Below are 71,895 nucleotides of genomic sequence, written 5' to 3'. Positions count from 1 at the left end.
GAAAAAGTGGGTAACCGTGGGGAACACTTCAGAACACTGCAGAACCAAAGGGAGCAGGGGGAACAGCACGGAAAAGTGGGGAACCTTGGGGAACACTGCAGAATAAAGGAGAACCAAACGGAGCAGGGGGAACAGATTGGAAAAAGTGGGGAATCGTGGGGAGTTCTGCAGAACAGTGGGGAACCAAAAGGAGCAGGGGGAATGGATTGGAAAAAAGTGGGGAACCGTGGAGAACATTGCAGGACAGAGGGAAAACAAAGGGAGCAGGGCGATCTGATTGGTAAATGTGGGGAAACGTGGGGAACACTGCAGGACAGAGGGGAAACAAAGGGAGCAGGGTGAACAGATTCGAAAAAGTGTGCACCTTGGGGAACACGGCAGAATAGAGGGGAACTAAACGGAGCATGGGGAACAGATTGGAAAAAGTGAAGAACCATGGCGAACACTGCAAAACAGTGGGGAACCAAAGGGAGCAGCGGGAACGGATTGGAAAAAGTGGGGAACCGTGGGAAACACTGCAGAACAGAGGGGAACGAAATGGAGCACGGCGAGCATATCAGAAAGAAGTTGAGAAGTGGGGAACACTGCAGGACAGAGGGGAACCAAAGGGAGCAGAGGGGAACGGATTGGATAAAGTGGGGAACTGTGAAGAACACTGCAGACAGAGAGGAACCAAAGCGATCACGGCGAACAAATTCGAAAATAGTGGAAAAGTGGGGAATACTGCAGAACAGTGGGGAACCAAAGGGATCGGGGGAAACAGATTGGAAAAAGTGGGGAACAGTGTGCAAAAATGCAGAAGAGTGAGGAAACAAAGGGAGCAGGGGGATCAGATTGGAAAAAGTGGCGAACAGTGTGGAAAAATGCAGAAGAGTGAGGAAACAAAGGGAGCAGGGGGAACAGATTGGAAAAAGTGGGGAATTGTGTGGAAAAATGCAGAACAGTGGGGAACCAAAGGGAGCAGGAGAACAGATTGGAAAAAGTCGGGAACCGTGGAGAACACTGCAGAACAGAGGGGAACCAAAGGGAGCAGGGGTAACGGATTGGAAAATGTGGGGAACTGTATAGAATACTGCAGAATAGAGGGGAGAGCAAAGGGAGCAGGGGGAACAGATTGGAAAAAGTGGAAACTGTGGGGTAAACTGCAGAACAGAGGGGAGCCCAAGGAGAAGGGCGAACAGATTGGAAAAAGTGGGGAACGGTGTGGAAAAATGCAGAAGAGTGGAGAAACAATGGGAGCAGGGTGATCGGATTGGAAAAATTGGGGAACAGTGTGGAACACTGCAGAACAGAAGGGAATCAAAGGAAGCAGGGGGAACGGATTGGAAAAAGTGGGGAACCGTTCGGAAGACTGCACAACAGAGGGGAACCAAAGGAGCACGGGGAAGAGATTGGAAAAATTGGGAAACCATGTAGGACAGTGCAGGACGGAGGGGAACCACAGGGAGCAGGGGGAACAGCTCGGAAAAGTGGGGAACCTTGGGTAACACTGCAGAATAAAGGAGAACCAAACGGAGCAGGGGGAACAGATTGGAAAAAGTGGTGAATCGTGGGGAGTTCTGCAGAACAGTGGGGAACCAAAAGGAGCAGGGAGAACGGATTGGAAAAAGTGGGGAACCGTTCGAAACACTGCACAACAGAGGGGAACCAAAGGAGCACGGGGAAGAGATTGGAAAAATTGGGAAACCATGGAGGACAGTGCAGGACGGAGGGGAACCAAAGGGAGCTGGGGGAAAAGATTGGATAAAGTGGGGAACTGTGGGGAACATTGTAGAACTGAGGGGAACCAAAGAGAGCACGGCGAACAGATTGGAAAAAGTGTGGAACCGTGGGGAACACTGCAGGACAGAGGGGAACCAAAGGGAACAGGAGGTACAGGTTGTAAAAAGTGGGGAACCGTTAGCGAACACTGCAGAACAGTGGGGAACCAAAGGGAGCAGTGGGAACAGATTGCAAAAGGTGGGGAACAGTGGGGAATATTGCAGAAAAGAGGGGAACCAAATGGAGCATGGGAACAGAGTGGAAAAATTGGGGAACCGTGTGGAAAAATGTAGAACAGTGGGAAAACAAAGGGAGCAGGGAGAACGGATTGGAAAATGCGGGGAACCGTGGAGAGCACTGCAGTACAGAGGGGAACTAAAGGGAGCAGGGGGATCAGAATGGAAAAGTGTGGGGGAAAATGCAGGACAGAGGGGAACCAAAGGGAGCAGGGGGAATGGATTGGAATAAGTGGGTAACCGTGGGGAACACTGCAGGACAGAGGGGAACCAAAGGGAGCAGGGGGAACGGTTTGGAAAAAGTGGGTAACCGTGGGGAACACTGCAGGACAGAGGGGAACCAAAGGGAGCAGGGGGAACGGTTTGGAAAAAGTGGGTAACCGTGGGGAACACTGCAGAACACTGCAGAACCAAAGGGAGTAAGGGGAACAGCTCGGAAAAGTGGGGAACCTTGGGTAACACTGCAGAATAAAGGAGAACCAAACGGAGCAGGGGGAACAGATTGGAAAAAGTGGGGAATCGTGGGGAGTTCTGCAGAACAGTGGGGAACCAAAAGGAGCAGGGGGAATGGATTGGAAAAAGTGGGGAACCGTGGAAAACATTGCAGGACAGAGGGGAAACAAAGGGAGCAGGGGTAACGGATTGGAAAATGTGGGGAACTGTATAGAAAACTGCAGAATAGAGGGGAACCAACGGGAGCAGGGGGAACAGATTGGAAAAAGTGGGGAACGGTGTGGAAAATGCAGAAGAGTGGAGAAACAACGGGAGCAGGGTGAACGGATTGGAAAAAGTGGGGAACAGTGTGGAACACTGCAGAACAGAGGGGAATCAAAGGAAGCAGGGGGAACGGATTGGAAAAAGTGGGGAACCGTTCAGAACACTGAACAACAGAGGGGAACCAAAGGAGCACGGGGAAGAGATTGGAAAAATTGGGAAACCATGGAGGACAGTGCAGGACGGAGGGGAACCAAAGGGAGCAGGGGGAACAGATTGGAAAAAGTGGGGAACTGTGGGGAACACTGTAGAACAGAGAGGAACCAAAGAGAGCACGGCGAATAGATTGGAAAAAGTGTGGAACAGTGGGGAATATTGCAGAAAAGAGGGGAAACAAATGGAGCATGGGAACAGATTGGAAAAATTGGGGAACCGTGTGGAAAAATGCAGAACAGTGGGAAACCAAAGAATGCAGGGAGAACGGATAGGAAAATGTGGGGAACCGTTCGGAACATTGAACAACAGAGGGGAACCAAAGGAGCACGGGGAAGAGATTGGAAAAATTGGGAAACCATGGAGGACACTGCAGGACAGAGGGGAACCAAAGGGAACAGGAGGTACAGGTTGTAAAAAGTGGGGAACCGTTAGCAAACACTGCAGAACAGTGGGGAACCAAAGGGAGCAGGGGGAACAGATTGCAAAAGGTGGGGAACAGTGGGGAATATTGCAGAAAAGAGGGGAACCAAATGGAGCATGGGAACAGATTGGAAAAATTGTGGAACCGTGTGGAAAAATGCAGAACAGTGGGAAACCAAAGGGAGCAGGGAGAACGGATTGGAAAAAGTGGGGAACCGTTCGGAACAGTGCACAACAGAGGGGAACCAAAGGAGCACGGGGAAGAGATTGGAAAAATTGGGAAACCATGGAGGACAGTGCAGGACGGAGGGGAACCAAAGGGAGCAGGGGGAAAAGATTGGATAAAGTGGGGAACTGTGGGGAACATTGTAGAACTGAGGGGAACCAAAGAGAGCACGGCGAACAGATTGGAAAAAGTGTGTAACAGTGGGGAACACTGCAGGACAGAGGGGAACCAAAGGGAACAGGAGGTACAGGTTGTAAAAAGTGGGGAACCGTTAGCGAACACTGCAGAACAGTGGGGAACCAAAGGGAGCAGTGGGAACAGATTGCAAACTGTGGGGAACAGTGGGGAACAGTGGGGAATATTGCAGAAAAGAGGGGAACCAAATGGAGCATGGGAACAGATTGGAAAAATTGGGGAACCGTGTGGAAAAATGCAGAACAGTGGGAAACCAAAGGGAGCAGGGAGAACGGATTGGAAAATGCGGGGAACCGTGTAGAGCACTGCAGTACAGAAGGGAACTAAAGGGAGCAGGGGGAACGGATTGGAAAAGTGGGGAACTGTGGGGGAAAATGCAGGACAGAGGGGAACCAAAGGGAGCAGGGGGAATGGATTGGAATAAGTGGGTAACCGTGGGGAACACTGCAGGACAGAGGGTAACCAAAGGGAGCAGGGGGAACGGTTTGGAAAAAGTGGGTAACCGTGGGGAACACTGCAGAACACTGCAAAACCAAAGGGAGCAGGGGGAACAGCTCGGAAAAGTGGGGAACCTTGGGTAACACTGCAGAATAAAGGAGAACCAAACGGAGCAGGGGGAACAGATTGGAAAAAGTGGTGAATCTTGGGGAGTTCTGCAGAACAGTGGGGAACCAAAAGGAGCAGGGGGAATGGATTGGAAAAAGTGGGGAAGCGTGGAGAACATTGCAGGACAGAGGGGAAACAAAGGGAGCAGGGCGAACTGATTGGAAAAAGTGGGGAAACGTGGGGAACACTGCAGGACAGAGGGGAAACAAAGGGAGCAGGGTGAACAGATTCGAAAAAGTGTGCAACCTTGGGGAACACTGCAGAATAGAGGGGAACTAAACGGAGCAAAGGGAAAAGATTGGAAAAATTGCAGAACCATGGCGAACACTGCAAAAGAGTGGGGAACCAAAGGGAGCAGTGGGAACGGATTGGAAAAAGTGGGGAACCGTGGGAAACACTGCAGAACAGAGGGGAACTAAATGGAGCACGGCTAGCATATCGGAAAGAAGTTGAGAAGTGGGGAACACTGCAGGACAGAGGGGAACCAAAGGGAGCAGGGGGAGCAGATTGGAAAAAGTGGGGAACGGTGTGGAAAAATGCAGAAGAGTGGAGCAACAACGGGTGCAGGGTTAACGTATTGGAAAAAGTGGGGAACTGTTTGGAACACTGCAGAACAGAGGGGAACCAAAGGAGCACGGGGAAGAGATTGGAAAAATTGGGAAACAATGGAGGACAGTGCAGGTCGGAGGCGAACCAAAAGGAGCATGGGAACAGATTGGAAAAAATGTGGAGAACCATGGGGAACACTGCAGAACAGAGAGGACCCAAAGGGAGCAGAGGGAAGAACTCGGAAAAGTGGGGAACAGTGGGGAACCAAAGGGAGCGGGGGAAACAGATTGGAAAAAGTGGGGAACAGTGTGGAAAACGCAGAAGGGTGAGGAAACAAAGGGAGCAGGGGGAACAGATTGGAAAAAGTGGGGAACTGTGTGGAACACTGCAGAACATAGGGGAACTAAAGGGAACATGGAGAATAGATTGGAAAAAAGTGAGGAACCGTGGCGAACACTGCAAAACAGAGGGAAAGAAAGGGAGCAGTGGGAATGGATTGGAAAAAGTTGGGAACCGTGGGAAACACTGCAGAACAGAGGGGAACGAAAGGGAGCAGGACGAACATATCGGAAAAAAAGTTGAGAAGTGGGGAACACTGCAGAACAGTGGGGAATCAAAGGGAGCAGGGGGAACAGATTGGAAAAAGTGGGGAACTGTGTGGAAAAATGCAGAACAGTGGGGAACCAAAGGGAGCAGGAGGAACAGATTGGAAAAAGTCGGGAACCGTTCGGAACACTGCACAACAGAGGGGAAACAAAGGAGCATGGGGAAGAGATTGGAAAAATTGGGAAACAGTGTGGAAAAATGCAGAAGAGTAAGGAAACAAAGGGAGCAGGGGGTATACATTGGAAAAATTGCGGAACCGTGGGGAACACTGCAGAACAGAGGGGAACCAAGGGAGCAGGTGGAACGAATTGGAAAAAGTGAGGAATCGTGAAGGACAATGCAGGACAGAGGGGAAAAAAAGGGCACAGGGGGAACGGATTGGAAAAAGTGGGGAACTGTGGGGAACACTGCAGAACAGAGGGGAACCAATAGGAGCAGGGCGAACAGATTGGAAAAAGTGGGGAACTGTGTGGAAAAATGCAGAAGAGTGGAGAAACAACGGGAGCAGGGTGAACGGATTGGAAAAAGTGGGGAACCGTTAGGCACACTGCACAACAGAGGGGAAACAAAGGAGCACGGGGAAAAGATTGGAAAAATTGGGAAACAATGGAGGACAGTGCAGGACGGAGGGGAACCAAAGGGAGCAGGGGGAACAGATTGGAAAAAGTGCGGAACCGTGGCGAATACTGCAAAACAGTGGAGAACCAAACGGAGCAGCGGGAACGGATTGGAAAAAGTGGGGAACCGTGGGAAACACTGCAGAACAGAGGGGAACGAAAGGGAGCAGGAGGAACAGATTGGAAAATGTGGGGAACTGTATAGAATACTGCAGAATAGAGGGGAAACCAAAGGGAGCAGGGTGAACAGATTGGAAAAAGTGGAAACTGTGGGGTAAACTGCAGAACAGAGGGGAGCCCAAGGAGAAGGGCGAACAGATTGGAAAAAGTGGGGAACGGTGTGGAAAAATTGAGAAGAGTGGAGAAACAAAGGGAGCAGGGTGAACGGATTGGAAAATTTGGGGAACAGTGTGGAACACTGCAGAACAGAAGGGAATCAAAGGAAGCAGGGGGAACGGATTGGAAAAAGTGGGGAACCGTTCGGAACACTGCACTACAGAGGGGAACCAAAGGAGCACGGGGAAGAGATTGGAAAAATTGGGAAACCATGGAGGACAGTGCAGGACGGAGGGGAACCAAAGGGAGCAGGGGGAACAGATTGGATAAAGTTGGGAACTGTGGGGAACATTGTAGAACTGAGGGGAACCAAAGAGAGCACGGCGAACAGATTGCAAAAAGTGTGGAACCGTGGGGAACACTGCAGGACAGAGGGGAACCAAAGAGAACAGGAGGTACAGGTTGTAAAAAATGGGGAACCGTTAGCGAAAACTGCAGAACAGTGGGGAACCAAAGGGAGCAGGGGGAACAGATTGCAAAAGGTGTGGAACAGTGGGGAATATTGCAGAAAAGAGGGGAACCAAATGGAGCATGGGAACAGATTGGAAAAATTGGGGAACCGTGTGGAAAAATGCAGAACAGTGGGAAACCAAAGGGAGCAGGGAGAACAGATTGGAAAATGTGGGGAACCGTGGAGAGCACTGCAGTATTGTGGGGAACTAAAGGGAGCAGGGGGAACGGATTGGAAAAGTGGGGAACTGTGGGGGAAAATGCAGGACAGAGGGGAACCAAAGGGAGCAGGGGGATTGGATTGGAATAAGTGGGTAACCGTGGGGAACACTGCAGGACAGAGGGGAACCAAAGGGAGCAGGGGGAACGGTTTGGAAAAAGTGGGTAACCGTGGGGAACACTGCAGAACACTGCAGAACCAAAGGGAGCCGGGGGAACAGCACGGAAAAGTGGGGAACCTTGGGGAACACTGCAGAATAAAGGAGAACCAAACGGAGCAGGGGGAACAGATTGGAAAAAGTGGGGAATCGTGGGGAGTTCTGCAGAACAGTGGGGAACCAAAAGGAGCAGGGGGAATGGATTGGAAAAAAGTGGGGAACCGTGGAGAACATTGCAGGACAGACGGAAAACAAAGGGAGCAGGGCGATCTGATTGGTAAATGTGGGGAAACGTGGGGAACACTGCAGGACAGAGGGGAAACAAAGGGAGCAGGGTGAACAGATTCAAAAAAGTGTGCACCTTGGGGAACACGGCAGAATAGAGGGGAACTAAACGGAGCATGGGGAACAGATTGGAAAAAGTGCAGAACCATGGCGAACACTGCAAAACAGTGGGGAACCAAAGGGAGCAGCGGGAACGGATTGGAAAAAGTGGGGAACCGTGGGAAACACTGCAGAACAGAGGGGAACGAAATGGAGCACGGCGAGCATATCGGAAAGAAGTTGAGAAGTGGGGAACACTGCAGGACAGAGGGGAACCAAAGGGAGCAGGGGGGAACGGATTGGATAAAGTGGGGAACTGTGAAGAACACTGCAGACAGAGAGGAACCAAAGCGATCACGGCGAACAAATTCGAAAATAGTGGAAAAGTGGGGAATACTGCAGAACAGTGGGGAACCAAAGGGATCGGGGGAAACAGATTGGAAAAAGTGGGGAACAGTGTGCAAAAATGCAGAAGAGTGAGGAAACAAAGGGAGCAGGGGGATCAGATTGGAAAAAGTGGCGAACAGTGTGGAAAAATGCAGAAGAGTGAGGAAACAAAGGGAGCAGGGGGAACAGATTGGAAAAAGTGGGGAATTGTGTGGAAAAATGCAGAACAGTGGGGAACCAAAGGGAGCAGGAGAACAGATTGGAAAAAGTCGGGAACCGTGGAGAACACTGCAGCACAGAGGGGAACCAAAGGGAGCAGGGGTAACGGATTGGAAAATGTGGGGAACTGTATAGAATACTGCAGAATAGAGGGGAGAGCAAAGGGAGCAGGGGGAACAGATTGGAAAAAGTGGAAACTGTGGGGTAAACTGCAGAACAGAGGGGAGCCCAAGGAGAAGGGCGAACAGATTGGAAAAAGTGGGGAACGGTGTGGAAAAATGCAGAAGAGTGGAGAAACAATGGGAGCAGGGTGATCGGATTGGAAAAATTGGGGAACAGTGTGGAACACTGCAGAACAGAAGGGAATCAAAGGAAGCAGGGGGAACGGATTGGAAAAAGTGGGGAACCGTTCGGAAGACTGCACAACAGAGGGGAACCAAAGGAGCACGGGGAAGAGATTGGAAAAATTGGGAAACCATGTAGGACAGTGCAGGACGGAGGGGAACCAAAGGGAGCAGGGGGAACAGCACGGAAAAGTGGGGAACCTTGGGTAACAACGCAGAATAAAGGAGAACCAAACGGAGCAGGGGGAACAGTTTGGAAAAAGTGGTGAATCGTGGGGAGTTCTGCAGAACAGTGGGGAACCAAAAGGAGCAGGGGGAATGGATTGGAAAAAGTGGGGAAGCGTGGAGAACATTGCAGGACGGAGGGGAACCTAAGGGAGCAGGGGGAACAGATTGGAAAAAGTGCGGAACCGTGGCGAATACTGCAAAACAGTGGAGAACCAAACGGAGCAGCGGGAACGGATTGGAAAAAGTGGGGAACCGTGGGAAACACTGCAGAACAGAGGGGAACGAAAGGGAGCAGGAGGAACAGATTGGAAAATGTGGGGAACTGTATAGAATACTGCAGAATAGAGGGGAAACCAAAGGGAGCAGGGTGAACAGATTGGAAAAAGTGGAGACTGTGGGGTAAACTGCAGAACAGAGGGGAGCCCAAGGAGAAGGGCGAACAGATTGGAAAAAGTGGGGAACGGTGTGGAAAAATTGAGAAGAGTGGAGAAACAAAGGGAGCAGGGTGAACGGATTGGAAAATTTGGGGAACAGTGTGGAACACTGCAGAACAGAAGGGAATCAAAGGAAGCAGGGGGAACGGATTGGAAAAAGTGGGGAACCGTTCGGAACACTGCACTACAGAGGGGAACCAAAGGAGCACGGGGAAGAGATTGGAAAAATTGGGAAACCATGGAGGACAGTGCAGGACGGAGGGGAACCAAAGGGAGCAGTGGGAACAGATTGGATAAAGTTGGGAACTGTGGGGAACATTGTAGAACTGAGGGGAACCAAAGAGAGCACGGCGAACAGATTGCAAAAAGTGTGGAACCGTGGGGAACACTGCAGGACAGTGGGGAACCAAAGGGAGCAGCGGGAACGGATTGGAAAAAGTGGGGAACCGTGGGAAACACTGCAGAACAGAGGGGAACGAAATGGAGCACGGCGAGCATATCGGAAAGAAGTTGAGAAGTGGGGAACACTGCAGGACAGAGGGGAACCAAAGGGAGCAGGGGGGAACGGATTGGATAAAGTGGGGAACTGTGAAGAACACTGCAGACAGAGAGGAACCAAAGCGATCACGGCGAACAAATTCGAAAATAGTGGAAAAGTGGGGAATACTGCAGAACAGTGGGGAACCAAAGGGATCGGGGGAAACAGATTGGAAAAAGTGGGGAAATGTGGGGAACATTGTAGAACTGAGGGGAACCAAAGCGATCACGGCGAACAAATTCGAAAATAGTGGAAAAGTGGGGAATACTGCAGAACAGTGGGGAACCAAAGGGAGCAGGGGGAACAGATTGCAAAAGGTGGGGAACAGTGGGGAATATTGCAGAAAAGAGGGGAACCAAATGGAGCATGGGAACAGATTGGAAAAATTGGGGAACCGTGTGGAAAAATGCAGAACAGTGGGAAACCAAAGGGAGCAGGGAGAACGGATTGGAAAATGTGGGGAACTGTGGGAGAAAATGCAGGACAGAGGGGAACCAAATGGAGCAGGGGGAATGGATTGGAATAAGAGGGTGACCGTGGGGAACACTGCAGGACAGAGGGGAACCAAAGGGAGCAGGGGCAATGGTTTGGAAAAAGTGGGTAACCGTGGGGAACACTGCAGAACACTGCAGAACCAAAGGGAGCAGGGGGAACAGCTCGGAAAAGTGGGGATCCTTGGGGAACACTGCAGAATAAAGGAGAACCAAACGGAGCAGGGGGAACAGATTGGAAAAAGTGGGGTATCCTGGGGAGTTCTGCAGAACAGTGGGGAACCAAAAGGAGCAGGGGGAATGGATTGGAAAAAGTGGGGAACCGTGGAGAACATTGCAGGACAGAGGGGAAACAAAGAGAGCAGGGCGAACTGATTGGAAAAAGAGGGGAAACGTGGGGAACACTGCAGGACAGAGGGGAAACAAAGGGAGCAGGGTGAACAGATTCGAAAAAGTGTGCAACCTTGGGGAACACTGCAGAACAGTGGGGAACCAAAGGGAGCAGGGGGAACAGATTGCAAAAGGTGGGGAACAGTGGGGAATATTGCAGAAAAGAGGGGAACCAAATGGATCATGGGAACAGATTGGAAAAATTGGGGAACCGTGTGGAAAAATGCAGAACAGTGGGAAACCAAAGGGATCAGGGAGAACGGATTGGAAAAAGTGGGGAACCGTTCGAAACACTGCACAACAGAGGGGAACCAAAGGAGCACGGGGAAGAGATTGGAAAAATTGGGAAACCATGGAGGACAGTGCAGGACGGAGGGGAACCAAAGGGAGCTGGGGGAAAAGATTGGATAAAGTGGGGAACTGTGGGGAACATTGTAGAACTGAGGGGAACCAAAGAGAGCACGGCGAACAGATTGGAAAAAGTGTGGAACCGTGGGGAACACTGCAGGACAGAGGGGAACCAAAGGGAACAGGAGGTACAGGTTGTAAAAAGTGGGGAACCGTTAGCGAACACTGCAGAACAGTGGGGAACCAAAGGGAGCAGTGGGAACAGATTGCAAAAGGTGGGGAACAGTGGGGAATATTGCAGAAAAGAGGGGAACCAAATGGAGCATGGGAACAGAGTGGAAAAATTGGGGAACCGTGTGGAAAAATGTAGAACAGTGGGAAAACAAAGGGAGCAGGGAGAACGGATTGGAAAATGCGGGGAACCGTGGAGAGCACTGCAGTACAGAGGGGAACTAAAGGGAGCAGGGGGATCAGAATGGAAAAGTGGGGAACTGTGGGGGAAAATGCAGGACAGAGGGGAACCAAAGGGAGCAGGGGGAATGGATTGGAATAAGTGGGTAACCGTGGGGAACACTGCAGGACAGAGGGGAACCAAAGGGAGCAGGGGGAACGGTTTGGAAAAAGTGGGTAACCGTGGGGAACACTGCAGGACAGAGGGGAACCAAAGGGAGCAGGGGGAACGGTTTGGAAAAAGTGGGTAACCGTGGGGAACACTGCAGAACACTGCAGAACCAAAGGGAGTAAGGGGAACAGCTCGGAAAAGTGGGGAACCTTGGGTAACACTGCAGAATAAAGGAGAACCAAACGGAGCAGGGGGAACAGATTGGAAAAAGTGGGGAATCGTGGGGAGTTCTGCAGAACAGTGGGGAACCAAAAGGAGCAGGGGGAATGGATTGGAAAAAGTGGGGAACCGTGGAAAACATTGCAGGACAGAGGGGAAACAAAGGGAGCAGGGGTAACGGATTGGAAAATGTGGGGAACTGTATAGAAAACTGCAGAATAGAGGGGAACCAACGGGAGCAGGGGGAACAGATTGGAAAAAGTGGGGAACGGTGTGGAAAATGCAGAAGAGTGGAGAAACAACGGGAGCAGGGTGAACGGATTGGAAAAAGTGGGGAACAGTGTGGAACACTGCAGAACAGAGGGGAATCAAAGGAAGCAGGGGGAACGCATTGGAAAAAGTGGGGAACCGTTCAGAACACTGAACAACAGAGGGGAACCAAAGGAGCACGGGGAAGAGATTGGAAAAATTGGGAAACCATGGAGGACAGTGCAGGACGGAGGGGAACCAAAGGGAGCAGGGGGAACAGATTGGAAAAAGTGGGGAACTGTGGGGAACACTGTAGAACAGAGAGGAACCAAAGAGAGCACGGCGAATAGATTAGAAAAAGTGTGGAACAGTGGGGAATATTGCAGAAAAGAGGGGAAACAAATGGAGCATGGGAACAGATTGGAAAAATTGGGGAACCGTGTGGAAAAATGCAGAACAGTGGGAAACCAAAGAATGCAGGGAGAACGGATAGGAAAATGTGGGGAACCGTTCGGAACATTGAACAACAGAGGGGAACCAAAGGAGCACGGGGAAGAGATTGGAAAAATTGGGAAACCATGGAGGACACTGCAGGACAGAGGGGAACCAAAGGGAACAGGAGGTACAGGTTGTAAAAAGTGGGGAACCGTTAGCAAACACTGCAGAACAGTGGGGAACCAAAGGGAGCAGGGGGAACAGATTGCAAAAGGTGGGGAACAGTGGGGAATATTGCAGAAAAGAGGGGAACCAAATGGAGCATGGGAACAGATTGGAAAAATTGTGGAACCGTGTGGAAAAATGCAGAACAGTGGGAAACCAAAGGGAGCAGGGAGAACGGATTGGAAAAAGTGGGGAACCGTTCGGAACAGTGCACAACAGAGGGGAACCAAAGGAGCACGGGGAAGAGATTGGAAAAATTGGGAAACCATGGAGGACAGTGCAGGACGGAGGGGAACCAAAGGGAGCAGGGGGAAAAGATTGGATAAAGTGGGGAACTGTGGGGAACATTGTAGAACTGAGGGGAACCAAAGAGAGCACGGCGAACAGATTGGAAAAAGTGTGTAACAGTGGGGAACACTGCAGGACAGAGGGGAACCAAAGGGAACAGGAGGTACAGGTTGTAAAAAGTGGGGAACCGTTAGCGAACACTGCAGAACAGTGGGGAACCAAAGGGAGCAGTGGGAACAGATTGCAAACTGTGGGGAACAGTGGGGAACAGTGGGGAATATTGCAGAAAAGAGGGGAACCAAATGGAGCATGGGAACAGATTGGAAAAATTGGGGAACCGTGTGGAAAAATGCAGAACAGTGGGAAACCAAAGGGAGCAGGGAGAACGGATTGGAAAATGCGGGGAACCGTGTAGAGCACTGCAGTACAGAGGGGAACTAAAGGGAGCAGGGGGAACGAATTGGAAAAGTGGGGAACTGTGGGGGAAAATGCAGGACAGAGGGGAACCAAAGGGAGCAGGGGGAATGGATTGGAATAAGTGGGTAACCGTGGGGAACACTGCAGGACAGAGGGTAACCAAAGGGAGCAGGGGGAACGGTTTGGAAAAAGTGGGTAACCGTGGGGAACACTGCAGAACACTGCAAAACCAAAGGGAGCAGGGGGAACAGCTCGGAAAAGTGGGGAACCTTGGGTAACACTGCAGAATAAAGGAGAACCAAACGGAGCAGGGGGAACAGATTGGAAAAAGTGGTGAATCGTGGGGAGTTCTGCAGAACAGTGGGGAACCAAAAGGAGCAGGGGGAATGGATTGGAAAAAGTGGGGAAGCGTGGAGAACATTGCAGGACAGAGGGGAAACAAAGGGAGCAGGGCGAACTGATTGGAAAAAGTGGGGAAACGTGGGGAACACTGCAGGACAGAGGGGAAACAAAGGGAGCAGGGTGAACAGATTCGAAAAAGTGTGCAACCTTGGGGAACACTGCAGAATAGAGGGGAACTAAACGGAGCAAAGGGAAAAGATTGGAAAAATTGCAGAACCATGGCGAACACTGCAAAAGAGTGGGGAACCAAAGGGAGCAGTGGGAACGGATTGGAAAAAGTGGGGAACCGTGGGAAACACTGCAGAACAGAGGGGAACTAAATGGAGCACGGCTAGCATATCGGAAAGAAGTTGAGAAGTGGGGAACACTGCAGGACAGAGGGGAACCAAAGGGAGCAGGGGGAGCAGATTGGAAAAAGTGGGGAACGGTGTGGAAAAATGCAGAAGAGTGGAGCAACAACGGGTGCAGGGTTAACGTATTGGAAAAAGTGGGGAACTGTTTGGAACACTGCAGAACAGAGGGGAACCAAAGGAGCACGGGGAAGAGATTGGAAAAATTGGGAAACAATGGAGGACAGTGCAGGTCGGAGGGGAACCAAAAGGAGCATGGGAACAGATTGGAAAAAATGTGGAGAACCATGGGGAACACTGCAGAACAGAGAGGACCCAAAGGGAGCAGAGGGAAGAACTCGGAAAAGTGGGGAACAGTGGGGAACCAAAGGGAGCGGGGGAAACAGATTGGAAAAAGTGGGGAACAGTGTGGAAAACGCAGAAGGGTGAGGATACAAAGGGAGCAGGGGGAACAGATTGGAAAAAGTGGGGAACTGTGTGGAACACTGCAGAACATAGGGGAACTAAAGGGAACATGGAGAATAGATTGGAAAAAAGTGAGGAACCGTGGCGAACACTGCAAAACAGAGGGAAAGAAAGGGAGCAGTGGGAATGGATTGGAAAAAGTTGGGAACCGTGGGAAACACTGCAGAACAGAGGGGAACGAAAGGGAGCAGGACGAACATATCGGAAAAAAAGTTGAGAAGTGGGGAACACTGCAGAACAGTGGGGAATCAAAGGGAGCAGGGGGAACAGATTGGAAAAAGTGGGGAACTGTGTGGAAAAATGCAGAACAGTGGGGAACCAAAGGGAGCAGGAGGAACAGATTGGAAAAAGTCGGGAACCGTTCGGAACACTGCACAACAGAGGGGAAACAAAGGAGCATGGGGAAGAGATTGGAAAAATTGGGAAACAGTGTGGAAAAATGCAGAAGAGTAAGGAAACAAAGGGAGCAGGGGGTATACATTGGAAAAATTGCGGAACCGTGGGGAACACTGCAGAACAGAGGGGAACCAAGGGAGCAGGTGGAACGAATTGGAAAAAGTGAGGAATCATGAAGGACAATGCAGGACAGAGGGGAAAAAAAGGGCACAGGGGGAACGGATTGGAAAAAGTGGGGAACTGTGGGGAACACTGCAGAACAGAGGGGAACCAATAGGAGCAGGGCGAACAGATTGGAAAAAGTGGGGAACTGTGTGGAAAAATGCAGAAGAGTGGAGAAACAACGGGAGCAGGGTGAACGGATTGGAAAAAGTGGGGAACCGTTAGGCACACTGCACAACAGAGGGGAAACAAAGGAGCACGGGGAAAAGATTGGAAAAATTGGGAAACAATGGAGGACAGTGCAGGACGGAGGGGAACCAAAGGGAGCAGGGGGAACAGATTGGAAAAAGTGCAGAACCGTGGCGAATACTGCAAAACAGTGGAGAACCAAACGGAGCAGCGGGAACGGATTGGAAAAAGTGGGGAACCGTGGGAAACACTGCAGAACAGAGGGGAACGAAAGGGAGCAGGAGGAACAGATTGGAAAATGTGGGGAACTGTATAGAATACTGCAGAATAGAGGGGAAACCAAAGGGAGCAGGGTGAACAGATTGGAAAAAGTGGAAACTGTGGGGTAAACTGCAGAACAGAGGGGAGCCCAAGGAGAAGGGCGAACAGATTGGAAAAAGTGGGGAACGGTGTGGAAAAATTGAGAAGAGTGGAGAAACAAAGGGAGCAGGGTGAACGGATTGGAAAATTTGGGGAACAGTGTGGAACACTGCAGAACAGAAGGGAATCAAAGGAAGCAGGGGGAACGGATTGGAAAAAGTGGGGAACCGTTCGGAACACTGCACTACAGAGGGGAACCAAAGGAGCACGGGGAAGAGATTGGAAAAATTGGGAAACCATGGAGGACAGTGCAGGACGGAGGGGAACCAAAGGGAGCAGGGGGAACAGATTGGATAAAGTTGGGAACTGTGGGGAACATTGTAGAACTGAGGGGAACCAAAGAGAGCACGGCGAACAGATTGCAAAAAGTGTGGAACCGTGGGGAACACTGCAGGACAGAGGGGAACCAAAGGGAACAGGAGGTACAGGTTGTAAAAAATGGGGAACCGTTAGCGAAAACTGCAGAACAGTGGGGAACCAAAGGGAGCAGGGTGAACAGATTGGAAAAAGTGGAAACTGTGGGGTAAACTGCAGAACAGAGGGGAGCCCAAGGAGAAGGGCGAACAGATTGGAAAAAGTGGGGAACGGTGTGGAAAAATTGAGAAGAGTGGAGAAACAAAGGGAGCAGGGTGAACGGATTGGAAAATTTGGGGAACAGTGTGGAACACTGCAGGACAGAGGGGAAACAAAGGGAGCAGGGTGAACAGATTCGAAAAAGTGTGCAACCTTGGGGAACACTGCAGAACAGTGGGGAACCAAAGGGAGCAGGGGGAACAGATTGCAAAAGGTGGGGAACAGTGGGGAATATTGCAGAAAAGAGGGGAACCAAATGGATCATGGGAACAGATTGGAAAAATTGGGGAACCGTGTGGAAAAATGCAGAACAGTGGGAAACCAAAGGGATCAGGGAGAACGGATTGGAAAAAGTGGGGAACCGTTCGAAACACTGCACAACAGAGGGGAACCAAAGGAGCACGGGGAAGAGATTGGAAAAATTGGGAAACCATGGAGGACAGTGCAGGACGGAGGGGAACCAAAGGGAGCAGGGGGAAAAGATTGGATAAAGTGGGGAACTGTGGGGAACATTGTAGAACTGAGGGGAACCAAAGAGAGCACGGCGGACAGATTGGAAAAAGTGTGGAACCGTGGGGAACACTGCAGGACAGAGGGGAACCAAAGGGAACAGGAGGTACAGGTTGGAAAAAGTGGGGAACCGTTAGCGAACACTGCAGAACAGTGGGGAACCAAAGGGAGCAGTGGGAACAGATTGCAAAAGGTGGGGAACAGTGGGGAATATTGCAGAAAAGAGGGGAACCAAATGGAGCATGGGAAAGATTGGAAAAATTGGGGAACCGTGTGGAAAAATGTAGAACAGTGGGAAACCAAAGGGAGCAGGGAGAACGGATTGGAAAATGCGGGAAACCGTGGAGAGCACTGCAGTACAGAGGGGAAATAAAGGGAGCAGGGGGATCGGATTGGAAAAGTGGGGAACTGTGGGGGAAAATGCAGGACAGAGGGGAACCAAAGGGAGCAGGGGGAATGGATTGGAATAAGTGGGTAACCGTGGGGAACATGCAGGACAGAGGGGAACCAAAGGGAGCAGGGGGAACGGTTTGGAAAAAGTGGGTAACCGTGGGGAACACTGCAGAACACTGCAGAACCAAAGGGAGCAGGGGGAACAGATCGGAAAATGTGGGGAACCGTGGAGAGCACTGCAGTATTGTGGGGAACTAAAGGGAGCAGGGGGAACGGATTGGAAAAGTGGGGAACTGTGGGGGAAAATGCAGGACAGAGGGGAACCAAAGGGAGCAGGGGGAATGGATTGGAATAAGTGGGTAACCGTGGGGAACACTGCAGGACAGAGGGGAACCAAAGGGAGCAGGGGGAACGGATTGGAAAAAGTGGGGAACCGTTCGGAACACTGCACTACAGAGGGGATCCAAAGGAGCACGGGGAAGAGATTGGAAAAATTGGGAAACCATGGAGGACAGTGCAGGACGGAGGGGAACCAAAGGGAGCAGGGGGAACAGATTGGATAAAGTGGGGAACTGTGGGGAACATTGTAGAACTGAGGGGAACCAAAGAGAGCACGGCGAACAGATTGGAAAATGTGGGGAACCGTGGAGAGCACTGTAGTATTGTGGGGAACTAAAGGGAGCAGGGGGAACGGTTTGGAAAAAGTGGGTAACCGTGGGGAACACTGCAGGACAGAGGGGAACCAAAGGGAGAAGGGGGAACGGTTTCGAAAAAGTGGGTAACCGTGGGGAACACTGCAGAACACTGCAGAACCAAAGGGAGCAGGGGGAACAGCTCGGAAAAGTGGGGAACCTTGGGGAACACTGCAGAATAAAGGAGAACCAAACGGAGCAGGGGGAACATATTGGAAAAAGTGGGGAATCGTGGGGAGTTCTGCAGAACAGTGGGGAACCAAAAGGAGCAGGGGGAATGGATTGGAAAAAAGTGGGGAACCGTGGAGAACATTGCAGGACAGAGGGAAAACAAAGGGAGCAGGGCGATCTGATTGGTAAATGTGGGGAAACGTGGGGAACACTGCAGGACAGAGGGGAAACAAAGGGAGCAGGGTGAACAGATTCGAAAAAGTGTGCACCTTGGGGAACACGGCAGAATAGAGGGGAACTAAACGGAGCATGGGGAACAGATTGGAAAAAGTGCAGAACCATGGCGAACACTGCAAAACAGTGGGGAACCAAAGGGAGCAGCGGGAACGGATTGGAAAAAGTGGGGAACCGTGGGAAACACTGCAGAACAGAGGGGAACGAAATGGAGCACGGCGAGCAAATCGGAAAGAAGTTGAGAAGTGGGGAACACTGCAGGACAGAGGGGAACCAAAAGGAGCAGGGGGGAACGGATTGGATAAAGTGGGGAACTGTGAAGAACACTGCAGACAGAGAGGAACCAAAGCGATCACGGCGAACAAATTCGAAAATAGTGGAAAAGTGGGGAATACTGCAGAACAGTGGGGAACCAAAGGGATCGGGGGAAACAGATTGGAAAAAGTGGGGAACAGTGTGCAAAAATGCAGAAGAGTGAGGAAACAAAGGGAGCAGGGGGATCAGATTGGAAAAAGTGGCGAACAGTGTGGAAAAATGCAGAAGAGTGAGGAAACAAAGGGAGCAGGGGGAACAGATTGGAAAAAGTGGGGAATTGTGTGGAAAAATGCAGAACAGTGGGGAACCAAAGGGAGCAGGAGAACAGATTGGAAAAAGTCGGGAACCGTGGAGAACACTGCAGAACAGAGGGGAACCAAAGGGAGCAGGGGTAACGGATTGGAAAATGTGGGGAACTGTATAGAATACTGCAGAATAGAGGGGAAAGCAAAGGGAGCAGGGGGAACAGATTGGAAAAAGTGGAAACTGTGGGGAACACTGTAGAACAGAGAGGAACCAAAGAGAGCACGGCGAATAGATTGGAAAAAGTGTGGAACAGTGGGGAATATTGCAGAAAAGAGGGGAAACAAATGGAGTATGGGAACAGATTGGAAAAATTGGGGAACCGTGTGTAAAAATGCAGAACAGTGGGAAACCAAAGAAAGCAGGGAGAACGGATAGGAAAATGTGGGGAACCGTTCGGAACACTGAACAACAGAGGGGAACCAAAGGAGCACGGGGAAGAGATTGGAAAAATTTGGAAACCATGGAGGACACTGCAGGACAGAGGGGAACCAAAGGGAACAGGAGGTACAGGTTGTAAAAAGTGGGGAACCGTTAGCAAACACTGCAGAACAGTGGGGAACCAAAGGGAGCAGGGGGAACAGATTGCAAAAGGTGGGGAACAGTGGGGAATATTGCAGAAAAGAGGGGAACCAAATGGAGCATGGGAACAGATTGGAAAAATTGGGGAACCGTGTGGAAAAATGCAGAACAGTGGGAAACCAAATGGAGCAGGGAGAACGGATTGGAAAAAGTGGGGAACCGTTCGGAACAGTGCACAACAGAGGGGAACCAAAGGAGCACGGGGAAGAGATTGGAAAAATTGGGAAACAATGGAGGACAGTGCAGGTCGGAGGGGAACCAAAAGGAGCATGGGAACAGATTGGAAAAAATGTGGAGAACCATGGGGAACACTGCAGAACAGAGAGGAGCCAAAGGGAGCAGAGGGAAGAACTCGGAAAAGTGGGGAACCGTGGGGAACCAAAGGGAGCGGGGGAAACAGATTGGAAAAAGTGGGGAACAGTGTGGAAAACGCAGAAGAGTGAGGAAACAAAGGGAGCAGGGGGAACAGATTGGAAAAAGTGAGGAACTGTGTGGAACACTGCAGAAGATAGGGGAACTAAAGGGAACATGGAGAATAGATTGGAAAAAGTGCGGAACCGTGGCGAACACTGCAAAACAGTGGGAAAGAAAGGGAGCAGTGGGAACGGATTGGAAAAAGTTGGGAACCGTGGGAAACACTGCAGAACAGAGGGGAACGAAAGGGAGCAGGACGAACATATCGGAAAAAAGTTGAGAAGTGGGGAACACTGCAGAACAGTGGGGAATCAAAGGGAGCAGGGGGATCAGATTGGAAAAAGTGGGGAACAGTGTGGAAAAATGCAGAAGAGTGAGGAAACAAAGGGAGCAGGGGGCACAGATTGGAAAAAGTGGGGAACAGTGTGGAAAACTGCAGAACAGTGGGGAACCAAAGGGAGCAGGAGGAACAGATTGGAAAAAGTCGGGAACCGTGGAGAACCCTGCAGAACAGAGGGGAACCAAAGGGAGCAGGGGTAACGGATTGGAAAATATGGGGAACTGTATAGAAAACTGCAGAATAGAGGGGAACCAACGGGAGCAGGGGGAACAGATTGGAAAAAGTGGAAACTGTGGGGAAAACTGCAGAACAGAGGGGAGCCCAAGGAGAAGGGGGAACGGATTGTAAAAAGTGGGGAACGGTGTGGAAAATGCAGAAGAGTGGAGAAACAACGGGAGCACGGTGAACGGATTGGAAAAAGTGGGGAACCGTTAGGCACACTGCACAACAGAGGGGAAACAAAGGAGCACGGGGAACAGATTGGACAAATTGGGAAACAATGGAGGACAGTGCAGAACAGAGGGAAACGAAAGGGAGCAGGAGGAACAGATTGGAAAATGTGGGGAACTGTATAGAATACTGCAGAATAGAGGGGAAACCAAAGGGAGCAGGGTGAACAGATTGGAAAAAGTGGAAACTGTGGGGTAAACTGCAGAACAGAGGGGAGCCCAAGGAGAAGGGCGAACAGATTGGAAAAAGTGGGGAACGGTGTGGAAAAATTGAGAAGAGTGGAGAAACAAAGGGAGCAGGGTGAACGGATTGGAAAATTTGGGGAACAGTGTGGAACACTGCAGAACAGAAGGGAATCAAAGGAAGCAGGGGGAACGGATTGGAAAAAGTGGGGAACCGTTCGGAACACTGCACTACAGAGGGGAACCAAAGGAGCACGGGGAAGAGATTGGAAAAATTGGGAAACCATGGAGGACAGTGCAGGACGGAGGGGAACCAAAGGGAGCAGGGGGAACAGATTGGATAAAGTTGGGAACTGTGGGGAACATTGTAGAACTGAGGGGAACCAAAGAGAGCACGGCGAACAGATTGCAAAAAGTGTGGAACCGTGGGGAACACTGCAGGACAGAGGGGAACCAAAGGGAAAAAGAGGTACAGGTTGTAAAAAATGGGGAACCGTTAGCGAAAACTGCAGAACAGTGGGGAACCAAAGGGAGCAGGGGGAACAGATTGCAAAAGGTGTGGAACAGTGGGGAATATTGCAGAAAAGAGGGGAACCAAATGGAGCATGGGAACAGATTGGAAAAATTGGGGAACCGTGTGGAAAAATGCAGAACGGTGGGAAACCAAAGGGAGCAGGGAGAACGGATTGGAAAATGTGGGGAACCGTGGAGAGCACTGCAGTATTGTGGGGAACTAAAGGGAGCAGGGGGAACGGATTGGAAAAGTGGGGAACTGTGGGGGAAAATGCAGGACAGAGGGGAACCAAAGGGAGCAGGGCGAATGGATTGGAATAAGTGGGTAACCGTGGGGAACACTGCAGGACAGAGGGGAACGAAAGGGAGCAGGGGGAACGGTTTGGAAAAAGTGGGTAACCGTGGGGAACACTGCAGAACACTGCAGAACCAAAGGGTGCAGGGGGAACAGCACGGAAAAGTGGGGAACCTTGGGGAACACTGCAGAATAAAGGAGAACCAAACGGAGCAGGGGGAACAGATTGGAAAAAGTGGGGAATCGTGGGGAGTTCTGCAGAACAGTGGGGAACCAAAAGGAGCAGGGGGAATGGATTGGAAAAAAGTGGGGAACCGTGGAGAACATTGCAGGACAGAGGGAAAACAAAGGGAGCAGGGCGATCTGATTGGTAAATGTGGGGAAACGTGGGGAACACTGCAGGACAGAGGGGAAACAAAGGGAGCAGGGTGAACAGATTCGAAAAAGTGTGCACCTTGGGGAACACGGCAGAATAGAGGGGAACTAAACGGAGCATGGGGAACAGATTGGAAAAAGTGAAGAACCATGGCGAACACTGCAAAACAGTGGGGAACCAAAGGGAGCAGCGGGAACGGATTGGAAAAAGTGGGGAACCGTGGGAAACACTGCAGAACAGAGGGGAACGAAATGGAGCACGGCGAGCATATCGGAAAGAAGTTCAGAAGTGGGGAACACTGCAGGACAGAGGGGAACCAAAGGGAGCAGAGGGGAACGGATTGGATAAAGTGGGGAACTGTGAAGAACACTGCAGACAGAGAGGAACCAAAGCGATCACGGCGAACAAATTCGAAAATAGTGGAAAAGTGGGGAATACTGCAGAACAGTGGGGAACCAAAGGGATCGGGGGAAACAGATTGGAAAAAGTGGGGAACAGTGTGCAAAAATGCAGAAGAGTGAGGAAACAAAGGGAGCAGGGGGATCAGATTGGAAAAAGTGGCGAACAGTGTGGAAAAATGCAGAAGAGTGAGGAAACAAAGGGAGCAGGGGGAACAGATTGGAAAAAGTGGGGAATTGTGTGGAAAAATGCAGAACAGTGGGGAACCAAAGGGAGCAGGAGAACAGATTGGAAAAAGTCGGGAACCGTGGAGAACACTGCAGAACAGAGGGGAACCAAAGGGAGCAGGGGTAACGGATTGGAAAATGTGGGGAACTGTATAGAATACTGCAGAATAGAGGGGAGAGCAAAGGGAGCAGGGGGAACAGATTGGAAAAAGTGGAAACTGTGGGGTAAACTGCAGAACAGAGGGGAGCCCAAGGAGAAGGGCGAACAGATTGGAAAAAGTGGGGAACGGTGTGGAAAAATGCAGAAGAGTGGAGAAACAATGGGAGCAGGGTGATCGGATTGGAAAAATTGGGGAACAGTGTGGAACACTGCAGAACAGAAGGGAATCAAAGGAAGCAGGGGGAACGGATTGGAAAAAGTGGGGAACCGTTCGGAACACTGCACTACAGAGGGGAACCAAAGGAGCACGGGGAAGAGATTGGAAAAATTGGGAAACCATGGAGGACAGTGCAGGACGGAGGGGAACCAAAGGGAGCAGGGGGAACAGATTGGATAAAGTTGGGAACTGTGGGGAACATTGTAGAACTGAGGGGAACCAAAGAGAGCACGGCGAACAGATTGCAAAAAGTGTGGAACCGTGGGGAACACTGCAGGACAGAGGGGAACCAAAGGGAACAGGAGGTACAAGTTGTAAAAAATGGGGAACCGTTAGCGAAAACTGCAGAACAGTGGGGAACCAAAGGGAGCAGGGGGAACAGATTGCAAAAGGTGTGGAACAGTGGGGAATATTGCAGAAAAGAGGGGAACCAAATGGAGCATGGGAACAGATTGGAAAAATTGGGGCACCATGTGGAAAAATGCAGAACGGTGGGAAACCAAAGGGAGCAGGGAGAACGGATTGGAAAATGTGGGGAACCGTGGAGAGCACTGCAGTATTGTGGGGAACTAAAGGGTGCAGGGGGAACGGATTGGAAAAGTGGGGAACTGTGGGGGAAAATGCAGGACAGAGGGGAACCAAAGGGAGCAGGGGGAATGGATTGGAATAAGTGGGTAACCGTGGGGAACACTGCAGGACAGAGGGGAACCAAAGGGAGCAGGGGGAACGGTTTGGAAAAAGTGGGTAACCGTGGGGAACACTGCAGAACACTGCAGAACCAAAGGGAGCAGGGGGAACAGCACGGAAAAGTGGGGAACCTTGGGGAACACTGCAGAATAAAGGAGAACCAAACGGAGCAGGGGGAACATATTGGAAAAAGTGGGGAATCGTGGGGAGTTCTGCAGAACAGTGGGGAACCAAAAGGAGCAGGGGGAATGGATTGGAAAAAAGTGGGGAACCGTGGAGAACATTGCAGGACAGAGGGAAAACAAAGGGAGCAGGGCGATCTGATTGGTAAATGTGGGGAAACGTGGGGAACACTGCAGGACAGAGGGGAAACAAAGGGAGCAGGGTGAACAGATTCGAAAAAGTGTGCACCTTGGGGAACACGGCAGAATAGAGGGGAACTAAACGGAGCATGGGGAACAGATTGGAAAAAGTGAAGAACCATGGCGAACACTGCAAAACAGTGGGGAACCAAAGGGAGCAGCGGGAACGGATTGGAAAAAGTGAGGGAACCGTGGGAAACACTGCAGAACAGAGGGGAACGAAATGGAGCACGGCGAGCATATCGGAAAGAAGTTGAGAAGTGGGGAACACTGCAGGACAGAGGGGAACCAAAGGGAGCAGGGGGGAACGGATTGGATAAAGTGGGGAACTGTGAAGAACACTGCAGACAGAGAGGAACCAAAGCGATCACGGCGAACAAATTCGAAAATAGTGGAAAAGTGGGGAATACTGCAGAAGAGTGGGGAACCAAAGGGATCGGGGGAAACAGATTGGAAAAAGTGGGGAACAGTGTGCAAAAATGCAGAAGAGTGAGGAAACAAAGGGAGCAGGGGGATCAGATTGGAAAAAGTGGCGAACAGTGTGGAAAAATGCAGAAGAGTGAGGAAACAAAGGGAGCAGGGGGAACAGATTGGAAAAAGTGGGGAATTGTGTGGAAAAATGCAGAACAGTGGGGAACCAAAGGGAGCAGGAGAACAGATTGGAAAAAGTCGGGAACCGTGGAGAACACTGCAGAACAGAGGGGAACCAAAGGGAGCAGGGGTAACGGATTGGAAAATGTGGGGAACTGTATAGAATACTGCAGAATAGAGGGGAGAGCAAAGGGAGCAGGGGGAACAGATTGGAAAAAGTGGAAACTGTGGGGTAAACTGCAGAACAGAGGGGAGCCCAAGGAGAAGGGCGAACAGATTGGAAAAAGTGGGGAACGGTGTGGAAAAATGCAGAAGAGTGGAGAAACAATGGGAGCAGGGTGATCGGATTGGAAAAATTGGGGAACAGTGTGGAACACTGCAGAACAGAAGGGATCAAAGGAAGCAGGGGGAACGGATTGGAAAAAGTGGGGAACCGTTCGGAAGACTGCACAACAGAGGGGAACCAAAGGAGCACGGGGAAGAGATTGGAAAAATTGGGAAACCATGTAGGACAGTGCAGGACGGAGGGGAACCACAGGGAGCAGGGGGAACAGAATGGAAAAAGTGGGGAATCGTGGGGAGTTCTGCAGAACAGTGGGGAACCAAAAGGAGCAGGGGGAATTGATTGGAAAAAAGTGGGGAAACGTGGGGAACACTGCAGGACAGAGGGGAAACAAAGGGAGCAGTGGGAACGGATTGGAAAAAGTGGGGAACCGTGGGAAACACTGCAGAACAGAGGGGAACTAAATGGAGCACGGCTAGCATATCGGAAAGAAGTTGAGAAGTGGGGAACACTGCAGGACAGAGGGGAACCAAAGGGAGCAGGGGGAGCCGATTGGAAAAAGTGGCGAACGGTGTGGAAAAATGCAGAAGAGTGGAACAACAACGGGTGCAGGGTTAACGTATTGGAAAAAGTGGGGAACTGTTTGGAACACTGCAGAACAGAGGGGAACCAAAGGAGCACGGGGAAGAGATTGGAAAAATTGGGAAACAATGGAGGACAGTGCAGGTCGGAGGGGAACCAAAAGGAGCATGGGAACAGATTGGAAAAAATGTGGAGAACCATGGGGAACACTGCAGAACAGAGAGGACCCAAAGGGAGCAGAGGGAAGAACTCGGAAAAGTGGGGAACCGTGGGGAACCAAAGGGAGCGGGGGAAACAGATTGGAAAAAGTGGGGAACAGTGTGGAAAACGCAGAAGGGTGAGGAAACAAAGGGAGCAGGGGGAACAGATTGGAAAAAGTGGGGAACTGTGTGGAACACTGCAGAACATAGGGGAACTAAAGGGAACATGGAGAATAGATTGGAAAAAAGTGAGGAACCGTGGCGAACACTGCAAAACAGAGGGAAAGAAAGGGAGCAGTGGGAATGGATTGGAAAAAGTTGGGAACCGTGGGAAACACTGCAGAACAGAGGGGAACGAAAGGGAGCAGGACGAACATATCGGAAAAAAAGTTGAGAAGTGGGGAACACTGCAGAACAGTGGGGAATCAAAGGGAGCAGGGGGAACAGATTGGAAAAAGTGGGGAACTGTGTGGAAAAATGCAGAACAGTGGGGAACCAAAGGGAGCAGGAGGAACAGATTGGAAAAAGTCGGGAACCGTTCGGAACACTGCACAACAGAGGGGAAACAAAGGAGCATGGGGAAGAGATTGGAAAAATTGGGAAACAGTGTGGAAAAATGCAGAAGAGTAAGGAAACAAAGGGAGCAGGGGGTATACATTGGAAAAATTGCGGAACCGTGGGGAACACTGCAGAACAGAGGAGAACCAAGGGAGCAGGTGGAACGAATTGGAAAAAGTGAGGAATCGTGAAGGACAATGCAGGACAGAGGGGAAAAAAAGGGCACAGGGGGAACGGATTGGAAAAAGTGGGGAACTGTGGGGGACACTGCAGAACAGAGGGGAACCAATAGGAGCAGGGCGAACAGATTGGAAAAAGTGGGGAACTGTGTGGAAAAATGCAGAAGAGTGGAGAAACAACGGGAGCAGGGTGAACGGATTGGAAAAAGTGGGGAACCGTTAGGCACACTGCACAACAGAGGGGAAACAAAGGAGCACGGGGAAAAGATTGGAAAAATTGGGAAACAATGGAGGACAGTGCAGGACGGAGGGGAACCAAAGGGAGCAGGGGGAACAGATTGGAAAAAGTGCGGAACCGTGGCGAATACTGCAAAACAGTGGAGAACCAAACGGAGCAGCGGGAACGGATTGGAAAAAATGGGGAACCGTGGGAAACACTGCAGAACAGAGGGGAACGAAAGGGAGCAGGAGGAACAGATTGGAAAATGTGTGGAACTGTATAGAATACTGCAGAATAGAGGGGAAACCAAAGGGAGCAGGGTGAACAGATTGGAAAAAGTGGAAACTGTGGGGTAAACTGCAGAACAGAGGGGAGCCCAAGGAGAAGGGCGAACAGATTGGAAAAAGTGGGGAACGGTGTGGAAAAATTGAGAAGAGTGGAGAAACAAAGGGAGCAGGGTGAACGGATTGGAAAATTTGGGGAACAGTGTGGAACACTGCAGAACAGAGGGGAATCAAAGGGAGCAGGGGGAACAGATTGGAAAAAGTGGAAACTGTGGGGTAAACTGCAGAACAGAGGGGAGCCCAAGGAGATTGGAAAAAGTGTGGAACGGTGTGGAAAAATGCAGAAGAGTGGAGAAACAATGGGAGCAGGGTGATCGGATTGGAAAAATTGGGGAACAGTGTGGAACACTGCAGAACAGAAGGGAATAAAAGGAAGCAGGGGGAACGGATTGGAAAAAGTGGGGAACCGTTCGGAAGACTGCACAACAGAGGGGAACCAAAGGAGCACGGGGAAGAGATTGGAAAAATTGGGAAACCATGTAGGACAGTGCAGGACGGAGGGGAACCAAAGGGAGCAGGGGGAACAGCTCGGAAAAGTGGGGAACCTTGGGTAACAACGCAGAATAAAGGAGAACCAAACGGAGCAGGGGGAACAGTTTGGAAAAAGTGGTGAATCGTGGGGAGTTCTGCAGAACAGTGGGGAACCAAAAGGAGCAGGGGGAATGGATTGGAAAAAGTGGGGAAGCGTGGAGAACATTGCAGGACAGAGGGGAAACAAAGGGAGCAGGGCGAACTGATTGGAAAAAGTGGAGAAACGTGGGGAACACTGCAGGACAGAGGGGAAACAAAGGGAGCAGTGGGAATGGATTGGAAAAAGTTGGGAACCGTGGGAAACACTGCAGAACAGAGGGGAACGAAAGGGAGAAGGACGAATATATCGGAAAAAAGTTGAGAAGTGGGGAACACTGCAGAACAGTGGGGAATCAAAGGGAGCAGGGGGAACAGATTGGAAAAAGTGGGGAACTGTGTGGAAAAATGCAGAACAGTGGGGAACCAAAGGGAGCAGGAGGAACAGATTGGAAAAAGTCGGGAACCGTTCGGAACACTGCACAACAGAGGGGAAACAAAGGAGCATGGGGAAGAGATTGGAAAAATTGGGAAACAGTGTGGAAAAATGCAGAAGAGTAAGGAAACAAAGGGAGCAGGGGGTATACATTGGAAAAATTGCGGAACCGTGGGGAACACTGCAGAACAGAGGGGAACCAAGGGAGCAGGTGGAACGAATTGGAAAAAGTGAGGAATCGTGAAGGACAATGCAGGACAGAGGGGAACCAATAGGAGCAGGGCGAACAGATTGGAAAAAGTGGGGAACCGTTAGGCACACTGCACAACAGAGGGGAAACAAAGGAGCACGGGGAAAAGATTGGAAAAATTGGGAAACAATGGAGGACAGTGCAGGACGGAGGGGAACCAAAGGGAGCAGGGGGAACAGATTGGAAAAAGTGCGGAACCGTGGCGAATACTGCAAAACAGTGGAGAACCAAACGGAGCAGCGGGAACGGATTGGAAAAAGTGGGGAACCGTGGGAAACACTGCAGAACAGAAGGGAACGAAAGGGAGCAGGAGGAACAGATTGGAAAATGTGGGGAACTGTATAGAATACTGCAGAATAGAGGGGAAACCAAAGGGAGCTGGGTGAACAGTTTGGAAAAAGTGGAAACTGTGGGGTAAACTGCAGAACAGAGGGGAGCCCAAGGAGAAGGGCGAACAGATTGGAAAAAGTGGGGAACGGTGTGGAAAAATTGAGAAGAGTGGAGAAACAAAGGGAGCAGGGTGAACGGATTGGAAAATTTGGGGAACAGTGTGGAACACTGCAGAACAGAAGGGAATCAAAGGAAGCAGGGGGAACGGATTGGAAAAAGTGGGGAACCGTTCGGAACACTGCACTACAGAGGGGAACCAAAGGAGCACGGGGAAGAGATTGGAAAAATTGGGAAACCATGGAGGACAGTGCAGGACGGAGGGGAACCAAAGGGAGCAGGGGGAACAGATTGGATAAAGTTGGGAACTGTGGGGAACATTGTAGAACTGAGGGGAACCAAAGAGAGCACGGCGAACAGATTGCAAAAAGTGTGGAACCGTGGGGAACACTGCAGGACAGAGGGGAACCAAAGGGAACAGGAGGTACAAGTTGTAAAAAATGGGGAACCGTTAGCGAAAACTGCAGAACAGTGGGGAACCAAAGGGAGCAGGGGGAACAGATTGCAAAAGGTGTGGAACAGTGGGGAATATTGCAGAAAAGAGGGGAACCAAATGGAGCATGGGAACAGATTGGAAAAATTGGGGCACCATGTGGAAAAATGCAGAACGGTGGGAAACCAAAGGGAGCAGGGAGAACGGATTGGAAAATGTGGGGAACCGTGGAGAGCACTGCAGTATTGTGGGGAACTAAAGGGTGCAGGGGGAACGGATTGGAAAAGTGGGGAACTGTGGGGGAAAATGCAGGACAGAGGGGAACCAAAGGGAGCAGGGGGAATGGATTGGAATAAGTGGGTAACCGTGGGGAACACTGCAGGACAGAGGGGAACCAAAGGGAGCAGGGGGAACGGTTTGGAAAAAGTGGGTAACCGTGGGGAACACTGCAGAACACTGCAGAACCAAAGGGAGCAGGGGGAACAGCACGGAAAAGTGGGGAACCTTGGGGAACACTGCAGAATAAAGGAGAACCAAACGGAGCAGGGGGAACAGATTGGAAAAAGTGGGGAATCGTGGGGAGTTCTGCAGAACAGTGGGGAACCAAAAGGAGCAGGGGGAATCGATTGGAAAAAAGTGGGGAACCGTGGAGAACATTGCAGGACAGAGGGAAAACAAAGGGAGCAGGGCGATCTGATTGGTAAATGTGGGGAAACGTGGGGAACACTGCAGGACAGAGGGGAAACAAAGGGAGCAGGGTGAACAGATTCGAAAAAGTGTGCACCTTGGGGAACACGGCAGAATAGAGGGGAACTAAACGGAGCATGGGGAACAGATTGGAAAAAGTGAAGAACCATGGCGAACACTGCAAAACAGTGGGGAACCAAAGGGAGCAGCGGGAACGGATTGGAAAAAGTGAGGGAACCGTGGGAAACACTGCAGAACAGAGGGGAACGAAATGGAGCACGGCGAGCATATCGGAAAGAAGTTGAGAAGTGGGGAACACTGCAGGACAGAGGGGAACCAAAGGGAGCAGGGGGGAACGGATTGGATAAAGTGGGGAACTGTGAAGAACACTGCAGACAGAGAGGAACCAAAGCGATCACGGCGAACAAATTCGAAAATAGTGGAAAAGTGGGGAATACTGCAGAACAGTGGGGAACCAAAGGGATCGGGGGAAACAGATTGGAAAAAGTGGGGAACAGTGTGCAAAAATGCAGAAGAGTGAGGAAACAAAGGGAGCAGGGGGATCAGATTGGAAAAAGTGGCGAACAGTGTGGAAAAATGCAGAAGAGTGAGGAAACAAAGGGAGCAGGGGGAACAGATTGGAAAAAGTGGGGAATTGTGTGGAAAAATGCAGAACAGTGGGGAACCAAAGGGAGCAGGAGAACAGATTGGAAAAAGTCGGGAACCGTGGAGAACACTGCAGAACAGAGGGGAACCAAAGGGAGCAGGGGTAACGGATTGGAAAATGTGGGGAACTGTATAGAATACTGCAGAATAGAGGGGAGAGCAAAGGGAGCAGGGGGAACAGATTGGAAAAAGTGGAAACTGTGGGGTAAACTGCAGAACAGAGGGGAGCCCAAGGAGAAGGGCGAACAGATTGGAAAAAGTGGGGAACGGTGTGGAAAAATGCAGAAGAGTGGAGAAACAATGGGAGCAGGGTGATCGGATTGGAAAAATTGGGGAACAGTGTGGAACACTGCAGAACAGAAGGGATCAAAGGAAGCAGGGGGAACGGATTGGAAAAAGTGGGGAACCGTTCGGAAGACTGCACAACAGAGGGGAACCAAAGGAGCACGGGGAAGAGATTGGAAAAATTGGGAAACCATGTAGGACAGTGCAGGACGGAGGGGAACCACAGGGAGCAGGGGGAACAGAATGGAAAAAGTGGGGAATCGTGGGGAGTTCTGCAGAACAGTGGGGAACCAAAAGGAGCAGGGGGAATTGATTGGAAAAAAGTGGGGAAACGTGGGGAACACTGCAGGACAGAGGGGAAACAAAGGGAGCAGTGGGAACGGATTGGAAAAAGTGGGGAACCGTGGGAAACACTGCAGAACAGAGGGGAACTAAATGGAGCACGGCTAGCATATCGGAAAGAAGTTGAGAAGTGGGGAACACTGCAGGACAGAGGGGAACCAAAGGGAGCAGGGGGAGCCGATTGGAAAAAGTGGGGAACGGTGTGGAAAAATGCAGAAGAGTGGAACAACAACGGGTGCAGGGTTAACGTATTGGAAAAAGTGGGGAACTGTTTGGAACACTGCAGAACAGAGGGGAACCAAAGGAGCACGGGGAAGAGATTGGAAAAATTGGGAAACAATGGAGGACAGTGCAGGTCGGAGGGGAACCAAAAGGAGCATGGGAACAGATTGGAAAAAATGTGGAGAACCATGGGGAACACTGCAGAACAGAGAGGACCCAAAGGGAGCAGAGGGAAGAACTCGGAAAAGTGGGGAACCGTGGGGAACCAAAGGGAGCGGGGGAAACAGATTGGAAAAAGTGGGGAACAGTGTGGAAAACGCAGAAGGGTGAGGAAACAAAGGGAGCAGGGGGAACAGATTGGAAAAAGTGGGGAACTGTGTGGAACACTGCAGAACATAGGGGAACTAAAGGGAACATGGAGAATAGATTGGAAAAAAGTGAGGAACCGTGGCGAACACTGCAAAACAGAGGGAAAGAAAGGGAGCAGTGGGAATGGATTGGAAAAAGTTGGGAACCGTGGGAAACACTGCAGAACAGAGGGGAACGAAAGGGAGCAGGACGAACATATCGGAAAAAAAGTTGAGAAGTGGGGAACACTGCAGAACAGTGGGGAATCAAAGGGAGCAGGGGGAACAGATTGGAAAAAGTGGGGAACTGTGTGGAAAAATGCAGAACAGTGGGGAACCAAAGGGAGCAGGAGGAACAGATTGGAAAAAGTCGGGAACCGTTCGGAACACTGCACAACAGAGGGGAAACAAAGGAGCATGGGGAAGAGATTGGAAAAATTGGGAAACAGTGTGGAAAAATGCAGAAGAGTAAGGAAACAAAGGGAGCAGGGGGTATACATTGGAAAAATTGCGGAACCGTGGGGAACACTGCAGAACAGAGGAGAACCAAGGGAGCAGGTGGAACGAATTGGAAAAAGTGAGGAATCGTGAAGGACAATGCAGGACAGAGGGGAAAAAAAGGGCACAGGGGGAACGGATTGGAAAAAGTGGGGAACTGTGGGGGACACTGCAGAACAGAGGGGAACCAATAGGAGCAGGGCGAACAGATTGGAAAAAGTGGGGAACTGTGTGGAAAAATGCAGAAGAGTGGAGAAACAACGGGAGCAGGGTGAACGGATTGGAAAAAGTGGGGAACCGTTAGGCACACTGCACAACAGAGGGGAAACAAAGGAGCACGGGGAAAAGATTGGAAAAATTGGGAAACAATGGAGGACAGTGCAGGACGGAGGGGAACCAAAGGGAGCAGGGGGAACAGATTGGAAAAAGTGCGGAACCGTGGCGAATACTGCAAAACAGTGGAGAACCAAACGGAGCAGCGGGAACGGATTGGAAAAAATGGGGAACCGTGGGAAACACTGCAGAACAGAGGGGAACGAAAGGGAGCAGGAGGAACAGATTGGAAAATGTGGGGAACTGTATAGAATACTGCAGAATAGAGGGGAAACCAAAGGGAGCAGGGTGAACAGATTGGAAAAAGTGGAAACTGTGGGGTAAACTGCAGAACAGAGGGGAGCCCAAGGAGAAGGGCGAACAGATTGGAAAAAGTGGGGAACGGTGTGGAAAAATTGAGAAGAGTGGAGAAACAAAGGGAGCAGGGTGAACGGATTGGAAAATTTGGGGAACAGTGTGGAACACTGCAGAACAGAGGGGAATCAAAGGGAGCAGGGGGAACAGATTGGAAAAAGTGGAAACTGTGGGGTAAACTGCAGAACAGAGGGGAGCCCAAGGAGATTGGAAAAAGTGTGGAACGGTGTGGAAAAATGCAGAAGAGTGGAGAAACAATGGGAGCAGGGTGATCGGATTGGAAAAATTGGGGAACAGTGTGGAACACTGCAGAACAGAAGGGAATAAAAGGAAGCAGGGGGAACGGATTGGAAAAAGTGGGGAACCGTTCGGAAGACTGCACAACAGAGGGGAACCAAAGGAGCACGGGGAAGAGATTGGAAAAATTGGGAAACCATGTAGGACAGTGCAGGACGGAGGGGAACCAAAGGGAGCAGGGGGAACAGCTCGGAAAAGTGGGGAACCTTGGGTAACAACGCAGAATAAAGGAGAACCAAACGGAGCAGGGGGAACAGTTTGGAAAAAGTGGTGAATCGTGGGGAGTTCTGCAGAACAGTGGGGAACCAAAAGGAGCAGGGGGAATGGATTGGAAAAAGTGGGGAAGCGTGGAGAACATTGCAGGACAGAGGGGAAACAAAGGGAGCAGGGCGAACTGATTGGAAAAAGTGGAGAAACGTGGGGAACACTGCAGGACAGAGGGGAAACAAAGGGAGCAGTGGGAATGGATTGGAAAAAGTTGGGAACCGTGGGAAACACTGCAGAACAGAGGGGAACGAAAGGGAGAAGGACGAATATATCGGAAAAAAGTTGAGAAGTGGGGAACACTGCAGAACAGTGGGGAATCAAAGGGAGCAGGGGGAACAGATTGGAAAAAGTGGGGAACTGTGTGGAAAAATGCAGAACAGTGGGGAACCAAAGGGAGCAGGAGGAACAGATTGGAAAAAGTCGGGAACCGTTCGGAACACTGCACAACAGAGGGGAAACAAAGGAGCATGGGGAAGAGATTGGAAAAATTGGGAAACAGTGTGGAAAAATGCAGAAGAGTAAGGAAACAAAGGGAGCAGGGGGTATACATTGGAAAAATTGCGGAACCGTGGGGAACACTGCAGAACAGAGGGGAACCAAGGGAGCAGGTGGAACGAATTGGAAAAAGTGAGGAATCGTGAAGGACAATGCAGGACAGAGGGGAACCAATAGGAGCAGGGCGAACAGATTGGAAAAAGTGGGGAACCGTTAGGCACACTGCACAACAGAGGGGAAACAAAGGAGCACGGGGAAAAGATTGGAAAAATTGGGAAACAATGGAGGACAGTGCAGGACGGAGGGGAACCAAAGGGAGCAGGGGGAACAGATTGGAAAAAGTGCGGAACCGTGGCGAATACTGCAAAACAGTGGAGAACCAAACGGAGCAGCGGGAACGGATTGGAAAAAGTGGGGAACCGTGGGAAACACTGCAGAACAGAAGGGAACGAAAGGGAGCAGGAGGAACAGATTGGAAAATGTGGGGAACTGTATAGAATACTGCAGAATAGAGGGGAAACCAAAGGGAGCTGGGTGAACAGTTTGGAAAAAGTGGAAACTGTGGGGTAAACTGCAGAACAGAGGGGAGCCCAAGGAGAAGGGCGAACAGATTGGAAAAAGTGGGGAACGGTGTGGAAAAATTGAGAAGAGTGGAGAAACAAAGGGAGCAGGGTGAACGGATTGGAAAATTTGGGGAACAGTGTGGAACACTGCAGAACAGAAGGGAATCAAAGGAAGCAGGGGGAACGGATTGGAAAAAGTGGGGAACCGTTCGGAACACTGCACTACAGAGGGGAACCAAAGGAGCACGGGGAAGAGATTGGAAAAATTGGGAAACCATGGAGGACAGTGCAGGACGGAGGGGAACCAAAGGGAGCAGGGGGAACAGATTGGATAAAGTTGGGAACTGTGGGGAACATTGTAGAACTGAGGGGAACCAAAGAGAGCACGGCGAACAGATTGCAAAAAGTGTGGAACCGTGGGGAACACTGCAGGACAGAGGGGAACCAAAGGGAACAGGAGGTACAGGTTGTAAAAAATGGGGAACCGTTAGCGAAAACTGCAGAACAGTGGGGAACCAAAGGGAGCAGGGGGAACAGATTGCAAAAGGTGTGGAACAGTGGGGAATATTGCAGAAAAGAGGGGAACCAAATGGAGCATGGGAACAGATTGGAAAAATTGGGGAACCGTGTGGAAAAATGCAGAACGGTGGGAAACCAAAGGGAGCAGGGAGAACGGATTGGAAAATGTGGGGAACCGTGGAGAGCACTGCAGTATTGTGGGGAACTAAAGGGAGCAGGGAGAACGGATTGGAAAAGTGGGGAACTGTGGGGGAAAATGCAGGACAGAGGGGAACCAAAGGGAGCAGGGGGAATGGATTGGAATAAGTGGGTAACCGTGGGGAACACTGCAGGACAGAGGGGAACCAAAGGGAGCAGGGGGAACGGTTTGGAAAAAGTGGGTAACCGTGGGGAACACTGCAGAACACTGCAGAACCAAAGGGAGCAGGGGGAACAGCACGGAAAAGTGGGGAACCTTGGGGAACACTGCAGAATAAAGGAGAACCAAACGGAGCAGGGGGAACAGATTGGAAAAAGTGGGGAATCGTGGGGAGTTCTGCAGAACAGTGGTGAACCAAAAGGAGCAGGGGGAATCGATTGGAAAAAAGTGGGGAACCGTGGAGAACATTGCAGGACAGAGGGAAAACAAAGGGAGCAGGGCGATCTGATTGGTAAATGTGGGGAAACGTGGGGAACACTGCAGGACAGAGGGGAAACAAAGGGAGCAGGGTGAACAGATTCGAAAAAGTGTGCACCTTGGGGAACACGGCAGAATAGAGGGGAACTAAACGGAGCATGGGGAACAGATTGGAAAAAGTGAAGAACCATGGCGAACACTGCAAAACAGTGGGGAACCAAAGGGAGCAGCGGGAACGGATTGGAAAAAGTGGGGAACCGTGGGAAACACTGCAGAACAGAGGGGAACGAAATGGAGCACGGCGAGAATATCGGAAAGAAGTTGAGAAGTGGGGAACACTGCAGGACAGAGGGGAACCAAAGGGAGCAGGGGGGAACGGATTGGATAAAGTGGGGAACTGTGAAGAACACTGCAGACAGAGAGGAACCAAAGCGATCACGGCGAACAAATTCGAAAATAGTGGAAAAGTGGGGAATACTGCAGAACAGTGGGGAACCAAAGGGATCGGGGAAACAGATTGGAAAAAGTGGGGAACAGTGTGCAAAAATGCAGAAGAGTGAGGAAACAAAGGGAGCAGGGGGATCAGATTGGAAAAAGTGGCGAACAGTGTGGAAAAATGCAGAAGAGTGAGGAAACAAAGGGAGCAGGGGGAACAGATTGGAAAAAGTGGGGAATTGTGTGGAAAAATGCAGAACAGTGGGGAACCAAAGGGAGCAGGAGAACAGATTGGAAAAAGTCGGGAACCGTGGAGAACACTGCAGAACAGAGGGGAACCAAAGGGAGCAGGGGTAACGGATTGGAAAATGTGGGGAACTGTATAGAATACTGCAGAATAGAGGGGAGAGCAAAGGGAGCAGGGGGAACAGATTGGAAAAAGTGGAAACTGTGGGGTAAACTGCAGAACAGAGGGGAGCCCAAGGAGAAGGGCGAACAGATTGGAAAAAGTGGGGAACGGTGTGGAAAAATGCAGAAGAGTGGAGAAACAATGGGAGCAGGGTGATCGGATTGAAAAAATTGGGGAACAGTGTGGAACACTGCAGAACAGAAGGGAATCAAAGGAAGCAGGGGGAACGGATTGGAAAAAGTGGGGAACCGTTCGGAAGACTGCACAACAGAGGGGAACCAAAGGAGCACGGGGAAGAGATTGGAAAAATTGGGAAACCATGTAGGACAGTGCAGGACGGAGGGGAACCACAGGGAGCAGGGGCAACAGCTCGGAAAAGTGGGGAACCTTGGGTAACACTGCAGAATAAAGGAGAACCAAACGGAGCAGGGGGAACAGATTGGAAAAAGTGGTGAATCGTGGGGAGTCCTGCAGAACAGTGGGGAACCAAAAGGAGCAGGGAGAACGGATTGGAAAAAGTGGGGAACCGTTCGAAACACTGCACAACAGAGGGGAACCAAAGGAGCACGGGGAAGAGATTGGAAAAATTGGGAAACCATGGAGGACAGTGCAGGACGGAGGGGAACCAAAGGGAGCTGGGGGAAAAGATTGGATAAAGTGGGGAACTGTGGGGAACATTGTAGAACTGAGGGGAACCAAAGAGAGCACGGCGAACAGATTGGAAAAAGTGTGGAACCGTGGGGAACACTGCAGGACAGAGGGGAACCAAAGGGAACAGGAGGTACAGGTTGTAAAAAGTGGGGAACCGTTAGCGAACACTGCAGAACAGTGGGGAACCAAAGGGAGCAGTGGGAACAGATTGCAAAAGGTAGGGAACAGTGGGGAATATTGCAGAAAAGAGGGGAACCAAATGGAGCATGGGAACAGAGTGGAAAAATTGGGGAACCGTGTGGAAAAATGTAGAAAAGTGGGAAAACAAAGGGAGCAGGGAGAACGGATTGGAAAATGCGGGGAACCGTGGAGAGCACTGCAGTACAGAGGGGAACTAAAGGGAGCAGGGGGAATGGATTGGAATAAGTGGGTAACCGTGGGGAACACTGCAGGACAGAGGGGAACCAAAGGGAGCAGGGGGAACGGTTTGGAAAAAGTGGGTAACCGTGGGGAACACTGCAGGACAGAGGGGAACCAAAGGGAGCAGGGGGAACGGTTTGGAAAAAGTGGGTAACCGTGGGGAACACTGCAGAACACTGCAGAACCAAAGGGAGTAAGGGGAACAGCTCGGAAAAGTGGGGAACCTTGGGTAACACTGCAGAATAAAGGAGAACCAAACGGAGCAGGGGGAACAGATTGGAAAAAGTGGGGAATCGTGGGGAGTTCTGCAGAACAGTGGGGAACCAAAAGGAGCAGGGGGAATGGATTGGAAAAAGTGGGGAACCGTGGAAAACATTGCAGGACAGAGGGGAAACAAAGGGAGCAGGGGTAACGAATTGGAAAATGTGGGGAACTGTATAGAAAACTGCAGAATAGAGGGGAACCAACGGGAGCAGGGGGAACAGATTGGAAAAAGTGGGGAACGGTGTGGAAAATGCAGAAGAGTGGAGAAACAACGGGAGCAGGGTGAACGGATTGGAAAAAGTGGGGAACCGTTCAGAACACTGAACAACAGAGGGGAACCAAAGGAGCACGGGGAAGAGATTGGAAAAATTGGGAAACCATGGAGGACAGTGCAGGACGGAGGGGAACCAAAGGGAGCAGGGGGAACAGATTGGAAAAAGTGGGGAACTGTGGGGAACACTGTAGAACAGAGAGGAACCAAAGAGAGCACGGCGAATAGATTGGAAAAAGTGTGGAACAGCGGGGAATATTGCAGAAAAGAGGGGAAACAAATGGAGCATGGGAACAGATTGGAAAAATTGGGGAACCGTGTGGAAAAATGCAGAACAGTGGGAAAGCAAAGAATGCAGGGAGAACGGATAGGAAAATGTGGGGAACCGTTCGGAACACTGAACAACAGAGGGGAACCAAAGGAGCACGGGGAAGAGATTGGAAAAATTGGGAAACCATGGAGGACACTGCAGGACAGAGGGGAACCAAAGGGAAGAGGAGGTACAGGTTGTAAAAAGTGGGGAACCGTTAGCAAACACTGCAGAACAGTGGGGAACCAAAGGGAGCAGGGGGAAAAGATTGGATAAAGTGGGGAACTGTGGGGAACATTGTAGAACTGAGGGGAACCAAAGAGAGCACGGCGAACAGATTGGAAAAAGTGTGGAACCGTGGGGAACACTGCAGGACAGAGGGGAACCAAAGGGAACAGGAGGTACAGGTTGTAAAAAGTGGGGAACCGTTAGCGAACACTGCAGAACAGTGGGGAACCAAAGGGAGCAGTGGGAACAGATTGCAAAAGGTAGGGAACAGTGGGGAATATTGCAGAAAAGAGGGGAACCAAATGGAGCATGGGAACAGAGTGGAAAAATTGGGGAACCGTGTGGAAAAATGTAGAACAGTGGGAAAACAAAGGGAGCAGGGAGAACGAATTGGAAAATGCGGGGAACCGTGGAGAGCACTGCAGTACAGAGGGGAACTAAAGGGAGCAGGGGGAATGGATTGGAATAAGTGGGTAACCGTGGGGAACACTGCAGGACAGAGGGGAACCAAAGGGAGCAGGGGGAACGGTTTGGAAAAAGTGGGTAACCGTGGGGAACACTGCAGGACAGAGGGGAACCAAAGGGAGCAGGGGGAACGGTTTGGAAAAAGTGGGTAACCGTGGGGAACACTGCAGAACACTGCAGAACCAAAGGGAGTAAGGGGAACAGCTCGGAAAAGTGGGGAACCTTGGGTAACACTGCAGAATAAATGAGAACCAAACGGAGCAGGGGGAACAGATTGGAAAAAGTGGGGAATCGTGGGGAGTTCTGCAGAACAGTGGGGAACCAAAAGGAGCAGGGGGAATGGATTGGAAAAAGTGGGGAACCGTGGAAAACATTGCAGGACAGAGGGGAAACAAAGGAGCACGGGGAAGAGATTGGAAAAATTGGGAAACAATGGAGGACAGTGCAGGTCGGAGGGGAACCAAAAGGAGCATGGGAACAGATTGGAAAAAATGTGGAGAACCATGGGGAACACTGCAGAACAGAGAGGACCCAAAGGGAGCAGAGGGAAGAACTCGGAAAAGTGGGGAATCGTGGGGAACCAAAGGGAGCGGGGGAAACAGATTGGAAAAAGTGGGGAACAGTGTGGAAAACGCAGAAGGGTGAGGAAACAAAGGGAGCAGGGGGAACAGATTGGAAAAAGTGGGGAACTGTGTGGAACACTGCAGAACATAGGGGAACTAAAGGGAACATGGAGAATAGATTGGAAAAAAGTGAGGAACCGTGGCGAACACTGCAAAACAGAGGGAAAGAAAGGGAGCAGTGGGAATGGATTGGAAAAAGTTGGGAACCGTGGGAAACACTGCAGAACAGAGGGGAACGAAAGGGAGCAGGACGAACATATCGGAAAAAAAGTTGAGAAGTGGGGAACACTGCAGAACAGTGGGGAATCAAAGGGAGCAGGGGGAACAGATTGGAAAAAGTGGGGAACTGTGTGGAAAAATGCAGAACAGTGGGGAACCAAAGGGAGCAGGAGGAACAGATTGGAAAAAGTCGGGAACCGTTCGGAACACTGCACAACAGAGGGGAAACAAAGGAGCATGGGGAAGAGATTGGAAAAATTGGGAAACAGTGTGGAAAAATGCAGAAGAGTAAGGAAACAAAGGGAGCAGGGGGTATACATTGGAAAAATTGCGGAACCGTGGGGAACACTGCAGAACAGAGGAGAACCAAGGGAGCAGGTGGAACGAATTGGAAAAAGTGAGGAATCGTGAAGGACAATGCAGGACAGAGGGGAAAAAAAGGGCACAGGGGGAACGGATTGGAAAAAGTGGGGAACTGTGGGGGACACTGCAGAACAGAGGGGAACCAATAGGAGCAGGGCGAACAGATTGGAAAAAGTGGGGAACTGTGTGGAAAAATGCAGAAGAGTGGAGAAACAACGGGAGCAGGGTGAACGGATTGGAAAAAGTGGGGAACCGTTAGGCACACTGCACAACAGAGGGGAAACAAAGGAGCACGGGGAAAAGATTGGAAAAATTGGGAAACAATGGAGGACAGTGCAGGACGGAGGGGAACCAAAGGGAGCAGGGGGAACAGATTGGAAAAAGTGCGGAACCGTGGCGAATACTGCAAAACAGTGGAGAACCAAACGGAGCAGCGGGAACGGATTGGAAAAAGTGGGGAACCGTGGGAAACACTGCAGAACAGAGGGGAACGAAAGGGAGCAGGAGGAACAGATTGGAAAATGTGGGGAACTGTATAGAATACTGCAGAATAGAGGGGAAACCAAAGGGAGCAGGGTGAACAGATTGGAAAAAGTGGAAACTGTGGGGTAAACTGCAGAACAGAGGGGAGCCCAAGGAGAAGGGCGAACAGATTGGAAAAAGTGGGGAACGGTGTGGAAAAATTGAGAAGAGTGGAGAAACAAAGGGAGCAGGGTGAACGGATTGGAAAATTTGGGGAACAGTGTGGAACACTGCAGAACAGAGGGGAATCAAAGGGAGCAGGGGGAACAGATTGGAAAAAGTGGAAACGGTGGGGTAAACTGCAGAACAGAGGGGAGCCCAAGGAGATTGGAAAAAGTGGGGAACGGTGTGGAAAAATGCAGAAGAGTGGAGAAACAATGGGAGCAGGGTGATCGGATTGGAAAAATTGGGGAACAGTGTGGAACACTGCAGAACAGAAGGGAATAAAAGGAAGCAGGGGGAACGGATTGGAAAAAGTGGGGAACCGTTCGGAAGACTGCACAACAGAGGGGAACCAAAGGAGCACGGGGAAGAGATTGGAAAAATTGGGAAACCATGTAGGACAGTGCAGGACGGAGGGGAACCAAAGGGAGCAGGGGGAACAGCTCGGAAAAGTGGGGAACCTTGGGTAACAACGCAGAATAAAGGAGAACCAAACGGAGCAGGGGGAACAGTTTGGAAAAAGTGGTGAATCGTGGAGAACATTGCAGGACAGAGGGGAAACAAAGGGAGCAGGGCGAACTGATTGGAAAAAGTGGAGAAACGTGGGGAACACTGCAGAACAGTGGGGAACCAAAAGGAGCAGGGGGAATGGATTGGAAAAAGTGGGGAAGCGTGGAGAACATTGCAGGACAGAGGGGAAACAAAGGGAGCAGGGCGAACTGATTGGAAAAAGTGGAGAAACGTGGGGAACACTGCAGGACAGAGGGGAAACAAAGGGAGCAGTGGGAATGGATTGGAAAAAGTTGGGAACCGTGGGAAACACTGCAGAACAGAGGGGAACGAAAGGGAGAAGGACGAATATTTCGGAAAAAAGTTGAGAAGTGGGGAACACTGCAGAACAGTGGGGAATCAAAGGGAGCAGGGGGAACAGATTGGAAAAAGTGGGGAACTGTGTGGAAAAATGCAGAACAGTGGGGAACCAAAGGGAGCAGGAGGAACAGATTGGAAAAAGTCGGGAACCGTTCGGAACACTGCACAACAGAGGGGAAACAAAGGAGCATGGGGAAGAGATTGGAAAAATTGGGAAACAGTGTGGAAAAATGCAGAAGAGTAAGGAAACAAAGGGAGCAGGGGGTATACATTGGAAAAATTGCGGAACCGTGGGGAACACTGCAGAACAGAGGGGAACCAAGGGAGCAGGTGGAACGAATTGGAAAAAGTGAGGAATCGTGAAGGACAATGCAGGACAGAGGGGAAAAAAAGGGCACAGGGGGAACGGATTGGAAAAAGTGGGGAACTGTGGGGAACACTGCAGAACAGAGGGGAACCAATAGGAGCAGGGCGAACAGATTGGAAAAAGTGGGGAACCGTTAGGCACACTGCACAACAGAGGTGAAACAAAGGAGCACGGGGAAAAGATTGGAAAAATTGGGAAACAATGGAGGACAGTGCAGGTCGGAGGGGAACCAAAAGGAGCATGGGAACAGATTGGAAAAAATGTGGAGAACCATGGGGAACACTGCAGAACAGAGAGGACCCAAAGGGAGCAGAGGGAAGAACTCGGAAAAGTGGGGAACCGTGGGGAACCAAAGGGAGCGGGGGAAACAGATTGGAAAAAGTGGGGAACAGTGTGGAAAACGCAGAAGGGTGAGGAAACAAAGGGAGCAGGGGGAACAGATTGGAAAAAGTGGGGAACTGTGTGGAACACTGCAGAACATAGGAGAACTAAAGGGAACATGGAGAATAGATTGGAAAAAAGTGAGGAACCGTGGCGAACACTGCAAAACAGAGGGAAAGAAAGGGAGCAGTGGGAATGGATTGGAAAAAGTTGGGAACCGTGGGAAACACTGCAGAACAGAGGGGAACGAAAGGGAGCAGGACGAACATATCGGAAAAAAAGTTGAGAAGTGGGGAACACTGCAGAACAGTGGGGAATCAAAGGGAGCAGGGGGAACAGATTGGAAAAAGTGGGGAACTGTGTGGAAAAATGCAGAACAGTGGGGAACCAAAGGGAGCAGGAGGAACAGATTGGAAAAAGTCGGGAACCGTTCGGAACACTGCACAACAGAGGGGAAACAAAGGAGCATGGGGAAGAGATTGGAAAAATTGGGAAACAGTGTGGAAAAATGCAGAAGAGTAAGGAAACAAAGGGAGCAGGGGGTATACATTGGAAAAATTGCGGAACCGTGGGGAACACTGCAGAACAGAGGGGAACCAAGGGAGCAGGTGGAACGAATTGGAAAAAGTGAGGAATCGTGAAGGACAATGCAGGACAGAGGGGAAAAAAAGGGCACAGGGGGAACGGATTGGAAAAAGTGGGGAACTGTGGGGGACACTGCAGAACAGAGGGGAACCAATAGGAGCAGGGCGAACAGATTGGAAAAAGTGGGGAACTGTGTGGAAAAATGCAGAAGAGTGGAGAAACAACGGGAGCAGGGTGAACGGATTGGAAAAAGTGGGGAACCGTTAGGCACACTGCACAACAGAGGGGAAACAAAGGAGCACGGGGAAAAGATTGGAAAAATTGGGAAACAATGGAGGACAGTGCAGGACGGAGGGGAACCAAAGGGAGCAGGGGGAACAGATTGGAAAAAGTGCGGAACCGTGGCGAATACTGCAAAACAGTGGAGAACCAAACGGAGCAGCGGGAACGGATTGGAAAAAGTGGGGAACCGTGGGAAACACTGCAGAACAGAGGGGAACGAAAGGGAGCAGGAGGAACAGATTGGAAAATGTGGGGAACTGTATAGAATACTGCAGAATAGAGGGGAAACCAAAGGGAGCAGGGTGAACAGATTGGAAAAAGTGGAAACTGTGGGGTAAACTGCAGAACAGAGGGGAGCCCAAGGAGAAGGGCGAACAGATTGGAAAAAGTGGGGAACGGTGTGGAAAAATTGAGAAGAGTGGAGAAACAAAGGGAGCAGGGTGAACGGATTGGAAAATTTGGGGAACAGTGTGGAACACTGCAGAACAGAGGGGAATCAAAGGGAGCAGGGGGAACAGATTGGAAAAAGTGGAAACTGTGGGGTAAACTGCAGAACAGAGGGGAGCCCAAGGAGAAGGGCGAACAGATTGGAAAAAGTGGGGAACGGTGTGGAAAAATTGAGAAGAGTGGAGAAACAAAGGGAGCAGGGTGAACGGATTGGAAAATTTGGGGAACAGTGTGGAACACTGCAGAACAGAGGGGAATCAAAGGGAGCAGGGGGAACAGATTGGAAAAAGTGGAAACTGTGGGGTAAACTGCAGAACAGAGGGGAGCCCAAGGAGATTGGAAAAAGTGGGGAACGGTGTGGAAAAATGCAGAAGAGTGGAGAAACAATGGGAGCAGGGTGATCGGATTGGAAAAATTGGGGAACAGTGTGGAACACTGCAGAACAGAAGGGAATAAAAGGAAGCAGGGGGAACGGATTGGAAAAAGTGGGGAACCGTTCGGAAGACTGCACAACAGAGGGGAACCAAAGGAGCACGGGGAAGAGATTGGAAAAATTGGGAAACCATGTAGGACAGTGCAGGACGGAGGGGAACCAAAGGGAGCAGGGGGAACAGCTCGGAAAAGTGGGGAACCTTGGGTAACAACGCAGAATAAAGGAGAACCAAACGGAGCAGGGGGAACAGTTTGGAAAAAGTGGTGAATCGTGGGGAGTTCTGCAGAACAGTGGGGAACCAAAAGGAGCAGGGGGAATGGATTGGAAAAAGTGGGGAAGCGTGGAGAACATTGCAGGACAGAGGGGAAACAAAGGGAGCAGGGCGAACTGATTGGAAAAAGTGGAGAAACGTGGGGAACACTGCAGGACAGAGGGGAAACAAAGGGAGCAGTGGGAATGGATTGGAAAAAGTTGGGAACCGTGGGAAACACTGCAGAACAGAGGGGAACGAAAGGGAGAAGGACGAATATATCGGAAAAAAGTTGAGAAGTGGGGAACACTGCAGAACAGTGGGGAATCAAAGGGAGCAGGGGGAACAGATTGGAAAAAGTGGGGAACTGTGTGGAAAAATGCAGAACAGTGGGGAACCAAAGGGAGCAGGAGGAACAGATTGGAAAAAGTCGGGAACCGTTCGGAACACTGCACAACAGAGGGGAAACAAAGGAGCATGGGGAAGAGATTGGAAAAATTGGGAAACAGTGTGGAAAAATGCAGAAGAGTAAGGAAACAAAGGGAGCAGGGGGTATACATTGGAAAAATTGCGGAACCGTGGGGAACACTGCAGAACAGAGGGGAACCAAGGGAGCAGGTGGAACGAATTGGAAAAAGTGAGGAATCGTGAAGGACAATGCAGGACAGAGGGGAACCAATAGGAGCAGGGCGAACAGATTGGAAAAAGTGGGGAACCGTTAGGCACACTGCACAACAGAGGGGAAACAAAGGAGCACGGGGAAAAGATTGGAAAAATTGGGAAACAATGGAGGACAGTGCAGGACGGAGGGGAACCAAAGGGAGCAGGGGGAACAGATTGGAAAAAGTGCGGAACCGTGGCGAATACTGCAAAACAGTGGAGAACCAAACGGAGCAGCGGGAACGGATTGGAAAAAGTGGGGAACCGTGGGAAACACTGCAGAACAGAAGGGAACGAAAGGGAGCAGGAGGAACAGATTGGAAAATGTGGGGAACTGTATAGAATACTGCAGAATAGAGGGGAAACCAAAGGGAGCAGGGTGAACAGTTTGGAAAAAGTGGAAACTGTGGGGTAAACTGCAGAACAGAGGGGAGCCCAAGGAGAAGGGCGAACAGATTGGAAAAAGTGGGGAACGGTGTGGAAAAATTGAGAAGAGTGGAGAAACAAAGGGAGCAGGGTGAACGGATTGGAAAATTTGGGGAACAGTGTGGAACACTGCAGAACAGAAGGGAATCAAAGGAAGCAGGGGGAACGGATTGGAAAAAGTGGGGAACCGTTCGGAACACTGCACTACAGAGGGGAACCAAAGGAGCACGGGGAAGAGATTGGAAAAATTGGGAAACCATGGAGGACAGTGCAGGACGGAGGGGAACCAAAGGGAGCAGGGGGAAAAGATTGGATAAAGTTGGGAACTGTGGGGAACATTGTAGAACTGAGGGGAACCAAATAGAGCACGGCGAACAGATTGCAAAAAGTGTGGAACCGTGGGGAACACTGCAGGACAGAGGGGAACCAAAGGGAACAGGAGGTACAGGTTGTAAAAAATGGGGAACCGTTAGCGAAAACTGCAGAACAGTGGGGAACCAAAGGGAGCAGGGGGAACAGATTGCAAAAGGTGTGGAACAGTGGGGAATATTGCAGAAAAGAGGGGAACCAAATGGAGCATGGGAACAGATTGGAAAAATTGGGGAACCGTGTGGAAAAATGCAGAACGGTGGGAAACCAAAGGGAGCAGGGAGAACGGATTGGAAAATGTGGGGAACCGTGGAGAGCACTGCAGTATTGTGGGGAACTAAAGGGAGCAGGGAGAACGGATTGGAAAAGTGGGGAACTGTGGGGGAAAATGCAGGACAGAGGGGAACCAAAGGGAGCAGGGGGAATGGATTGGAATAAGTGGGTAACCGTGGGGAACACTGCAGGACAGAGGGGAACCAAAGGGAGCAGGGGGAACAGATTGGAAAATGTGGGGAACTGTATAGAATACTGCAGAATAGAGGGGAAACCAAAGGGAGCAGGGTGAACAGTTTGGAAAAAGTGGAAACTGTGGGGTAAACTGCAGAACAGAGTGGAGCCCAAGGAGAAGGGCGAACAGATTGGAAAAAGTGGGGAACGGTGTGGAAAAATTGAGAAGAGTGGAGAAACAAAGGGAGCAGGGTGAACGGATTGGAAAATTTGGGGAACAGTGTGGAACACTGCAGAACAGAAGGGAATCAAAGGAAGCAGGGGGAACGGATTGGAAAAAGTGGGGAACCGTTCGGAACACTGCACTACAGAGGGGAACCAAAGGAGCACGGGGAAGAGATTGGAAAAATTGGGAAACCATGGAGGACAGTGCAGGACGGAGGGGAACCAAAGGGAGCAGGGGGAAAAGATTGGATAAAGTTGGGAACTGTGGGGAACATTGTAGAACTGAGGGGAACCAAAGAGAGCACGGCGAACAGATTGCAAAAAGTGTGGAACCGTGGGGAACACTGCAGGACAGAGGGGAACCAAAGGGAACAGGAGGTACAGGTTGTAAAAAATGGGGAACCGTTAGCGAAAACTGCAGAACAGTGGGGAACCAAATGGAGCAGGGGGAACAGATTGCAAAAGGTGTGGAACAGTGGGGAATATTGCAGAAAAGAGGGGAACCAAATGGAGCATGGGAACAGATTGGAAAAATTGGGGAACCGTGTGGAAAAATGCAGAACGGTGGGAAACCAAAGGGAGCAGGGAGAACGGATTGGAAAATGTGGGGAACCGTGGAGAGCACTGCAGTATTGTGGGGAACTAAAGGGAGCAGGGAGAACGGATTGGAAAAGTGGGGAACTGTGGGGGAAAATGCAGGACAGAGGGGAACCAAAGGGAGCAGGGGGAATGGATTGGAATAAGTGGGTAACCGTGGGGAACACTGCAGGACAGAGGGGAACCAAAGGGAGCAGGGGGAACGGTTTGGAAAAAGTGGGTAACCGTGGGGAACACTGCAGAACACTGCAGAACCAAAGGGAGCAGGGGGAACAGCACGGAAAAGTGGGGAACCTTGGGGAACACTGCAGAATAAAGGAGAACCAAACGGAGCAGGGGGAACAGATTGGAAAAAGTGGGGAATCGTGGGGAGTTCTGCAGAACAGTGGTGAACCAAAAGGAGCAGGGGGAATCGATTGGAAAAAAGTGGGGAACCGTGGAGAACATTGCAGGACAGAGGGAAAACAAAGGGAGCAGGGCGATCTGATTGGTAAATGTGGGGAAACGTGGGGAACACTGCAGGACAGAGGGGAAACAAAGGGAGCAGGGTGAACAGATTCGAAAAAGTGTGCACCTTGGGGAACACGGCAGAATAGAGGGGAACTAAACGGAGCATGGGGAACAGATTGGAAAAAGTGAAGAACCATGGCGAACACTGCAAAACAGTGGGGAACCAAAGGGAGCAGCGGGAACGGATTGGAAAAAGTGGGGAACCGTGGGAAACACTGCAGAACAGAGGGGAACGAAATGGAGCACGGCGAGAATATCGGAAAGAAGTTGAGAAGTGGGGAACACTGCAGGACAGAGGGGAACCAAAGGGAGCAGGGGGGAACGGATTGGATAAAGTGGGGAACTGTGAAGAACACTGCAGACAGAGAGGAACCAAAGCGATCACGGCGAACAAATTCGAAAATAGTGGAAAAGTGGGGAATACTGCAGAACAGTGGGGAACCAAAGGGATCGGGGGAAACAGATTGGAAAAAGTGGGGAACAGTGTGCAAAAATGCAGAAGAGTGAGGAAACAAAGGGAGCAGGGGGATCAGATTGGAAAAAGTGGCGAACAGTGTGGAAAAATGCAGAAGAGTGAGGAAACAAAGGGAGCAGGGGGAACAGATTGGAAAAAGTGGGGAATTGTGTGGAAAAATGCAGAACAGTGGGGAACCAAAGGGAGCAGGAGAACAGATTGGAAAAAGTCGGGAACCGTGGAGAACACTGCAGAACAGAGGGGAACCAAAGGGAGCAGGGGTAACGGATTGGAAAATGTGGGGAACTGTATAGAATACTGCAGAATAGAGGGGAGAGCAAAGGGAGCAGGGGGAACAGATTGGAAAAAGTGGAAACTGTGGGGTAAACTGCAGAACAGAGGGGAGCCCAAGGAGAAGGGCGAACAGATTGGAAAAAGTGGGGAACGGTGTGGAAAAATGCAGAAGAGTGGAGAAACAATGGGAGCAGGGTGATCGGATTGAAAAAATTGGGGAACAGTGTGGAACACTGCAGAACAGAAGGGAATCAAAGGAAGCAGGGGGAACGGATTGGAAAAAGTGGGGAACCGTTCGGAAGACTGCACAACAGAGGGGAACCAAAGGAGCACGGGGAAGAGATTGGAAAAATTGGGAAACCATGTAGGACAGTGCAGGACGGAGGGGAACCACAGGGAGCAGGGGCAACAGCTCGGAAAAGTGGGGAACCTTGGGTAACACTGCAGAATAAAGGAGAACCAAACGGAGCAGGGGGAACAGATTGGAAAAAGTGGTGAATCGTGGGGAGTCCTGCAGAACAGTGGGGAACCAAAAGGAGCAGGGAGAACGGATTGGAAAAAGTGGGGAACCGTTCGAAACACTGCACAACAGAGGGGAACCAAAGGAGCACGGGGAAGAGATTGGAAAAATTGGGAAACCATGGAGGACAGTGCAGGACGGAGGGGAACCAAAGGGAGCTGGGGGAAAAGATTGGATAAAGTGGGGAACTGTGGGGAACATTGTAGAACTGAGGGGAACCAAAGAGAGCACGGCGAACAGATTGGAAAAAGTGTGGAACCGTGGGGAACACTGCAGGACAGAGGGGAAACAAAGGGAACAGGAGGTACAGGTTGTAAAAAGTGGGGAACCGCTAGCGAACACTGCAGAACAGTGGGGAACCAAAGGGAGCAGTGGGAACAGATTGCAAAAGGTAGGGAACAGTGGGGAATATTGCAGAAAAGAGGGGAACCAAATGGAGCATGGGAACAGAGTGGAAAAATTGGGGAACCGTGTGGAAAAATGTAGAACAGTGGGAAAACAAAGGGAGCAGGGAGAACGGATTGGAAAATGCGGGGAACCGTGGAGAGCACTGCAGTACAGAGGGGAACTAAAGGGAGCAGGGGGAATGGATTGGAATAAGTGGGTAACCGTGGGGAACACTGCAGGACAGAGGGGAACCAAAGGGAGCAGGGGGAACGGTTTGGAAAAAGTGGGTAACCGTGGGGAACACTGCAGGACAGAGGGGAACCAAAGGGAGCAGGGGGAACGGTTTGGAAAAAGTGGGTAACCGTGGGGAACACTGCAGAACACTGCAGAACCAAAGGGAGTAAGGGGAACAGCTCGGAAAAGTGGGGAACCTTGGGTAACACTGCAGAATAAAGGAGAACCAAACGGAGCAGGGGGAACAGATTGGAAAAAGTGGGGAATCGTGGGGAGTTCTGCAGAACAGTGGGGAACCAAAAGGAGCAGGGGGAATGGATTGGAAAAAGTGGGGAACCGTGGAAAACATTGCAGGACAGAGGGGAAACAAAGGGAGCAGGGGTAACGAATTGGAAAATGTGGGGAACTGTATAGAAAACTGCAGAATAGAGGGGAACCAACGGGAGCAGGGTGAACAGATTGGAAAAAGTGGGGAACGGTGTGGAAAATGCAGAAGAGTGGAGAAACAACGGGAGCAGGGTGAACGGATTGGAAAAAGTGGGGAACCGTTCAGAACACTGAACAACAGAGGGGAACCAAAGGAGCACGGGGAAGAGATTGGAAAAATTGGGAAACCATGGAGGACAGTGCAGGACGGAGGGGAACCAAAGGGAGCAGGGGGAACAGATTGGAAAAAGTGGGGAACTGTGGGGAACACTGTAGAACAGAGAGGAACCAAAGAGAGCACGGCGAATAGATTGGAAAAAGTGTGGAACAGCGGGGAATATTGCAGAAAAGAGGGGAAACAAATGGAGCATGGGAACAGATTGGAAAAATTGGGGAACCGTGTGGAAAAATGCAGAACAGTGGGAAAGCAAAGAATGCAGGGAGAACGGATAGGAAAATGTGGGGAACCGTTCGGAACACTGAACAACAGAGGGGAACCAAAGGAGCACGGGGAAGAGATTGGAAAAATTGGGAAACCATGGAGGACACTGCAGGACAGAGGGGAACCAAAGGGAACAGGAGGTACAGGTTGTAAAAAGTGGGGAACCGTTAGCAAACACTGCAGAACAGTGGGGAACCAAAGGGAGCAGGGGGAAAAGATTGGATAAAGTGGGGAACTGTGGGGAACATTGTAGAACTGAGGGGAACCAAAGAGAGCACGGCGAACAGATTGGAAAAAGTGTGGAACCGTGGGGAACACTGCAGGACAGAGGGGAACCAAAGGGAACAGGAGGTACAGGTTGTAAAAAGTGGGGAACCGTTAGCGAACACTGCAGAACTGTGGGGAACCAAAGGGAGCAGTGGGAACAGATTGCAAAAGGTAGGGAACAGTGGGGAATATTGCAGAAAAGAGGGGAACCAAATGGAGCATGGGAACAGAGTGGAAAAATTGGGGAACCGTGTGGAAAAATGTAGAACAGTGGGAAAACAAAGGGAGCAGGGAGAACGGATTGGAAAATGCGGGGAACCGTGGAGAGCACTGCAGTACAGAGGGGAACTAAAGGGAGCAGGGGGAATGGATTGGAATAAGTGGGTAACCGTGGGGAACACTGCAGGACAGAGGGGAACCAAAGGGAGCAGGGGGAACGGTTTGGAAAAAGTGGGTAACCGTGGGGAACACTGCAGGACAGAGGGGAACCAAAGGGAGCAGGGGGAACGGTTTGGAAAAAGTGGGTAACCGTGGGGAACACTGCAGAACACTGCAGAACCAAAGGGAGTAAGGGGAACAGCTCGGAAAAGTGGGGAACCTTGGGTAACACTGCAGAATAAAGGAGAACCAAACGGAGCAGGGGGAACAGATTGGAAAAAGTGGGGAATCGTGGGGAGTTCTGCAGAACAGTGGGGAACCAAAAGGAGCAGGGGGAATGGATTGGAAAAAGTGGGGAACCGTGGAAAACATTGCAGGACAGAGGGGAAACAAAGGGAGCAGGGGTAACGAATTGGAAAATGTGGGGAACTGTATAGAAAACTGCAGAATAGAGGGGAACCAACGGGAGCAGGGGGAACAGATTGGAAAAAGTGGGGAACGGTGTGGAAAATGCAGAAGAGTGGAGAAACAACGGGAGCAGGGTGAACGGATTGGAAAAAGTGGGGAACCGTTCAGAACACTGAACAACAGAGGGGAACCAAAGGAGCACGGGGAAGAGATTGGAAAAATTGGGAAACCATGGAGGACAGTGCAGGACGGAGGGGAACCAAAGGGAGCAGTGGGAACAGATTGGAAAAAGTGGGGAACTGTGGGGAACACTGTAGAACAGAGAGGAACCAAAGAGAGCACGGCGAATAGATTGCAAAAAGTGTGGAACAGCGGGGAATATTGCAGAAAAGAGGGGAAACAAATGGAGCATGGGAACAGATTGGAAAAATTGGGGAACCGTGTGGAAAAATGCAGAACAGTGGGAAAGCAAAGAATGCAGGGAGAACGGATAGGAAAATGTGGGGAACCGTTCGGAACACTGAACAACAGAGGGGAACCAAAGGAGCACGGGGAAGAGATTGGAAAAATTGGGAAACCATGGAGGACACTGCAGGACAGAGGGGAACCAAAGGGAACAGGAGGTACAGGTTGTAAAAAGTGGGGAACCGTTAGCAAACACTGCAGAACAGTGGGGAACCAAAGGGAGCAGGGGGAACAGATTGCAAAAGGTGGGGAACAGTGGGGAATATTGCAGAAAAGAGGGGAACCAAATGGAGCATGGGAACAGATTGGAAAAATTGTGGAACCGTGTGGAAAAATGCAGAACAGTGGGAAACCAAAGGGAGCAGGGAGAACGGATTGGAAAAAGTGGGGAACCGTTCGGAACAGTGCACAACAGAGGGGAACCAAAGGAGCACGGGGAAGAGATTGGAAAAATTGGGAAACCATGAAGGACAGTGCAGGACGGAGGGGAACCAAAGGGAGCAGGGGGAAAAGATTGGATAAAGTGGGGAACTGTGGGGAACATTGTAGAACTGAGGGGAACCAAAGAGAGCACGGCGAACAGATTGGAAAAAGTGTGTAACAGTGGGGAACACTGCAGGACAGAGGGGAACCAAAGGGAACAGGAGCTACAGGTTGTAAAAAGTGGGGAACCGTTAGCGAACACTGCAGAACAGTGGGGAACCAAAGGGAGCAGTGGGAACAGATTGCAAAATGTGGGGAACAGTGGGGAACAGTGGGGAATATTGCAGAAAAGAGGGGAACCAAATGGAGCATGGGAACAGATTGGAAAAATTGGGGAACCGTGTGGAAAAATGCAGAACAGTGGGAAACCAAAGGGAGCAGGGAGAACGGATTGGAAAATGCGGGGAACCGTGTAGAGCACTGCAGTACAGAGGGGAACGGATTGGAAAAGTGGGGAACTGTGGGGGAAAATGCAGGACAGAGGGGAACCAAAGGGAGCAGGGGGAATGGATTGGAATAAGTGGGTAACCGTGGGGAACACTGCAGGACAGAGGGTAACCAAAGGGAGCAGGGGGAACGGTTTGGAAAAAGTGGGTAACCGTGGGGAACACTGCAGAACACTGCAAAACCAAAGGGAGCAGGGGGAACAGCTCGGAAAAGTGGGGAACCTTGGGTAACACTGCAGAATAAAGGAGAACCAAACGGAGCAGGGGGAACAGATTGGAAAAAGTGGTGAATCGTGGGGAGTTCTGCAGAACAGTGGGGAACCAAAAGGAGCAGGGGGAATGGATTGGAAAAAGTGGGGAAGCGTGGAGAACATTGCAGGACAGAGGGGAAACAAAGGGAGCAGGGCGAACTGATTGGAAAAAGTGGGGAAACGTGGGGAACACTGCAGGACAGAGGGGAAACAAAGGGAGCAGGGTGAACAGATTCGAAAAAGTGTGCAACCTTGGGGTACACTGCAGAATAGAGGGGAACTAAACGGAGCAAAGGGAAAAGATTGGAAAAATTGCAGAACCATGGCGAACACTGCAAAAGAGTGGGGAACCAAAGGGAGCAGTGGGAACGGATTGGAAAAAGTGGGGAACCGTGGGAAACACTGCAGAACAGAGGGGAACTAAATGGAGCACGGCTAGCATATCGGAAAGAAGTTGAGAAGTGGGGAACACTGCAGGACAGAGGGGAACCAAAGGGAGCAGGGGGAGCAGATTGGAAAAAGTGGGGAACGGTGTGGAAAAATGCAGAAGAGTGGAGCAACAACGGGTGCAGGGTTAACGTATTGGAAAAAGTGGGGAACTGTTTGGAACACTGCAGAACAGAGGGGAACCAAAGGAGCACGGGGAAGAGATTGGAAAAATTGGGAAACAATGGAGGACAGTGCAGGTCGGAGGGGAACCAAAAGGAGCATGGGAACAGATTGGAAAAAATGTGGAGAACCATGGGGAACACTGCAGAACAGAGAGGACCCAAAGGGAGCAGAGGGAAGAACTCGGAAAAGTGGGGAACCGTGGGGAACCAAAGGGAGCGGGGGAAACAGATTGGAAAAAGTGGGGAACAGTGTGGAAAACGCAGAAGGGTGAGGAAACAAAGGGAGCAGGGGGAACAGATTGGAAAAAGTGGGGAACTGTGTGGAACACTGCAGAACATAGGGGAACTAAAGGGAACATGGAGAATAGATTGGAAAAAAGTGAGGAACCGTGGCGAACACTGCAAAACAGAGGGAAAGAAAGGGTGCAGTGGGAATGGATTGGAAAATGTTGGGAACCGTGGGAAACACTGCAGAACAGAGGGGAACGAAAGGGAGCAGGACGAACATATCGGAAAAAAGTTGAGAAGTGGGGAACACTGCAGAACAGTGGGGAATCAAAGGGAGCAGGGGGAACAGATTGGAAAAAGTGGGGAACTGTGTGGAAAAATGCAGAACAGTGGGGAACCAAAGGGAGCAGGAGGAACAGATTGGAAAAAGTCGGGAACCGTTCGGAACACTGCACAACAGAGGGGAAACAAAGGAGCATGTGGAAGAGATTGGAAAAATTGGGAAACAGTGTGGAAAAATGCAGAAGAGTAAGGAAACAAAGGGAGCAGGGGGTATACATTGGAAAAATTGCGGAACCGTGGGGAACACTGCAGAACAGAGGGGAACCAAGGGAGCAGGTGGAACGAATTGGAAAAAGTGAGGAATCGTGAAGGACAATGCAGGACAGAGGGGAAAAAAAGGGCACAGGGGGAACGGATTGGAAAAAGTGGGGAACTGTGGGGAACACTGCAGAACAGAGGGGAACCAATAGGAGCAGGGCGAACAGATTGGAAAAAGTGGGGAACTGTGTGGAAAAATGCAGAAGAGTGGAGAAACAACGGGAGCAGGGTGAACGGATTGGAAAAAGTGGGGAACCGTTAGGCACACTGCACAACAGAGGGGAAACAAAGGAGCACGGGGAAAAGATTGGAAAAATTGGGAAACAATGGAGGACAGTGCAGGACGGAGGGGAACCAAAGGGAGCAGGGGGAACAGATTGGAAAAAGTGCGGAACCGTGGCGAATACTGCAAAACAGTGGAGAACCAAACGGAGCAGCGGGAACGGATTGGAAAAAGTGGGGAACCGTGGGAAACACTGCAGAACAGAGGGGAACGAAAGGGAGCAGGAGGAACAGATTGGAAAATGTGGGGAACTGTATAGAATACTGCAGAATAGAGGGGAAACCAAAGGGAGCAGGGTGAACAGATTGGAAAAAGTGGAAACTGTGGGGTAAACTGCAGAACAGAGGGGAGCCCAAGGAGAAGGGCGAACAGATTGGAAAAAGTGGGGAACGGTGTGGAAAAATTGAGAAGAGTGGAGAAACAAAGGGAGCAGGGTGAACGGATTGGAAAATTTGGGGAACAGTGTGGAACACTGCAGAACAGAAGGGAATCAAAGGAAGCAGGGGGAACGGATTGGAAAAAGTGGGGAACCGTTCGGAACACTGCACTACAGAGGGGAACCAAAGGAGCACGGGGAAGAGATTGGAAAAATTGGGAAACCATGGAGGACAGTGCAGGACGGAGGGGAACCAAAGGGAGCAGGGGGAACAGATTGGATAAAGTTGGGAACTGTGGGGAACATTGTAGAACTGAGGGGAACCAAAGAGAGCACGGCGAACAGATTGCAAAAAGTGTGGAACCGTGGGGAACACTGCAGGACAGAGGGGAACCAAAGGGAACAGGAGGTACAGGTTGTAATAAATGGGCAACCGTTAGCGAAAACTGCAGAACAGTGGGGAACCAAAGGGAGCAGGGTGAACAGATTGGAAAAAGTGGAAACTGTGGGGTAAACTGCAGAACAGAGGGGAGCCCAAGGAGAAGGGCGAACAGATTGGAAAAAGTGGGGAATGGTGTGGAAAAATTGAGAAGAGTGGAGAAACAAAGGGAGCAGGGTGAACGGATTGGAAAAATTGGGGAACAGTGTGGAACACTGCAGAACAGAAGGGAATCAAAGGAAGCAGGGGGAACGGATTGGAAAAAGTGGGGAACACTGCAGGACAGAGGGGAACCAAAGGGAACAGGAGGTACAGGTTGTAAAAAATGGGGAACCGTTAGCGAAAACTGCAGAACAGTGGGGAACCAAAGGGAGCAGGGGGAACAGATTGCAAAAGGTGTGGAACAGTGGGGAATATTGCAGAAAAGAGGGGAACCAAATGGAGCATGGGAACAGATTGGAAAAATTGGGGAACCGTGTGGAAAAATGCAGAACAGTGGGAAACCAAAGGGAGCAGGGAGAACGGATTGGAAAATGTGGGGAACCGTGGAGAGCACTGCAGTATTGTGGGGAAGTAAAGGGAGCAGGGGGAATGGATTGGAAAAGTGGGGAACTGTGGGGGAAAATGCAGGACAGAGGGGAACCAAAGGGAGCAGGGGGAATGGATTGGAATAAGTGGGTAACCGTGGGGAACACTGCAGGACAGAGGGGAACCAAAGGGAGCAGGGGGAACGGTTTGGAAAAAGTGGGTAACCGTGGGGAACACTGCAGAACACTGCAGAACCAAAGGGAGCAGGGGGAACAGCACGGAAAAGTGGGGAACCTTGGGGAACACTGCAGAATAAAGGAGAACCAAACGGAGCAGGGGGAACAGATTGGAAAAAGTGGGGAATCGTGGGGAGTTCTGCAGAACAGTGGGGAACCAAAAGGAGCAGGGGGAATGGATTGGAAAAAAGTGGGGAACCGTGCAGAACATTGCAGGACAGAGGGAAAACAAAGGGAGCAGGGCGATCTGATTGGTAAATGTGGGGAAACGTGGGGAACACTGCAGGACAGAGGGGAAACAAAGGGAGCAGGGTGAACAGATTCGAAAAAGTGTGCAGCTTGGGGAACACGGCAGAATAGAGGGGAACTAAACGGAGCATGGGGAACAGATTGGAAAAAGTGCAGAACCATGGCGAACACTGCAAAACAGTGGGGAACCAAAGGGAGCAGCGGGAACGGATTGGAAAAAGTGGGGAACCGTGGGAAACACTGCAGAACAGAGGGGAACGAAATGGAGCACGGCGAGCATATCGGAAAGAAGTTGAGAAGTGGGGAACACTGCAGGACAGAGGGGAACCAAAGGGAGCAGGGGGGAACGGATTGGATAAAGTGGGGAACTGTGAAGAACACTGCAGACAGAGAGGAACCAAAGCGATCACGGCGAACAAATTCGAAAATAGTGGAAAAGTGGGGAATACTGCAGAACAGTGGGGAACCAAAGGGATCGGGGGAAACAGATTGGAAAAAGTGGGGAACAGTGTGCAAAAATGCAGAAGAGTGAGGAAACAAAGGGAGCAGGGGGATCAGATTGGAAAAAGTGGCGAACAGTGTGGAAAAATGCAGAAGAGTGAGGAAACAAAGGGAGCAGGGGGAACAGATTGGAAAAAGTGGGGAATTGTGTGGAAAAATGCAGAACAGTGGGGAACCAAAGGGAGCAGGAGAACAGATTGGAAAAAGTCGGGAACCGTGGAGAACACTGCAGAACAGAGGGGAACCAAAGGGAGCAGGGGTAACGGATTGGAAAATGTGGGGAACTGTATAGAATACTGCAGAATAGAGGGGAGAGCAAAGGGAGCAGGGGGAACAGATTGGAAAAAGTGGAAACTGTGGGGTAAACTGCAGAACAGAGGGGAGCCCAAGGAGAAGGGCGAACAGATTGGAAAAAGTGGGGAACGGTGTGGAAAAATGCAGAAGAGTGGAGAAACAATGGGAGCAGGGTGATCGGATTGGAAAAATTGGGGAACAGTGTGGAACACTGCAGAACAGAAGGGAATCAAAGGAAGCAGGGGGAATGGATTGGAAAAAGTGGGGAACCGTTCGGAAGACTGCACAACAGAGGGGAACCAAAGGAGCACGGGGAAGAGATTGGAAAAATTGGGAAACCATGTAGGACAGTGCAGGACGGAGGGGAACCAAAGGGAGCAGGGGGAACAGCTCGGAAAAGTGGGGAACCTTGGGTAACAACGCAGAATAAAGGAGAACCAAACGGAGCAGGGGGAACAGTTTGGAAAAAGTGGTGAATCGTGGGGAGTTCTGCAGAACAGTGGGGAACCAAAAGGAGCAGGGGGAATGGATTGGAAAAAGTGGGGAAGCGTGGAGAACATTGCAGGACAGAGGGGAAACAAAGGGAGCAGGGCGAACTGATTGGAAAAAGTGGAGAAACGTGGGGAACACTGCAGGACAGAGGGGAAACAAAGGGAGCAGTGGGAATGGATTGGAAAAAGTTGGGAACCGTGGGAAACACTGCAGAACAGAGGGGAACGAAAGGGAGAAGGACGAATATATCGGAAAAAAGTTGAGAAGTGGGGAACACTGCAGAACAGTGGGGAATCAAAGGGAGCAGGGGGAACAGATTGGAAAAAGTGGGGAACTGTGTGGAAAAATGCAGAACAGTGGGGAACCAAAGGGAGCAGGAGGAACAGATTGGAAAAAGTCGGGAACCGTTCGGAACACTGCACAACAGAGGGGAAACAAAGGAGCATGGGGAAGAGATTGGAAAAATTGGGAAACAGTGTGGAAAAATGCAGAAGAGTAAGGAAACAAAGGGAGCAGGGGGTATACATTGGAAAAATTGCGGAACCGTGGGGAACACTGCAGAACAGAGGGGAACCAAGGGAGCAGGTGGAACGAATTGGAAAAAGTGAGGAATCGTGAAGGACAATGCAGGACAGAGGGGAAAAAAAGGGCACAGGGGGAACGGATTGGAAAAAGTGGGGAACTGTGGGGAACACTGCAGAACAGAGGGGAACCAATAGGAGCAGGGCGAACAGATTGGAAAAAGTGGGGAACCGTTAGGCACACTGCACAACAGAGGGGAAACAAAGGAGCACGGGGAAAAGATTGGAAAAATTGGGAAACAATGGAGGACAGTGCAGGACGGAGGGGAACCAAAGGGAGCAGGGGGAACAGATTGGAAAAAGTGCGGAACCGTGGCGAATACTGCAAAACAGTGGAGAACCAAACGGAGCAGCGGGAACGGATTGGAAAAAGTGGGGAACCGTGGGAAACACTGCAGAACAGAGGGGAACGAAAGGGAGCAGGAGGAACAGATTGGAAAATGTGGGGAACTATAGAATACTGCAGAATAGAGGGGAAACCAAAGGGAGCAGGGTGAACAGATTGGAAAAAGTGGAAACTGTGGGGTAAACTGCAGAACAGAGGGGAACCCAAGGAGAAGGGCGAACAGATTGGAAAAAGTGGGGAACGGTGTGGAAAAATTGAGAAGAGTGGAGAAACAAAGGGAGCAGGGTGAACGGATTGGAAAATTTGGGGAACAGTGTGGAACACTGCAGAACAGAAGGGAATCAAAGGAAGCAGGGGGAACGGATTGGAAAAAGTGGGGAACCGTTCGGAACACTGCACTACAGAGGGGAACCAAACGAGCACGGGGAAGAGATTGGAAAAATTGGGAAACCATGGAGGACAGTGCAGGACGGAGGGGAACCAAAGGGAGCAGGGAGAACAGATTGGATAAAGTTGGGAACTGTGGGGAACATTGTAGAACTGAGGGGAACCAAAGAGAGCACGGCGAACAGATTGCAAAAAGTGTGGAACCTTGGGGAACACTGCAGGACAGAGGGGAACCAAAGGGAACAGGAGGTACAGGTTTTAAAAAATGGGGAACCGTTAGCGAAAACTGCAGAACAGTGGGGAACCAAAGGGAGCAGGGGGAACAGATTGCAAAAGGTGGGGAACAGTGGGGAATATTGCAGAAAAGAGGGGAACCAAATGGAGCATGGGAACAGATTGGAAAAATTGGGGAACCGTGTGGAAAAATGCAGAACAGTGGGAAACCAAAGGGAGCAGGGAGAACGGATTGGAAAATGTGGGGAACCATGGAGAGCACTGCAGTATTGTGGGGAACTAAAGGGAGCAGGGGGAACGGATTGGAAAAGTGGGGAACTGTGGGGGAAAATGCAGGACAGAGGGGAACCAAAGGGAGCAGGGGGAATGGATTGGAATAAGTGGGTAACCGTGGGGAACACTGCAGGACAGAGGGGAACCAAAGGGAGCAGGGGGAACGGTTTGGAAAAAGTGGGTAACCGTGGAGAACACTGCAGAACACTGCAGAACCAAAGGGAGCAGGGGGAACAGCTCGGAAAAGTGGGGAACCTTGGGGAACACTGCAGAATAAAGGAGAACCAAACGGAGCAGGGGGAACAGATTGGAAAAAGTGGGGAATCGTGGGGAGTTCTGCAGAACAGTGGGGAACCAAAAGGAGCAGGGGGAATGGATTGGAAAAAAGTGGGGAACCGTGCAGAACATTGCAGGACAGAGGGAAAACAAAGGGAGCAGGGCGATCTGATTGGTAAATGTGGGGAAACGTGGGGAACACTGCAGGACAGAGGGGAAACAAAGGGAGCAGGGTGAACAGATTCGAAAAAGTGTGCACCTTGGGGAACACGGCAGAATAGAGGGGAACTAAACGGAGCATGGGGAACAGATTGGAAAAAGTGCAGAACCATGGCGAACACTGCAAAACAGTGGGGAACCAAAGGGAGCAGCGGGAACGGATTGGAAAAAGTGGGGAACCGTGGGAAACACTGCAGAACAGAGGGGAACGAAATGGAGCACGGCGAGCATATCGGAAAGAAGTTGAGAAGTGGGGAACACTGCAGGACAGAGGGGAACCAAAGGGAGCAGGGGGGAACGGATTGGATAAAGTGGGGAACTGTGAAGAACACTGCAGACAGAGAGGAACCAAAGCGATCACGGCGAACAAATTCGAAAATAGTGGAAAAGTGGGGAATACTGCAGAACAGTGGGGAACCAAAGGGATCGGGGGAAACAGAGTGGAAAAAGTGGGGAACAGTGTGCAAAAATGCAGAAGAGTGAGGAAACAAAGGGAGCAGGGGGATCAGATTGGAAAAAGTGGCGAACAGTGTGGAAAAATGCAGAAGAGTGAGGAAACAAAGGGAGCAGGGGGAACAGATTGGAAAAAGTGGGGAATTGTGTGGAAAAATGCAGAACAGTGGGGAACCAAAGGGAGCAGGAGAACAGATTGGAAAAAGACGGGAACCGTGGAGAACACTGCAGAACAGAGGGGAACCAAAGGGAGCAGGGGTAACGGATTGGAAAATGTTGGGAACTGTATAGAATACTGCAGAATAGAGGGGAAAGCAAAGGGAGCAGGGGGAACAGATTGGAAAAAGTGGAAACTGTGGGGTAAACTGCAGAACAGAGGGGAGCCCAAGGAGAAGGGCGAACAGATTGGAAAAAGAGGGGAACGGTGTGGAAAAATGCAGAAGAGTGGAGAAACAATGGGAGCAGGGTGAAAGGATTGGAAAAATTGGGGAACAGTGTGGAACACTGCAGAACAGAAGGGAATCAAAGGAAGCAGGGGGAACGGATTGGAAAAATTGGGGAACCGTTCGGAAGACTGCACAACAGAGGGGAATCAAAGGAGCACGGGGAAGAGATTGGAAAAATTGGGAAACCATGTAGGACAGTGCAGGACGGAGGGGAACCAAAGGGAGCAGGCGGAACAGATTGGATAAAGTGGGGAAATGTGGGGAACATTGTAGAACTGAGGGGAACCAAAGAGAGCACGGCGAACAGATTGGAAAAAGTGTGGAACCGTGGGGAACACTGCAGGACAGACGGGAACCAAAGGGAACAGGAGGTACAGGTTGTAAAAAGTGGGGAACCGTTAGCGAACACTGCAGAACAGTGGGGAACCAAAGGGAGCAGGGGGAACAGATTGCAAAAGGTGGGGAACAGTGGGGAATATTGCAGAAAAGAGGGGAACCAAATGGAGCATGGGAACAGATTGGAAAAATTGGGGAACCGTGTGGAAAAATGCAGAACAGTGGGAAACCAAAGGGAGCAGGGAGAACGGATTGGAAAATGTGGGGAACTGTGGGAGAAAATGCAGGACAGAGGGGAACCAAATGGAGCAGGGGGAATGGATTGGAATAAGAGGGTGACCGTGGGGAACACTGCAGGACAGAGGGGAACCAAAGGGAGCAGGGGCAATGGTTTGGAAAAAGTGGGTAACCGTGGGGAACACTGCAGAACACTGCAGAACCAAAGGGAGCAGGGGGAACAGCTCGGAAAAGTGGGGATCCTTGGGGAACACTGCAGAATAAAGGAGAACCAAACGGAGCAGGGGGAACAGATTGGAAAAAGTGGGGTATCCTGGGGAGTTCTGCAGAACAGTGGGGAACCAAAAGGAGCAGGGGGAATGGATTGGAAAAAGTGGGGAACCGTGGAGAACATTGCAGGACAGAGGGGAAACAAAGAGAGCAGGGCGAACTGATTGGAAAAAGTGGGGAAACGTGGGGAACACTGCAGGACAGAGGGGAAACAAAGGGAGCAGGGTGAACAGATTCGAAAAAGTGTGCAACCTTGGGGAACACTGCAGAACAGTGGGGAACCAAAGGGAGCAGGGGGAACAGATTGCAAAAGGTGGGGAACAGTGGGGAATATTGCAGAAAAGAGGGGAACCAAATGGATCATGGGAACAGATTGGAAAAATTGGGGAACCGTGTGGAAAAATGCAGAACAGTGGGAAACCAAAGGGATCAGGGAGAACGGATTGGAAAAAGTGGGGAACCGTTCGAAACACTGCACAACAGAGGGGAACCAAAGGAGCACGGGGAAGAGATTGGAAAAATTGGGAAACCATGGAGGACAGTGCAGGACGGAGGGGAACCAAAGGGAGCAGGGGGAAAAGATTGGATAAAGTGGGGAACTGTGGGGAACATTGTAGAACTGAGGGGAACCAAAGAGAGCACGGCGGACAGATTGGAAAAAGTGTGGAACCGTGGGGAACACTGCAGGACAGAGGGGAACCAAAGGGAACAGGAGGTACAGGTTGTAAAAAGTGGGGAACTGTGTGGAAAAATGCAGAACAGTGGGGAACCAAAGGGAGCAGGAGGAACAGATTGGAAAAAGTCGGGAACCGTTCGGAACACTGCACAACAGAGGGGAAACAAAGGAGCATGGGGAAGAGATTGGAAAAATTGGGAAACAGTGTGGAAAAATGCAGAAGAGTAAGGAAACAAAGGGAGCAGGGGGTATACATTGGAAAAATTGCGGAACCGTGGGGAACACTGCAGAACAGAGAGGAACCAAGGGAGCAGGTGGAACGAATTGGAAAAAGTGAGGAATCGTGAAGGACAATGCAGGACAGAGGGGAAAAAAAGGGCACAGGGGGAACGGATTGGAAAAAGTGGGGAACTGTGGGGAACACTGCAGAACAGAGGGGAACCAATAGGAGCAGGGCGAACAGATTGGAAAAAGTGGGGAACCGTTAGGCACACTGCACAACAGAGGGGAAACAAAGGAGCACGGGGAAAAGATTGGAAAAATTGGGAAACAATGGAGGACAGTGCAGGACGGAGGGGAACCAAAGGGAGCAGGGGGAACAGATTGGAAAAAGTGCGGAACCGTGGCGAATACTGCAAAACAGTGGAGAACCAAACGGAGCAGCGGGAACGGATTGGAAAAAGTGGGGAACCGTGGGAAACACTGCAGAACAGAGGGGAACGAAAGGGAGCAGGAGGAACAGATTGGAAAATGTGGGGAACTATAGAATACTGCAGAATAGAGGGGAAACCAAAGGGAGCAGGGTGAACAGATTGGAAAAAGTGGAAACTGTGGGGTAAACTGCAGAACAGAGGGGAACCCAAGGAGAAGGGCGAACAGATTGGAAAAAGTGGGGAACGGTGTGGAAAAATTGAGAAGAGTGGAGAAACAAAGGGAGCAGGGTGAACGGATTGGAAAATTTGGGGAACAGTGTGGAACACTGCAGAACAGAAGGGAATCAAAGGAAGCAGGGGGAACGGATTGGAAAAAGTGGGGAACCGTTAGCGAACACTGCAGAACAGTGGGGAACCAAAGGGAGCAGGGGGAACAGATTGCAAAAGGTGGGGAACAGTGGGGAATATTGCAGAAAAGAGGGGAACCAAATGGAGCATGGGAACAGATTGGAAAAATTGGGGAACCGTGTGGAAAAATGCAGAACAGTGGGAAACCAAAGGGAGCAGGGAGAACGGATTGGAAAATGTGGGGAACCTTGGAGAGCACTGCAGTATTGTGGGGAACTAAAGGGAGCAGGGGAAACGGATTGGAAAAGTGGGGAACTGTGGGGGAAAATGCAGGACAGAGGGGAACCAAAGGGAGCAGGGGGAATGGATTGGAATAAGTGGGTAACCGTGGGGAACACTGCAGGACAGAGGGGAACCAAAGGGAGCAGGGGGAACGGTTTGGAAAAAGTGGGTAACCGTGGAGAACACTGCAGAACACTGCAGAACCAAAGGGAGCAGGGGGAACAGCTCGGAAAAGTGGGGAACCTTGGGGAACACTGCAGAATAAAGGAGAACCAAACGGAGCAGGGGGAACAGATTGGAAAAAGTGGGGAATCGTGGGGAGTTCTGCAGAACAGTGGGGAACCAAAAGGAGCAGGGGGAATGGATTGGAAAAAAGTGGGGAACCGTGCAGAACATTGCAGGACAGAGGGAAAACAAAGGGAGCAGGGCGATCTGATTGGTAAATGTGGGGAAACGTGGGGAACACTGCAGGACAGAGGGGAAACAAAGGGAGCAGGGTGAACAGATTCGAAAAAGTGTGCACCTTGGGGAACACGGCAGAATAGAGGGGAACTAAACGGAGCATGGGGAACAGATTGGAAAAAGTGCAGAACCATGGCGAACACTGCAAAACAGTGGGGAACCAAAGGGAGCAGCGGGAACGGATTGGAAAAAGTGGGGAACCGTGGGAAACACTGCAGAACAGAGGGGAACGAAATGGAGCACGGCGAGCATATCGGAAAGAAGTTGAGAAGTGGGGAACACTGCAGGACAGAGGGGAACCAAAGGGAGCAGTGGGGAACGGATTGGATAAAGTGGGGAACTGTGAAGAACACTGCAGACAGAGAGGAACCAAAGCGATCACGGCGAACAAATTCGAAAATAGTGGAAAAGTGGGGAATACTGCAGAACAGTGGGGAACCAAAGGGATCGGGGGAAACTGATTGGAAAAAGTGGGGAACAGTGTGCAAAAATGCAGAAGAGTGAGGAAACAAAGGGAGCAGGGGGATCAGATTGGAAAAAGTGGCGAACAGTGTGGAAAAATGCAGAAGAGTGAGGAAACAAAGGGAGCAGGGGGAACAGATTGGAAAAAGTGGGGAATTGTGTGGAAAAATGCAGAACAGTGGGGAACCAAAGGGAGCAGGAGAACAGATTGGAAAAAGACGGGAACCGTGGAGAACACTGCAGAACAGAGGGGAACCAAAGGGAGCAGGGGTAACGGATTGGAAAATGTTGGGAACTGTATAGAATACTGCAGAATAGAGGGGAAAGCAAAGGGAGCAGGGGGAACAGATTGGAAAAAGTGGAAACTGTGGGGTAAACTGCAGAACAGAGGGGAGCCCAAGGAGAAGGGCGAACAGATTGGAAAAAGAGGGGAACGGTGTGGAAAAATGCAGAAGAGTGGAGAAACAATGGGAGCAGGGTGAACGGATTGGAAAATGTGGGGAACCTTGGAGAGCACTGCAGTATTGTGGGGAACTAAAGGGAGCAGGGGGAACGGATTGGATAAGTGGGGAACTGTGGGGGAAAATGCAGGACAGAGGGGAACCAAAGGGAGCAGGGGGAATGGATTGGAATAAGTGGGTAACCGTGGGGAACACTGCAGGACAGAGGGGAACCAAAGGGAGCAGGGGGAACGGTTTGGAAAAAGTGGGTAACCGTGGAGAACACTGCAGAACACTGCAGAACCAAAGGGAGCAGGGGGAACAGCTCGGAAAAGTGGGGAACCTTGGGGAACACTGCAGAATAAAGGAGAACCAAACGGAGCAGGGGGAACAGATTGGAAAAAGTGGGGAATCGTGGGGAGTTCTGCAGAACAGTGGGGAACCAAAATGAGCAGGGGGAATGGATTGGAAAAAAGTGGGGAACCGTGCAGAACATTGCAGGACAGAGGGAAAACAAAGGGAGCAGGGCGATCTGATTGGTAAATGTGGGGAAACGTGGGGAACACTGCAGGACAGAGGGGAAACAAAGGGAGCAGGGTGAACAGATTCGAAAAAGTGTGCACCTTGGGGAACACGGCAGAATAGAGGGGAACTAAACGGAGCATGGGGAACAGATTGGAAAAAGTGCAGAACCATGGCGAACACTGCAAAACAGTGGGGAACCAAAGGGAGCAGCGGGAACGGATTGGAAAAAGTGGGGAACCGTGGGAAACACTGCAGAACAGAGGGGAACGAAATGGAGAACGGCGTGCATATCGGAAAGAAGTTGAGAAGTGGGGAACACTGCAGGACAGAGGGGAACCAAAGGGAGCAGGGGGGAACGGATTGGATAAAGTGGGGAACTGTGAAGAACACTGCAGACAGAGAGGAACCAAAGCGATCACGGCGAACAAATTCGAAAATAGTGGAAAAGTGGGGAATACTGCAGAACAGTGGGGAACCAAAGGGATCGGGGGAAACTGATTGGAAAAAGTGGGGAACAGTGTGCAAAAATGCAGAAGAGTGAGGAAACAAAGGGAGCAGGGGGATCAGATTGGAAAAAGTGGCGAACAGTGTGGAAAAATGCAGAAGAGTGAGGAAACAAAGGGAGCAGGGGGAACAGATTGGAAAAAGTGGGGAATTGTGTGGAAAAATGCAGAACAGTGGGGAACCAAAGGGAGCAGGAGAACAGATTGGAAAAAGACGGGAACCGTGGAGAACACTGCAGAACAGAGGGGAACCAAAGGGAGCAGGGGTAACGGATTGGAAAATGTTGGGAACTGTATAGAATACTGCAGAATAGAGGGGAAAGCAAAGGGAGCAGGGGGAACAGATTGGAAAAAGTGGAAACTGTGGGGTAAACTGCAGAACAGAGGGGAGCCCAAGGAGAAGGGCGAACAGATTGGAAAAAGAGGGGAACGGTGTGGAAAAATGCTGAAGAGTGGAGAAACAATGGGAGCAGGGTGAACGGATTGGAAAAATTGGGGAACAGTGTGGAACACTGCAGAACAGAAGGGAATCAAAGGAAGCAGGGGGAACGGATTGGAAAAATTGGGGAACCGTTCGGAAGACTGCACAACAGAGGGGAACCAAAGGAGCACGGGGAAGAGATTGGAAAAATTGGGAAATCATGTAGGACAGTGCAGGACGGAGGGGAACCAAAGGGAGCAGGGGGAACAGATTGGATAAAGTGGGGAAATGTGGGGAACATTGTAGAACTGAGGGGAACCAAAGAGAGCACGGCGAACAGATTGGAAAAAGTGTGGAACCGTGGGGAACACTGCAGGACAGACGGGAACCAAAGGGAACAGGAGGTACAGGTTGTAAAAAGTGGGGAACCGTTAGCGAACACTGCAGAACAGTGGGGAACCAAAGGGAGCAGGGGGAACAGATTGCAAAAGGTGGGGAACAGTGGGGAATATTGCAGAAAAGAGGGGAACCAAATGGAACATGGGAACAGATTGGAAAAATTGGGGAACCGTGTGGAAAAATGCAGAACAGTGGGAAACCAAAGGGAACAGGGAGAACGGATTGGAAAATGTGGGGAACTGTGGGAGAAAATGCAGGACAGAGGGGAACCAAATGGAGCAGGGGGAATGGATTGGAATAAGAGGGTGACCGTGGGGAACACTGCAGGACAGAGGGGAACCAAAGGGAGCAGGGGCAATGGTTTGGAAAAAGTGGGTAACCGTGGGGAACACTGCAGAACACTGCAGAACCAAAGGGAGCAGGGGGAACAGCTCGGAAAAGTGGGGATCCTTGGGGAACACTGCAGAATAAAGGAGAACCAAACGGAGCAGGGGGAACAGATTGGAAAAAGTGGGGTATCCTGGGGAGTTCTGCAGAACAGTGGGGAACCAAAAGGAGCAGGGGGAATGGATTGGAAAAAGTGGGGAACCGTGGAGAACATTGCAGGACAGAGGGGAAACAAAGAGAGCAGGGTGAACAGATTCGAAAAAGTGTGCAACCTTGGGGAACACTGCAGAACAGTGGGGAACCAAAGGGAGCAGGGGGAACAGATTGCAAAAGGTGGGGAACAGTGGGGAATATTGCAGAAAAGAGGGGAACCAAATGGATCATGGGAACAGATTGGAAAAATTGGGGAACCGTGTGGAAAAATGCAGAACAGTGAGAAACCAAAGGGATCAGGGAGAACGGATTGGAAAAAGTGGGGAACCGTTCGAAACACTGCACAACAGAGGGGAACCAAAGGAGCACGGGGAAGAGATTGGAAAAATTGGGAAACCATGGAGGACAGTGCAGGACGGAGGGGAACCAAAGGGAGCAGGGGGAAAAGATTGGATAAAGTGGGGAACTGTGGGGAACATTGTAGAACTGAGGGGAACCAAAGAGAGCACGGCGGACAGATTGGAAAAAGTGTGGAACCGTGGGGAACACTGCAGGACAGAGGGGAACCAAAGGGAACAGGAGGTACAGGTTGGAAAAAGTGGGGAACTGTGTGGAAAAATGCAGAACAGTGGGGAACCAAAGGGAGCAGGAGGAACAGATTGGAAAAAGTCGGGAACCGTTCGGAACACTGCACAACAGAGGGGAAACAAAGGAGCATGGGGAAGAGATTGGAAAAATTGGGAAACAGTGTGGAAAAATGCAGAAGAGTAAGGAAACAAAGGGAGCAGGGGGTATACATTGGAAAAATTGCGGAACCGTGGGGAACACTGCAGAACAGAGGGGAACCAAGGGAGCAGGTGGAACGAATTGGAAAAAGTGAGGAATCGTGAAGGACAATGCAGGACAGAGGGGAAAAAAAGGGCACAGGGGGAACGGATTGGAAAAAGTGGGGAACTGTGGGGAACACTGCAGAACAGAGGGGAACCAATAGGAGCAGGGCGAACAGATTGGAAAAAGTGGGGAACCGTTAGGCACACTGCACAACAGAGGGGAAACAAAGGAGCACGGGGAAAAGATTGGAAAAATTGGGAAACAATGGAGGACAGTGCAGGACGGAGGGGAACCAAAGGGAGCAGGGGGAACAGATTGGAAAAAGTGCGGAACCGTGGCGAATACTGCAAAACAGTGGAGAACCAAACGGAGCAGCGGGAACGGTTTGGAAAAAGTGGGGAACCGTGGGAAACACTGCAGAACAGAGGGGAACGAAAGGGAGCAGGAGGAACAGATTGGAAAATGTGGGGAACTATAGAATACTGCAGAATAGAGGGGAAACCAAAGGGAGCAGGGTGAACAGATTGGAAAAAGTGGAAACTGTGGGGTAAACTGCAGAACAGAGGGGAACCCAAGGAGAAGGGCGAACAGATTGGAAAAAGTGGGGAACGGTGTGGAAAAATTGAGAAGAGTGGAGAAACAAAGGGAGCAGGGTGAACGGATTGGAAAATTTGGGGAACAGTGTGGAACACTGCAGAACAGAAGGGAATCAAAGGAAGCAGGGGGAACGGATTGCAAAAAGTCGGGAACCGTTCGGAACACTGCACTACAGAGGGGAACCAAATGAGCACGGGGAAGAGATTGGAAAAATTGGGAAACCATGGAGGACAGTGCAGGACGGAGGGGAACCAAAGGGAGCAGGGAGAACAGATTGGATAAAGTTGGGAACTGTGGGGAACATTGTAGAACTGAGGGGAACCAAAGAGAGCACGGCGAACAGATTGCAAAAAGTGTGGAACCGTTGGGAACACTGCAGAACAGTGGGGAACCAAAGGGAGCAGGGGGAACAGATTGCAAAAGGTGGGGAACAGTGGGGAATATTGCAGAAAAGAGGGGAACCAAATGGAGCATGGGAACAGATTGGAAAAATTGGGGAACCGTGTGGAAAAATGCAGAACAGTGGGAAACCAAAGGGAGCAGGGAGAACGGATTGGAAAATGTGGGGAACCTTGGAGAGCACTGCAGTATTGTGGGTAACTAAAGGGAGCAGGGGGAACGGATTGGAAAAGTGGGGAACTGTGGGGGAAAATGCAGGACAGAGGGGAACCAAAGGGAGCAGGGGGAATGGATTGGAATAAGTGGGTAACCGTGGGGAACACTGCAGGACAGAGGGGAACCAAAGGGAGCAGGGGGAACGGTTTGGAAAAAGTGGGTAACCGTGGAGAACACTGCAGAACACTGCAGAACCAAAGGGAGCAGGGGGAACAGCTCGGAAAAGTGGGGAACCTTGGGGAACACTGCAGAATAAAGGAGAACCAAACGGAGCAGGGGGAACAGATTGGAAAAAGTGGGGAATCGTGGGGAGTTCTGCAGAACAGTGGGGAACCAAAAGGAGCAGGGGGAATGGATTGGAAAAAAGTGGGGAACCGTGCAGAACATTGCAGGACAGAGGGAAAACAAAGGGAGCAGGGCGATCTGATTGGTAAATGTGGGGAAACGTGGGGAACACTGCAGGACAGAGGGGAAACAAAGGGAGCAGGGTGAACAGATTCGAAAAAGTGTGCACCTTGGGGAACACGGCAGAATAGAGGGGAACTAAACGGAGCATGGGGAACAGATTGGAAAAAGTGCAGAACCATGGCGAACACTGCAAAACAGTGGGGAACCAAAGGGAGCAGCGGGAACGGATTGGAAAAAGTGGGGAACCGTGGGAAACACTGCAGAACAGAGGGGAACGAAATGGAGCACGGCGAGCATATCGGAAAGAAGTTGAGAAGTGGGGAACACTGCAGGACAGAGGGGAACCAAAGGGAGCAGGGGGGAACGGATTGGATAAAGTGGGGAACTGTGAAGAACACTGCAGACAGAGAGGAACCAAAGCGATCACGGCGAACAAATTCGAAAATAGTGGAAAAGTGGGGAATACTGCAGAACAGTGGGGAACCAAAGGGATCGGGGGAAACTGATTGGAAAAAGTGGGGAACAGTGTGCAAAAATGCAGAAGAGTGAGGAAACAAAGGGAGCAGGGGGATCAGATTGGAAAAAGTGGCGAACAGTGTGGAAAAATGCAGAAGAGTGAGGAAACAAAGGGAGCAGGGGGAACAGATTGGAAAAAGTGGGGAATTGTGTGGAAAAATGCAGAACAGTGGGGAACCAAAGGGAGCAGGAGAACAGATTGGAAAAAGACGGGAACCGTGGAGAACACTGCAGAACAGAGGGGAACCAAAGGGAGCAGGGGTAACGGATTGGAAAATGTTGGGAACTGTATAGAATACTGCAGAATAGAGGGGAAAGCAAAGGGAGCAGGGGGAACAGATTGGAAAAAGTGGAAACTGTGGGGTAAACTGCAGAACAGAGGGGAGCCCAAGGAGAAGGGCGAACAGATTGGAAAAAGAGGGGAACGGTGTGGAAAAATGCAGAAGAGTGGAGAAACAATGGGAGCAGGGTGAACGGATTGGAAAAATTGGGGAACAGTGTGGAACACTGCAGAACAGAAGGGAATCAAAGGAAGCAGGGGGAACGGATTGGAAAAATTGGGGAACCGTTCGGAAGACTGCACAACAGAGGGGAACCAAAGGAGCACGGGGAAGAGATTGGAAAAATTGGGAAATCATGTAGGACAGTGCAGGACGGAGGGGAACCAAAGGGAGCAGGGGGAACAGATTGGATAAAGTGGGGAAATGTGGGGAACATTGTAGAACTGAGGGGAACCAAAGAGAGCACGGCGAACAGATTGGAAAAAGTGTGGAACCGTGGGGAACACTGCAGGACAGACGGGAACCAAAGGGAACAGGAGGTACAGGTTGTAAAAAGTGGGGAACCGTTAGCGAACACTGCAGAACAGTGGGGAACCAAAGGGAGCAGGGGGAACAGATTGCAAAAGGT

This window comes from Narcine bancroftii, chromosome 3 (assembly GCF_036971445.1).
Source record: "Narcine bancroftii isolate sNarBan1 chromosome 3, sNarBan1.hap1, whole genome shotgun sequence".
NCBI classification, from domain to species: Eukaryota; Metazoa; Chordata; class Chondrichthyes; order Torpediniformes; family Narcinidae; genus Narcine; species Narcine bancroftii.
Note: the sequence above shows the minus strand (reverse complement) of the source record.